The sequence below is a fragment of the Monodelphis domestica genome, chromosome X (genome assembly GCF_027887165.1).
Source record: "Monodelphis domestica isolate mMonDom1 chromosome X, mMonDom1.pri, whole genome shotgun sequence".
NCBI classification, from domain to species: Eukaryota; Metazoa; Chordata; class Mammalia; order Didelphimorphia; family Didelphidae; genus Monodelphis; species Monodelphis domestica.
The window spans coordinates 54008345-54069292 of record NC_077235.1 but is presented as its reverse complement, the minus strand read 5'-3'; the positions used below and the strand labels follow the sequence as shown (position 1 = coordinate 54069292).

General features: G+C 39.1%; 2 protein-coding genes across 3 annotated transcripts in view; one reads left to right on the top strand and one right to left on the bottom strand.

The window, feature by feature from the left end:
• The first annotated feature begins 24734 nt into the window (after positions 1-24734).
• Positions 24735-26582, top strand: LOC130456194 (FMR1-interacting protein NUFIP2-like). The gene has a single exon (XM_056809850.1). It carries the CDS (start codon positions 24735-24737, stop codon positions 26580-26582), a length of 1848 nt encoding a protein of 615 aa, XP_056665828.1.
• A 32509-nt stretch (positions 26583-59091) lies between these two features.
• Positions 59092-60948, bottom strand: part of LOC103105715 (ETS-related transcription factor Elf-4-like) — a 17842-nt gene continuing 15985 nt past the window's right edge. For both annotated transcript variants that reach the window (XM_007507154.3, XM_007507155.3), the window contains exons 7-8: positions 60450-60762; positions 59092-59665 (exon numbers count right to left, since the gene is read on the bottom strand). In XM_007507154.3, the coding sequence (XP_007507216.1) occupies positions 60480-60762 (283 nt within the window). In that variant the 3' untranslated portion in view covers positions 59092-59665; positions 60450-60479. The remainder of the gene's footprint in view (positions 59666-60449; positions 60763-60948) is intronic.

The following is a 60948-nucleotide window of genomic DNA, read 5'->3' as shown; positions in this document are numbered from 1 at the left end:
GGTTTAATTTTGTATCCTGCAACTTTGCTAAAGTTGTTGATTATTTCCATCAGCTTTTTGGTTGATTCTCTAGGATTCTTTAAGTAGATCATCATATCATCTGCCAAGAATTATAGCTTGGTCTCCTCATTGCCTATTTTAATACCTTCAAATTCTTTTTCTTCTCTAATTGCTACTGCTAGTGTTTCTAGTACAATGTTAAATAATAGCGGTGATAATGGGCATCCTTGTTTCACTCCTGATCTTATTGGGAAGGCTTCTAGTTTATCCCCATTGCAGATGATGTTTGTTGATGGTTTTAGATATATACTGTTTATTATTTTTAGGAAAGGACTTTCTATTCCTATGATTTCTGGGGTTTTCAATAGGAATGGGTGTTGTATTTTGTCAAAGACTTTTTCTGCATCTATTGAGATAATCATGTGATTTTTGTTGGTCTGCTTGTTAATATGGTCAATTATGTGAATGGTTTTCCTAATAATGAAACATCCTTGCATTCCTGGTATAAACCCCACCTGATCATAGCGAATAATCCTCATGATCACTTGCTGGGTTTTTTTTTTGCTAGTATTCTATTTAAAATTTTTTCCTCTATGTTCATTAAGGAGATTGGTCTGTAGTTTTCTTTCTCTGTTTTTGTACTGCCTGGTTTTGGAATCAGTATGATATTTGTATCATGAAATGAATTTGGTAGAACTCCTTCTTTGCTTATTCTATCAAATAGTTTGTATAATATCTTTACATGTGAGCAATGAACGCAAGAATCTTTCTCTCCAATCTTTATAGATGTTGGAGTAGTTAACAATATTTGGAATGGCCCTTCCCAGGAAGGCTGAGTTGCTCCAGTATGCTGGAAATTCTTAATATACACCTTGTCTCCTGGGTTCAGGTCATGAAGAGAAAAGTATAGTGGTCCGGCTTGTACTGCAGCTCCGGATTCATGGAGTTCACACAGTTTGTGCTGTAATTCCTGTGTATAAGAAGCAATAGTAGTATCTCCCCCTAATAGTGATATAAATGCAGGGGAGACAGGTTTAACCTGTATAGGTGAATGTCCAAAAAGCATCTCAACTGGTGAGATGTGCAGATCTCCTCTAGGCCTGCTTCTAAGATAAAATAGGGCAAGAGGGAGAGTTTCAGGCCATTTAAAATGTGTCTCAGTGCATAATTTGCCCATCATAGTTTTAAGTTCTTTTTTCATTCTTTCAACTTGGCCTGAGCTCTGGGGATGATATGGAAAACTGAATTTGGGAGTTATCCCCAAACAAGAATATATCCGATTTAGGACAGAATCAGTAAAATGACTTCCTCTATCTTTTTATTTTTTTAACAGACAAGATGGGTGAATTGCATTCATATTTACAAGGGATTATTATTCCCTGGTCAATTAATGAGTTTATTAATGGAGTAATACCCTCAATTGCGTCTTTTGAGAGGGGATACTGTGAAATGGAAGAAGGTGGGCTGGATTTAGTTTTTATCTGCACAGGAACAGCCGACTTAAGTAAGCCTGCATCAGAAGAAGATATGGCCCAAAGAGACTCCGGTATATCTGCAGGTATTACAAAGATGGGATGCTCTTTCCCCCTCCTGACTCTCTGAGAGAAGTACAGGGAGTAATTTTAAAGATTCCTCAGGTACTTCTAATGATAAGGAATCATCTGGGGAGCAAGTTATTGTGGCTCTGAGTTTGCATAGAAGGTCCCTCCCCAGCAAATTTAAAGAGGAGTCAGGCATCAAAAGGAAAGAATGTTGTATTTCTAGGCATCCCACAGACACCATTCTAGGGGAAAGCGTTTTAACTCTTTGGGGGTATTCCTGACACTCCCATTACATTTTCTAAGCCAACAGAACAACAATGTAAATCAGGTGTACTCTTTAATACAGACCTGGAAGCTCCAGTGTCTAAAAGGCAGTCATAATAGGTGTTACCCACCTTTAAGGCATGGGGTTCATTACTATAGGAGGGCAGTGGGTAGGGACAATGGGTAGGTAGTAGGACATCAGTGTCCGGAAGAGGGGAAAAGAAAAGACCTAAGAGATGTGGTTACCTGATGGATAGAAAGTTGATATTGAAGTCAAGAGGACTTGGGCTTCAGTCTTGGCTCAGACAAATACTAGGTGCTTGCAATTCATAAACAAGTCACCTTAGTGTTCCAGGTAACCCTTGGAGAGTACAAATAGTATAGTGATAGGGGATCAGGATTGATGGGGAATTTCTTCACGAGAATTCTTTAAATTAATGAAATCATTGGTCTAATAAAAAGAAAGCATGGGGGCAACTAGGTGGCTCAGTGGATAGAACACTAGGCCTGGAAATGAGAAGTCCTGAATTCAAAGCTGATCTCAGACACTTCCTAGCAAGTCATTTAACTCCAACTGCCTAGCCCTTATCATTCTTCTGCCTCGGAACTTATTGTTTTAGTTTTTAGTATCTTTTGAAAGAAGAAGAAAACAGGCATGGCACTGGCCCCAAGTGAGGCTAGAAGTTAGGCTCTGATTCGCAGACCAATGTTCTTTTGACTTGACATCATCTCCCTTTGTGGTGAAGAAGGGGGCAAAGGGAAGACAAAAAAAAACAAAGAAATCCAAACCCATGAAAATGGTTACCACAAGTTTTCGTCATTCTTCACCCTCTGACAGGCCATAGTCCTAGGCCAATTCTATGGCTTCCTGCTGACCATAGCCACCTCTGGGAACCATCCCCCATAGGTCCCTGTCAAATTGGTGGACACATAGGCAGGAAAAGCCCTCTAAGCAACACTCTCATCATCTGAGCCTGACAGTTCTTGAGGCTACCTGGAAGGCCTCCATCTGTTAGGAATGTTGTGTCCTAGGAAGAACCCAAATGACTTTGGTTCCTGGAAAGGCAGTCTCAAAATAACAGCACAGCATTAGGTCCTGGGATTTGAGGCCAGCCTCAGAGCAGCCCCTGGAAGGGCCCTGTGGAGAACAGTCTGAGGGATTGGGTAGAAATGTCAGCCCCATTGTTCCAGGCATTATCACTTTGGCACCAAAACAGAAAACAATAATATTTAAACCTTTTCAAAAAGTATGTCTCCCCAGCTTGTTATTTGCTGAGTGGTCTACATTTCCTGGTTTCCCCTTCAGGGCCATGATCTCAGCTCAGACTCCCCTACCTGTGCTAATTCTGAATCAGCCTTCACAGGCAAAATATGGCCTGACAAATACTGAAACATTGGAAGTAAATGTCAAAGGGAAATTGGATGGGACATCACTGTATCCTCTTGTCCTCCCAGTGGATCCACGATCTGGGAATTACTACATGTGTTCTAGAAGACACATGTCACCTGCCCTTTCATAGAACTACAGGATGACCGCTCTAGAAGAAACCTTAGAACAGAGAATTTCAAAGCTGGAAGGAACCATAGAACAAAGAATATCAATGATAGAAAAGACATTAGAACAATGAATGTCAGCATTAGATGGAACCTTAGAAAAGAGAATGTCAGAACTGGGAGGGACCTTAGAACACAGAATGTCAAAGGTAGAAGGGACACTAAAATATAGAATGATGGCATTAGATGGGACCTTGGAACAGAGAACAGCAGAGTTTGGAGGATCTTTAGAACACAGAATGTCAGAACTGGTAGGAGAGGAAAGGGGACTCTGAAGGCTCAACAGGAGTATCCTAGGGCCATGGAGATAATGGGACAGGTCACTGAAAGAGAAAAGAGTGCTCTTCTCTAGGCACTTGGGAGAACATCTGCAGGCTTTGGCTCTGGGGAATGGAAATGAATGGTTTATGGGTACCCCCAATTCACAAGGCAGTTCTGAATGTGGGAGTATAAACACAGAAGAAAAACAACTGCATGATCACATGGGTTGGTGAGGATATGGCTGGGGATATAGACTTTAAATGGTCACCCTAGTGCAAACATCAATAATATGGAAATAGGTTTTGATCAAGGTCAAATGTAAAACCAAGTGGAATTGTAGGTGTAACAGTTAAAAGAGTGGTTGCCTTAAACTGTGACTGCGAAAATGTGGTTTCAAGACAGTGTCTTGAGTTAAATCAAAAATAAAGTGGTCGCCATGGGAAAATTCCCAAATATTAAATACCCAAGTCAGCTGGGTTTTATGGAGATTTTAATTAATACAAGTAAAGGAATTAAGGAAAGGGAAAGAAACAGAGTAAGAGGGAATAGTAGGGAAAAGCCTAGGCCAGCCTAGGCTTTAAGCCTTAAGAGAGACCAGTCAGTCTTTAATCACTCACCACAAGATCCTTCCAAGCAAAACTCTAGTGTTCAGAGAGACCCTCCAGTTTAGCTCAAGAAGCTCCACTTCAGCTTCCAAGGCTGCATTTCCCCTTCAGAGGCCATCTGGCCTCCTTTTAAAGAGAATTTTCTCCTATGTCACCTCCCCTAAATTTTCACATCTACCAATCACAGTAGACGTTTTCCAAAGGACTGACCATTCTTAATTCACACCTGAGTAGACTAAAACTTCACACCTCTTTTGTTAAGCTTGTCCCTTGCAAGCTCACAAGTTGCCTGACCTTCATAGGTACTTAGCACCTTTTTGTATTAGATCTAAAAATAGACCCAGCTTAAGGTTTTTTTAGCTAAAAAATGCATTTCAACCACCCCAAAGATCAAATCTGCCATATCTCAAAGTTCACTCTGGATCCTCTGGTATAGCATGTGATCTCTGCAGACATCTTCACGGCACCTTCTAGATTCTAGGAGGTAGTCTCTTGTTCTAAATTTGGCTCAAATTCAAGTCAAAGTTCACAAAAATAACATATTCCCCCATGAGGAAAATAATAATACATTCCCCCCCAAACCAAGGACTATACAGGAATTCATGTAGGTATTACACAGGAATACATAGTAGTCATAAGGCATATGAATCAAGTATTAAAAACATCAAGGAATCAAAGAAATTAAAATTAAAAATATAACTTCTGAGTCAGTTAAAAATATAAAAAGAAAATGAAGAAAAAAATTCTGGGAAGAAGGAAAAAAAGAAAAAAAAGGAAAAAATATCACAACTCACAATAGGTTCTTATAGTGATCAATATCCTATAAGCATCCAACAACTATTAGTCACTAACCCAAGTTAGCAGTCTGGACTACAGTAAGTTGTCACATCATGAGATTGAAAGAATCCACAGATTGCATCTTGCATTTAATTGACAATACCCAGGAATGTTATAGCCAAGTTCAAGGACTACCAGACCAAGAAAAACATGCTACAAGCTGCTAAAAAGAAATAATTCAGATATCATGGAGGCACAGCTAGGATAACACAGAGCCTGGCTACTTCTACACTGAAGGACAAGAAGGCTTAGAATATGATATTCCAGAAAGCAAGGGAACTGGGTCTACAACCAAGAACCAACTACCCAGAAAAATTGACTAGGTTCTTCCAATGGGAAAGTATGGTCATTTAATAAAATAGAAGACTGCCAAACATTCCTAAAGAAAAGACTTGACATAAACAGAAAATTTGATGCCCATACACAGAACTCAAGAGAATCACCAAAAGTTAATTAAGAAAGGTAAACACACACACACACTCACAAAACTTTTTAAAGGGACCCAATAGGTTCAAATGATTTGTATTCCTATGAAAAAATATATTGCTAACTCATCAGGGTAGCTAGAAGAAGTATACTTAGAGGGTACAGTGACAAACTATATATGTTGATATGTCAAAAATATACAAAAAACTAGGGGTAAAAAGAGGACAATACTAAAAGAAATGGGAAAAGTGATAAAATGAGGTAAATTTATATTTTCTAAAGAAATGCACGGGGGGAGAGAGGGAGAAGACCAATACAATGGAAGGGTGAAAGAGGTTGGAGACAGGTAATACTTAAATCTTACATGTATTTAAATTGACTCATAGAGGGAAGAACAATCAGATTCATTGGGGAAGAAAATTCTACCATGCCCTATAGAGAAGTAGAAGGGTAATAAATGGACTGGTGGGAAGGGGAGCAATACAAGGGAGGGAGAGGTTGGGGTCAATTAAAAGGCACTATAGTAAGAGGGGAATCAATAAAAGGAGAAGTGCTGGGAAGAGGAGTAACATTAGGAAGGGGAAAGGGGGGAGACTGACTAAAAGCAAAAAGTTAGAGGGAAACATAAGAGGGATAAAAGAAAAGGCAGAATCAAAGAAAGAAGTCAAAATGGAGAGGAATGCAGACAGTAATTATAACTGTGAATGTGAATGGGATGAACTCACCAATAAAAAGGAAGTGGATAGCAGACTGGATTAAAAACCAGAATCCTACCATATGTTGTCTACAAGAAACACAAGGCATATAGACATACACAGGGTAAAGGTAAGAGGTGGAGCAGAATTTACTGGGCTGTAACTGAGACAACTAAGGCAGGAGTAGCAATTATGATATCAGAAAAAGCTAAAGCAAAAATAAATCTCATTAAAAGAGATAAGGAAGGTAATTACAATTTGATGAAAGGCAGTATAAATAATGAAGAAATATCAATACTCAACATATATGCACCAAATGGTACAGCATTCATATATCTAAGGGAGAAACTTAAGGAGCTTAAGGAGGAAATAGATAGGAAAACCACACTAGTGGAGGACCTTAACCTTCCTCTATCTGAACTAGATAAATTTAATGAAAAAATAAATAAGAAAGAAGTAAGGGGAATGAATGAAATGTTGGAAAAATTAGAGCTAATAGATATCTGGAGAAAAATAAATAGGGATAAAAATGAATATACCTTCTTTTCATCAGCACATGGCACATATACAAAGATTGACCATGTACTAGGGAATAAAAACATTGCAAACAAATGCAAAATAAAAGGAAAGCAAAAATAATAAATGCAATTTTCAGACCATAATGCAATAAAAATCATGATCAATATGGGCTTATGGAAAGGCAGATTTAAAACTAATTGGAAAGTAAATAATCTAATTCTTCAAAATTTGTGGGTCAAAGAAAAAATCAAAGAAACAATTACTGATTCCATTTAAATAAATAACAATGAAAATCCAGTGGAATTGCATGTGGGCTATGGAAAGGGGTGGGGGGAGGGGAGGGAGGGAAAGAATACAATCCTTGTAACCAAGGAATAATGTTCTAAATTGACTGAATAAATTTTTCAAAAAAGAATTATAGGGTAAAAGTTTTTTTTAAATAACAATGAGGAAACGACTTATCAAAATCTATGGGATGCAGCCAAAGCAGTATTCAGTGAAAATTTATATCCCTGAGTGCCACATCAACAAATCAGAGAAGGAAAAGGTCAATGAATTGGGCGTGCAACTTAAAATACCAGAAAGAAAGCAAATTAAAAATCCCCAGACAAAAACTAAATTGAAAATCCTAAAAATCAAAGTAGAAATGAATAAAACTGAAAGTAAAAGAACTATTGAACTAATAAATAAATAAGACTAGGAGCTGGTACTTTGGGGGGGGGGGGAGAAATAAAATAGATAACGTATTGGTTAATCTAATTTTAAAAAAAAAAGAAGAAAATCAGATTAACAGTACCAAGATGAAAAGGGTGTCCTCACCTCTAATGAAGAGTAAATTTAAGTAATTATTAAGGACTATTTTGCCCAATTATATGGCAATAAATATGACAATCTAGGTTAAATGAGTGAATATCTACAAAAATTTAAATTGCCCATATTAACAAAAGAGGAAATAGAATACTTAAACAATCTGATCTCAGAAAAAGAAATTGAACAAGCCATCAAGGAACTCCCTAAGAAAAAATCCCCAGGGCGAAGTGGGTTCACAAGTGAATTCTATCAAACATTTAAATAATAGCTAATCCCAATACTATTCTAACTATTTGACACAATAAGTAAAGGAGTTTTACCAAATTTATTTTATGACACAAATATCATACCAATTCCAAAGCCAAGCAGTACAAAAACAGAGAAAGGAAACTATACACCAATCTCCTTAATGAACACAGATGCAAAAATAGCAAAAAGATCCCAGCAAGTGATCATGAGGGTTATTTACTATGATCAGGTGGAATTTTATACCAAAAATGCAAAGATGGCTTAATATTAAGAAAACCATCCATATAATTCAACATATCATCAACAAAACCAACAGAAATCACATGATTATTTCAATAGATGCAGAAAAAGCCTTTGACAAAATACAACACCCATTCCTATTGAAAACACTAGAAAGTATAGGAATAGAAGGACCTTTCCTAAGAATAATAAACAGTATATATTTAAAACCATTGGCAAGCATCATCTGCAATGGGGATAAATTAGAAGCCTTCCCAATAAGATCAGGAGTGAAACAAGGATGTCCATTACCACCTCTATTATTTAACATTGTACTAGAAACACTAGCAGTAACAATCAGAGTAGAAAAAGAAATTGAAGGTATTAAAATAGGCAATGAGGAGAGGCGGAGTCAAGATGGCGGCATAGAGGCAGCAAAAGTTCAGACCTATGAAAACCCTTCCTTATTAATTACAAACTAGAGGCACTTGGAGGACTGAGAATCAAACCCAATAACAAGACAGAGCCAAGGGACCTTCTTGCTGGACTCAATTCAAAAGATATGCCCCCCCAAAATCCAGAATTTTAGAATACTCAGAATGAAAGGGAAGGGAAAAGGAAGGTCCTGGGACCCCTCCCCCACCTAGAGCACTAAGCCTCCAGCAGCAGTGGGAACCTCTGGCCAGGCAAAGTCACTGGTCTAGAAGGAGTACCTTGTGGGCAGGGCTGTGCCAGGTTCAGAGCATCAAAAACATGCAGTGGGGAAGGAGCTGGAGAGGGAGCACAGAGCAGGTAGCCTGGTCACAGCAGTGGAGATCTTCCATATTGCTCCCACCTTCCAGGAGGCTTTTGCCTCAGGGCACATCCAGCCCAACCCAGCTGGACTCAATCCCATTAAAAGTCTTCAGAGGTCAGGGAAACTCAAACTCCAATATCCCTCCACAACAGACTGCACTGAGAGTTCTCCTGACAAAGCTCCAAGAAGGGAGACTGACAGAAAACCCCAAAACCAAAAAAAAAATGAAAGGAGCAAGAGCACAGACAACTGCAGGGAGTAAAGAAGGGGTAAATATGAGCAAACAACAGGAAAAGAAAAAATAAATTACAATCGACAGCTTCTATACAGTCAATGAACAAAGAGCAAACAGAACACAGAAGGCGGAGGGAATATCAAGCAATAAAACATAAAATCCAGTGGATTGGATACAGGCTTTGTAAGAATTCAAAATACAATTCAAAACACAATTAAGAGAGGCTGAAGACAATTGGGAAAAGAACTTAAAAGCTAAGTCATATGGAAATAGAAAATAGTGTCTTGAAAGCCAAAATCAACCAGCTTGAAAATGAGGCAAAGGAGATGAAAGATGAGGCAAAGAAGACAAATGATGAGGCAAAGGAGATGAGAGATGAGGTAAAGAGAATGAAAGATGACCTCCAAAGAAAATCAGACCAGAAGGAGAAGGATGACCAAAAAGCCAAGGATGACATCCAGTCATTAACAACCAGAATACAACAACTATAATTAAGTGACTTCACAAGGCAGCAGGACACTATAAAACAAAATCAAAAGAATGAAAAAATTGAGGAAAATATGAAGCATCTCATTCACAAAATAGAATATTTAGAAAATTGTGCCAGGAGAGACAACTTAAGAATCATTGGCCTACCAGAAGATCATGACAAAAGAAAAATCCTGGACATCATACTACAGGAAACTATCCAAGAAAACTGCCCCTAGAACAAGAGGGGAAAGTGGAGATTGAAAGAATCCACAGATCAGCTCCTGTACTTAATACTCAACTGACAACACCCAGGAATGTTATAGCCAAATTCAAGAACTATCAGACCAAGGAAAAAATATTACAAGCTGTCAAGAAAAAGTCATATAGATATCATGGTACCACAGTGAGAATAACACAGAATCTGGCTGCATCTACAGTGTAAGACAAAAAGGCATGGAATATGATATTCCAGAAAGCAAGGGAAGTAGGTCTACAACCAAGAATTAACTACCCAGCAAAACTGACTATATACTTACAGGGGAAAGTATGGTCATTCAATAAAATAGAAGAATTCCAAGCATTTATAAAGAAAAGACCATATCTGAACAGAAAATTTGATGTCCAAGCACAGAACTCAAGAGAATCATCAAAAGGTAATTAAAAAGAGGGAAAAAGAAAAACAAAACAAAACAAAAAAACTTTTTTAAGAGACACAAGAAGTTAAAAGGATATGTATCCCTATAAGAAAAGAGGTCATTGGTAACTCTTAAAAATTGTTATTATCACCTGGGCACATAGAAGAATTACACTTAGAGGGAACAGTGACAAACTGTATAGGATGAAATTACAAAACATAAATATGTATATAGATATATGTATTCATAAATACATACATATATGTATATATATAACTAGAGCTAAAAAGGAGGTCAATACTAAAAGAAATGGGAATAGAAACAAAAGGGGATAAATTTATGTCACAAAGAAGCTCAGTGAGGGAGGGGGGAGAACATCAATACACTAGAAGGGTAAAGAGGTTGGATATAGGAAATACTCAACTCTTACGTACATTGAAATTGACCCAATGAGGGAAGAACAATCCAATCCATTGGGGCAGAGAATAGATTTGCACCCTATAGGGAATTAGAAGGGTAACAAACAGACTGGTGGGGAGGGAAGCAATATATGGGAGGGAGAGGATGGGGGGTAGTTTTAAAAAGACTGCAAAGAAAATAAGGGGGGAATAAGAAGGGAGGGGGGTATAAAGGGAAGTAAAATACGGGTGGGAACTAGGGGGGCTGATTAAAAACAAACATTGGTGAAGAAGGAAATAGTGAAAGAAGAAAAGGCAGGACTAGGAGTAGAAATCAAAATATTGGGAAATACACAGCTGGTAATCATAACTCTGAATGTGAATGGAATGAACTCACCCATTAAATGGAAGCAAATATCAGAGTGGATTAGAATCCAAAACCCTACCATATGCTGTCTACAAGAAACACACATTAGGAAGGTACATACACATAGGGTGAAAGTAAGAGGATGGAGCCAAATCTATTGGGCATCAACTGATAAAAAGAAGGCAGGAGTCACAATCATGATATCTGACAAAGCCAAAGTAAGAAAGATTAGTTAAAAGAGATAGGGAAGGTAATTACAAACTGATAAAAGGCAGTATAGACAATGAGGAAATATCAGTACTCAACATGTATGCACCAAATGGCATAGCATCCAAATTTCTAAAGGAGAAACTAGTGGAGCTCAAGGATGCAATAAATAGAAAAACTATACTAGTGAGAGACCTTAAACTTCCTCTATCAGAACTAGATAAATCAAACCAAAAAATAAATAAGAAAGATGTAAGAGAAGTATATGAAATCTTAGAAAAATTAGAGTTAGTAAATATGTGGAGAAAAATAAATAGGGACAAAAAGGAATATATGTAAATGCCAAAACTGTAAGGATAATTTTGTTTTTTTACTTAAAATCTAAATAAGTGGTTGCCATGGGAAATTCCCAAATATGAAAATACCCAAGTCAGCTGGGGATTTATGGAGATTTTAATTAATAAAGAAAGAAGGAATTAAGGGAAGGAGAGAGAGAGAGAGAGAGAGAGAGAGAGAGAGAGAGAGAGAGAGAGAATTAATTTAAACTCCTCTGTCTTAAGCTGAGCCAAGCAGTAGAAAAAGGTCTAGGCCTGAGCCTAAGGGAGAGTAAGTCAGTCTTCATCACTCACCACAAGACCATCTCCAAGCTGGGTTCTTCCACTCCGATCGGAAATTCCTCTCCAAACTGAATTCAATTTCTCCTGACTTTTTACCCCTTCCTGTTAAAGAAATTTTCTCTTATGTCACCTCCTCTAATTTTTTATATCTAACAATTACAGTAGACGCTTTTTTCCAGGACTGTCCATTCTTAGTTTTCACCTTCTTTGGTTTTCACCTTCTCTGGTTAGATTAAATCTTCTGAGTACTTCACACCTCTTTCTTAAGCCTACCTTTTGTAAGTTACTTGAACTTTTTGTGTACTAATTTAACCTTTACAGATACTTAACACCTTTTTGTATTAGATCTAAAAATAGACCTAGCTTAAGGTTCTAGCTTTACTATAAGGTATGAGTTTGGGACTTTCATTGTTCAATCAGGAGTTTACAACTCTATCTTCTCCTAAGGCACTGGTGGAGTAATTTTAATTTTAATTTAATTTAAAATTTAATTTTAATTAAATTTTCTAATTATTTTTTTAATTTATTGATTAATTAAATTAATTAAAAATTTTAAATTTAAAAAAATTAGGGTGGAGTAATTTTAAAAGTTTCCAATGCATTCCTGATTATTGTTAGACCAAGTATCTCCATTGTTACAATAAGGAAATAGCTAGACCAAATCTTCTAAAGTAAAGTCTGAGTAGTTTTTATGATTCACAATCCCCCCGATGGTCATTGGGAGACTAGTCTCCCCATGATCATTTAACATAATCATCTTGTAGTCCTAAAGCACTTCTAAAAATATTCAATTTCTAAGAGGAAATTGCAGTAGTTAGGGAGGAATAGAAAAGAAAGAAAGCAAAAACCAATGTTTTGCTAGAAGCATTGACAGAAAGCCAAATTAGGGGCAGTCCCCTTGGCATAAAATGTACATTTACAAATAAATGTTCAATCAAACTTCAGTTCAATCAACCACACCCAAAGTTCATTCCTGATCTTCTTGATGTAGTGTAGGTTTTCTGGCATCTTTCCACAACAGTCCATTCTCTGGATTTAGGAGTTAGAAAGCTTCTTCCTTGAAGATCTTTCTCGAACAAAAAAATCAAAATCTTGGATTTTTATTAAACTACAATACCTTCTTTTCAGCAGTACATGGTACATTCACAAAAAATTGACCATATATTAAGGCATAAAAACATTGCAAACAAGTGAAAACGAGTAGAATTAATAATTGCAACCTTCTCAGATCACAATGCAAATAAAATAATAATTAGTAAGGGAATATGGATAGGTAAATAAAAAATTAATTGGAAATTAAACAATACAATTCTCCAAAACCAGTTAGTTAAAGAACAAATCATAGAAACAATAATTTCATTGAAGAAAATTACGAGGAGACATCCTTTCAAAACCTATGGGATGCGGCCAAAGCAGTATTCAGGGGGAAATTTATATTCTTGAGTTCATATATTAACAAACTAGAGAGGGAAGAGGTCAATGAATTGGGCATGCAAATTAAAAATCCTGAGATGAAGACTAAACTAGAGATTCTAAAAATCAAAGGAGAAATTAATAAAGTTGAAAACCAATAAACTATTGACTTAATAAATAAAACTAGAAGCTGGTACTTCGAAAAAAACAAATAAAACAGACAAAGTACTGGTCAGTCTAATTAAAAAAGGAAAGAAGAAAACCAAATTGACAGTATCCAAGATGAAAAGGGAGACTTCACCTCTAATGAAGAGGCAATTAATGCAATCATAAAAAAAACTATTATGCCCAATTACATGGCAATAAATATGGCAATCCAAGTGATATGGATGAATATTTAAAAAACTATAAATTGCCTAGACTAACAGAGGAAGAAATAGATTACCTATTATAGATATATAACTAATCCCAATATTATACAAACTATTTGACAAAATAAGCAAAGAAGGAGTTCTAACAAATTCATTTTACTACACAAATATGGTACTGATTCCATAGCTAGGCAGGTCAAAAACAGAGAAAGAAAACTATAGACCAATCTCCTTAATAAATATAGATGCAAAACTCTTGAATAGAATACTAGCAAAAAGACTCCAGCAAGTGATCACGAGGGTTATTCTCTATGACCAGGTAAGATTCATACCAGGAATGCAAGACTGGTTCAATATAAGGAAAACCATCCACATAATTTATCATATTAACAAGCAAACCAACAAAAATCACATGGTTATCTCAATAGATGCAGAAAATCCTTTGACAAAATACAACACCCATGCTGATTGAAAACACTAGACAGTAAAGGCATAGAAGGGCCTTTCCTAAAAATAATAAATAGTATATATCTAAAACCATCAGCAAACATCATCTGCAATGGGGATAAACTAGAAGCCATCCCAATAAGATCAGGAGTGAAACAAGGATGCCAATTATCACCTCTATTATTTAACATTGTACTAGAAACACTAGCTATAGTGATTATAGAAGAAAAAGAAATTGAAGGTATTAAAATAAGCAATGAGGAGACCAAGCTATCACTCTTTGCAGATGATACAATGGTCTACTTAAAGAATCCTAGAGAATAATACAAAAAGCTAGTCAAAATAATCAACAACTTTCACAAAGTGGAAATATACAAAATAAACCCACAATAGTCATCAGCATTTCTATATATCTCCAACACATCTCAGCAACAAGAATTAGAAAGAGAAATTCCATTTAAAATCACCCTAGACAATATAAAATACTTAGGAATCTATCTGCTGAGACAAACACAGGAACTATATGAACACAACTACAAAACACTCTCCACACAATTAAAACTAGATCTAAACAAATGGAAAAACATTAATTGCTAATGGGTAGGATGAGCTAACATAATAAAAATGACAATCCTGCCCAACTTAATTTACTTATTTAGTGCCATACCCATTGAACTACAAATAAACTTTTTTTACTGAATTAGAAAAAAACATAACAAAGTTTATTTGGAAAAACAAAAGATCAAGGATATCCAGGGAAATCATGAAAAAAAATGCAAAGAAAGGAGGACTTGCAGTCCAAGATCTCAAACTATACTATAAAGCAGTGATCATCAAAACAATTTGGTTCTGGCTAAGAGACAGAAAGGAAGATCAGCGGAATAGACTTGGGGTAAATGACTTCAGCAAGACAGTCTATGATAGGCCCAAAGACCCCGGCTTTTGGGACCAAAATTCATTATTTGATAAAAACTGCTGGGAAAATTGGAAGCCAGTATGGGATAGATTAGGCTTGGATCAACACCTCACACCCTACACCAAGATGAACTCATAATGGGTGAATGACCTGAATATAAAGAAGGAAACTATAATCAAATTAGGTGAACATAGAATAGTATACTTGTCAGATCTTCAGTAAAGGAAAGACTTTAAAACCAAGCAAGAGCTAGAAAAAAATCACAAAATATAAAATCAATAATTTTGGTTATATCAAATTAAAAAGGTTATGTACAAACAAAACTAATGCATCCAAAATTAGAAGGGAAGCAACAAATTGGGAAACAATCTTCATAATAAAAATCTCTGACAAAGGTTTATTTATAAATTTATAAAGAACTAAACCAATTGTACAAAAAATCAAGCCATTCTCTAATGGATAAATGGGCAAGGGACATGAATAGGCAATTTTCAGTTAAATAAATCAAAACTATTAATAAGCACATGAAAAAGTTCTCTAAATCTCTTATAATCAGAGAAATGCAAATCAAAACAACTCTGAGGTATCACCCCACACCTAGCGGATTGGCTAACATGACAGCAAAGGAAAGTAATGAATGCTGGAGAGGGATGTGACAAAGTCTGGACATTAATGTATTGCTGGTGGAGTTGTGAATTGATCCAAACATTCTGGCAGGCAATTTGGAACTATGACCAAATGGGGCTGAAAGACTGTCTGCCCTTTGATCCAGCCATAGCACTACTGGGTTTGTACCCCAAAGAGATAATAGGGGAAAAGACTTGTATAAGAATATTCATAGCTGCGCTGTTTGTGGTAGCAAAAAATTGGAAAATGAGGGGATGCCCTTCATTTGGGGAATGGCTGAACAAATTGTGGCATATTTTGGTGATGGAATAGTATTATGCTCAAAAGAATAATAAAGTGGAGGAATTCCATGTGAACTGGGACAACCTCCAGGAATGGATGCAGAGTGAGAGGAGCAGAACCAGGAGAACATTGTACACAGAGACTGATACACTGTGGCACAATCAAATGTAATGGACTTCTCCATTAATGGCAATGTAGTGATCCTGAACAACTTGGAGGGATCTACAAGAAAAAACATTATCCACATACAGAGGAAAAACTGTGGGAGTAAAAACACAGAAGAAAAACAACTGCTTGAATACATGGGTCAAGGGGGTATGGCTGGGGATGTAGACTCTAAATGAACATCCTAATGGAAACACCAACAACATGGAAATAGGTTCTGATCAAGGACACAAGTAATACCCAGTGAAATTGCGTGTCGGCTGCAGGAAGGGTGGGAGGAGGGGAGGGAGGGAAATAATGTGATTATTGTAACCAAGGAATAATGTTCTAAATTGACTAAATAAATTAATTAAAAAAAAAAGAAAAAACATGCAATGAGGAGACAGACCAAGTTATCACTCTTTGCAGATGATATGATGGTCTAGTTAAAAAATCCTAGAGAATCAATGAAAAAGCTAGTGGAAATAATCGACAACTTTAGCAAAGTTGCAGAATACAATATAAACCCACATGAATCATCAGCTTTTCTATATATTCCTGAAAAGATTACAGTCTATGGTGATGGAATGTGTATTTCCACTTCCAAATTCCAGATCCTTGAAGTATTGAGGTGCAAGAGTCTAAATGGTGATTAACCAGAAGGCTAGAGACTCTACAGGGAAATGAAAGCAAGGATCAAAAGGTCATAGACCTAGAGTTGAAAGGGACCTAGGAGTCTGTCCAGTGAAACTTCATCTTTTTACAAGTAAGGAAACCAAGGTCCAGGGAGGTGAAGTAACTTGCCCAAGGCTACACAGAAGCACCTTGATCTAGAGTTTTCTAGGGCTTTCAAAGATCATTTAATCCAATCCTTTTATTTTACAGAGGGGACAACTGAGGTGCAGGGAGGGGAAAATACTTGTCCAAAGTCTCAGAGGCAGTAGTTAGTCTCAAGGAAATGATTTAGCCCCCTCTATTCTGAAAAGAGGAATTATCTTTTCATTTACTTTTTTGTATCCCCCAGAATCCAACACAGTGGCTGACACATAGTAGACACTGAATAAATGTTCATGGAGGTGGGGGACTATGAGTCTGGAACTTGGCATATATTATTAGAAACAAATTTCACGTGGGTTGGTTGATTATTGGTTATTTTTGCTAAACTGCCTTTTCCCATTGTTGTTACAAAGGAGGATTCACTGGGAAGACAAGAAGCTAAGACATGGGCAGTAGTTAGGGATTAAGACAATAAAAGGTTGGAGTCTGGTCCATTTTGGGCTTTGTCACTCCAGCACTTAGCAGAGCACCTAGATCCTGGGAAAGTCAATGACTACTTAGTGACTGGTGTCATACAAATAGTTAGCAATAAAAATAAGGAAAACCTTGAAATCCTTATGGTACTGATATGTCTCTTAAATGAATTTGGTGCTTGAGTTTGTGTAGAAATGGTACATTAAAATTGAGGAGCAGGGCTTATTTCAGTGACATGGGCACCCAGGTATAATCCCTATGCTATTTTTGTTATCTAAAAAATAAAGAGAAGTCCTTAACCCATCTTGCTTACTTCCTCCCCATCCTTAAAGCTCAAGTCAACAGCATCCATTTCCAGTGGGTGTTTTGTGACCTTCCTGCCTCATGTAATCTTTCTTCCTTCTCATTTTTCTCATGATACCTTTCACAGCAACTCTCTTAAGGATATGATCCTGCCACTAATACTGTTGACTTTCATTTTTATCCCTTATAGCATACCTGTATGTGTACATGTCATTACCCATAAAGAACAGGTCCAGGAAGAGGTTCAGAGCTAGAGAAAAGGCCTTCCATGTAAGAGGTGTTTGACAGCTTTTTCCAAATGGCATCTTGGCCCTCTTCTAGTCTGTAAGTTTCAGAAAATCTTGGTACAAGTCTTCTCTAGCTCAATGGAGAGAGAGCTGGACTTGAAGTCAGAAAGACCGGAGTTCAAATCCTGCCTGCAGACGTGTTGTATCATGAAAATCCATCGTGATGACAATCTGGCACCAAGGCTTTCTGTATATGGCTACGCCTCAAGCTTTCGAGAAGAAAGGCAGGCAATAGCCATCTTTGTGCCTGAATTCAAAGCTGTTCTAGCTTGTGAGTGCCTGACTGGGGAGGGCTCTACTGACTTCTTCAGAATCAATGGGTATTTCATTAGTCCATGAGTTATGCGCTACTGGGAAATCACTAGATCTCAAAACAGGGACAGCTTGGATAGGGCAGTGTCCCATAGATCTATATGTGACCCATATATCTTAATATTTTTTTCAATGACTTACAACAATGGCAGTCTCATCAAATTTGGAGGTAACCGAAATATTGGCAGAAGATCTAACATTCTGGACGACAAAATCAGCATTCATAAAGGTCTCAACAGGCTGGAACATTTGACTAAGATGAAAAAAGCAAAATTTAATAGCAACCAAGGAAATCTCAGCCTTATAAATACAAGATGGAAAAGGAATAGGTAGAAAACAGCTCATATAAAAAAGATCTGAAGGTCTTAGGAGACTCCCTTGACATTTTAGAAAATAGTTTAATGTGACAGCAAAAATAACTACTACGATCTAAGGCTACATTAAAAATGGCATGACTTCCAGGACTAGAGAAGCAACGTTATGATTTACTCTGCCCTAATCAGACCATATATGGAGTATTCAGTTTAGTTTTGATGCCATAGTTTAAACAGGACATCATAAAACATCTCAGTCTCCTTATCAGTAAAATGGGGATAATATTTAACTCTGTATAGTTGAAAAGATCAAATGCAATAACAACTCTAAAATACTCTGCTAACCTGATATAAATGTGAGCTCTGATCATTAGTATAAACTAGAGCAGGCTAGCCAGGATAATGACAGACGATATCATACGAGGACCCTTTGTAAAAACTAGGAATACTGAGCATAGAGAAGAGAGTTAGAAATAACACTGTGTTCTATAATCTCATTTATAATCCTTTTTGTTATATTATGTATATGGAAAGATCTGATTGGTGTTTTAAGTTCAAAATCTAAAAAATTTAATGCACACAAGATAAAACAGACATTCAGAAGACTTCAGGCAATATCTAAGTACTCTACATCAAGGGCTGGCAGGCCTCAGAGGCCATCTAGTCCAACTCTCTCATTTTACAGAGGAGGAAACTGAGGACTAGGGAAGTTAAATGATATTCAGGATCTTAGATGAAGGGATCACAGAGGTCATCTGGTCCAAGCCACTTCTTTTGCAGATGAGAAAAGGAGGATCTTGGAAAGATGAAAAGGCAAAAAAATGTGAGCAGAGCCAAGATGGCAGAAAAGTTTTGGCTTCAGTGTCTGTTCTTCCGGTCTGAATTCATTTAAGTATTGACTGGTGACGTCACCTTGTCGCCCAGTGGGCTCTCAAAAGCCTCCTCCAGCACCACGATTGGAAAGTGTCCATTCTGTGGCACTCGGCCTTCCTTCGAGTCCAGCTCTCATGGTCATGCATTGCTAACCTCCAATTGCTATTCTCAGCAATCTAAAACTATCCCAAAGGACTCATGATAAAAAATCATAATCTACTTTCAGAGAAAAAGAACTGAGTCTGAATCTACACCAAAGCAAACTTTTGTCACTGTCTTAATTTTTTTATTTTAATTTCCTTCCACAAAAGTATTAATATGGAAAAATGTTTTGCATGTTTGTACATGTAAAATCTATACGAGATTGTTTATCGGCTAAAGAGTTCCAGAGCAAGGAGGGAGGAAGAGTATCCAAGACTACATCTTCTTTGAAAAATGTTGGAAACTGTTTTTACATGTAATTAGGGGGAAATAAAAAAATTTAATGCCTTAAAAGAAGAAAGATGAAGTAACATGTCTAATATTAAGTGGCAGAGTGATCTCTTCAATCTGTTCTGGCACAGTGGCTCATTCAGTAGATGCTTAATAAATGTTGATTGATTGACTGATAATTGACATTCTATGACTAAAGCCATTCCCTGTGTGAAAGGGAATTTCATTATCTTAACTTAATCAAGTACTTTGGAGTGTCCCGCCCTTTTAAATGCATCCCTCAGGAACTTGTGAATTCTTTTGATAAGAGTTCACACCCTCAGAGGACAGGAGGTGGATCCCACAACAATTTGGAAGCTGTGATTGGTTCCCGTGAAGTGGGAGACAGGAAGTGACATGGAAAAAGGACTATAAAAGGTGAGACCAAGGAGAAGAGCCATTCATTCGTCCCTTGGCTCTTCGAAGAGGAGACTCTCTTGGGTGAGGAGGATTCTGCATGATTCTGTGCTGGAGGTAATCACACCTCAATGTGGAGATTGGGACCTGAGGGAGCTTTTGTCAGAGTTCAGCTGAATTTCTTTGGATCTGCAATTATAGCGTATTTAACTAGGAAATAATTTCTACTCCCCTCTCACAGTTCTCTTTTTTACTGTATTTATATTATATTAAATTATTAAGAGCCACTAACAGGTTTTTTTGACTCAAGAAATTAATTATTTTTATGAACAGAAACAACAACTCTTTTTTAATTCTTATATTTGTATAACCTAACTTTAAATATTACATTTGAATTTTCATTCAAAATGTGGTGTAACAGAGTGTTGGACTTGGAATCTGGAGTGTGGACTCGCAACATACCCAGGACACAAAGCAGCCGTGTGAGCAGAGCAAGTTAGATTGCCTCCCAGAGCCTCAGTTTTGTCACATGTGAAATGGGGATTCTAATACCTTTACTATCTACTTCATGAGATTGTGAGAAATGTTCCAAAAACCTTAAGGGCCTGCAAAAGCATGAGTTGTTAATCCTAGAGATTCAGGGAAACATTTACTAGCTAGCACAGCAGTAGGATGAGTGACAGAAAATGATGTCTGACCGATTCCCCCATAGCTAATGGTCAAAAGACATGAGCAGGCAGTTCTCAAAAGAATAAAAGCAACCCATCAACAGGAAAGCAGGATAGCTTTGAAAGTTACAGATTGAGGGGGCAGCTGGGTAGCTCAGGGAATGGAGAATCGGGCCTAGAGATGGGAGGTCCTGGGTTCAAATCTGACCTCAGACACATCCCAGCCATGTGACCCTGGGCAAGTCACTTAACCGCCATTGCTTAACCCCTTACCACTCTTCTGCCTTGGAACCAAAATAAAAGATGGAAGGTGAGGGTTTAAAAAAAAGAAAGTTGTAAGTTGAACAGGTTATATAATTTGAAAGAAAAGTAGAATGTACAGAATGGATATCTGTAATCTCATGTACAATTCTTTTTTTGTCCTGCTATGTATATGGGAATATCTATTTCATTTGGTGTGTGTTAAGAATAAAATAATTTGTAAAAAAAAAACACACACACACAATTATTTATTTATTTATTTTAAGGCCTCACCTTCCATCTTAAAATCAATACTACGTGTTGGTTGCAAGGCAGAAGAGCAGTAAGGGCTGAACAGTGGGGGTGAAGTGACTTGCCCAGGGTCACACAGCTGGGAAGTATCTGAGGCCAGATTGGAACCTAGGACCTCCCATCTCTAGGCCTGGGCCTCCATCCACTGAGCGACCCAGCTGCCCCTCTTTCCTTTTTAAAAAATATTCTTACCTTCCATCTTGGAATCAGTACTGTATATTGGCTCCAAGGCAGAAGAGTGGTAAGGGCTAGGCAATGGGGATCAAGTGACTTGCCCAGGGTCACACAGCTGGTAAGTATCTGAGGCCAGATTGGAACCCAGGATCTCCCATCTCTAGGCCTGGCCCTCAATCCACTGAGCCACCCAGCTACCCTCTATTTTTGTTAATAACCCTTACCTTATGTATTGGCTCCAAGGCAGAAGAGCAGTAAGGGCTAGGCCATGGGGGTCAAGTGACTTGCCCAGGGTCACACAGCTGGGAAGTGTCTGAGGTCATATTTGAACCTAGGATCTCCCACCCCTGGGCCTGGCTCTCAATCCACTGAGCCACCCAGCTGCTCCCTTCTTATTACATTTCAATCTGATTCTGGTTATACTGAAATTTTCACAAATTTGACATTTGGCCTAGAAGTTCAAAATGAGGCATATATTTTTGAAGAAGGACAACAGATGGTTTTATTTTGCTTGACTATGCTTGGGGTTACCAGAGGGTGGTTTTTTTTTAATCCTTTCCTTGTGTTTTATCATTGATATTAAGTATCAATTTCTAGGCAGAAGAGCAATAAGGGGTAGAAATGGGGGTTGGGAGGATCTGAGATCACACACAGTGTCTGAGGTCAAATTTGAACCCGGGACCTCCCAGCTCCAGGCCTGCTCTCAATCCACTGAGCCACCCAGCTGCCCCTGGTCATCAGGAGGAGTAATGATATGATACTCCAAAAAGAAAGTGAAGCATAAAAAAAGAAAAAAAAAGTTTCTAGAACGGGAGACTGAGCAAGCTAGAGACAATTTTAAAACAAATTAAAAGTAATATAGATTCACTTTCATGTAAATTCTATTTTTCTGTTCTTTGTACACATAGATGGTCATATCTGCTTGTGTTTGTCAAGTTCTGAATAACCAAAAAATGTTAATGAGTTATTATTATTATTCCCATCTCCATGCCTTTATCCAGATTATTCCCCTCCCCTTAGATGCCTTTCCAACTCTGCAAATCCTGTCCTGCCTGTAAGGCCCAGCTCAAATGAATACTTTAGACTGGTTAATAATCTGACCATAAAAATGAAGGAGACATTCCTTGCCTGCCTGAAAGACTGGAATATTTTCCATGTTAATTATTTGAAAGTTGGGTTCCTTGTTCAACCTAGATTAGAGGTGAATTAATGAAGACACAAGATTTCATTGCATTCTAGCTGCCTAGACATTTAGGATTTTAAACAAAATGAACATCTCTTGAAATTCTGAAGGTGTCCTTCTTTTTAAACCCTCTTCTTCCATCTTAAAATCAATCTGTGTATTGGCTCCAAGGCAGAAGAGTGGGAAGGGCTAGGCAATGGGGGTCAAGTGACTTGCACAGGGTCACATGGCTGGGAAGTGTCTGAGGCCAGATTTGAACCCAGGACCTCCCGTCTCTGGATTTGAACCCAGGACCTGATTTTTAGGCCTGACTCAATCCAGTGAGCCACCCAGCTACCCTGGAGGTGTTTATTTGTTGAAAAGCAACTCAGGACTGTCATATTTGCTTTTGAATTGGTCATTTGTTGGAAAACTTGAACAGACACTCATGAGTTTAGTAATCCTGTACAGAGACTCTTTGTAGCGAAAGACAGAATCAGGTAAGGGAGTGAACAACACTTACTTGACCCCTGCTGTGTGTTAGATATTTTAGAAATATCTGTTTGATCTTCACAACAACCCTGAGAAGCAGGAGCTATTGCTGTCCCCACTTTACAGATGAGAAAACTGAGGCAACAGTACTGAAAAGACTTATCCAGGGTCACATAGCTATGGAGTAGTTGAAACTATACTGGGACTCAGTTCTTTCTGACTCTGGGCCCAATGTTATATCCAGGGTGCTACCTGGCTGCTTCTGCTAGATCACAGGCCTAGAGACGGGAGGTCCTGGGTTCAAATCTGGTCTCAGACACTTCCCGACTGTGTGACCCTGGGCAAGTCACTTAACACTCATGGCCTAGCCCTTACCACTCTTCTGCCTTGAAACCAATACATAAGGTAAGGGTTATTTTAAAAAAAAGTAGGGGGTAGCTGGGTGGCTCAGTGAATTGAGAGTCAGGCCTAGAGTTGGGAGGTCCTGGGTTCAAATGTGGCCTCAGACATTTCCCAGCTGTGTGACCCTGGGCAAGTCACTTGACCCCCAATGCCTAGCCCTTACCACTCTTCTGCCTTGGAGCCAATACACAGTATTGATTCTAAGACGGAAGGTGAGGGGTTAAAAAAAGTATGAAGGGCTCAGGGAAGCAGAGCAGGGAGAGGCCTTAGGGGTTATGAGGTCTGACCCTCTTCATTTGTTTCTTTTTTTAACTGTGCCCTCTCATTGCTGGGTCATCTTGAGCTTGTGGCCTTCTAAAACCTTCAGATCCTTTTTAAACAAAGTGCCTCTCCCATGTTGTCCGTATACGGTGGATGTTTTGGGGGGCAAGCAGAAGACTTTGCATTTGTTCCTACCTAAATTGATCTCATTAGACTTTAGGCTGGCATTTGGGGGCCTTTCTGGAGCCCACCTGGGTGGCTTGCATTTCGGTTCTGAGTCAGGCGCACATCTGAGAAGTGCGTCCTTTGAGGCCTCTTGCCCAGACAGCAATCAAAAATGGTTACCAGGCAGGGCTCCAACTGATCCCTGTGGCACTCTATTGTAGACCTCCCTTCAAATGGCTGTGGAGCCTCCTGAACTGCTACTCTTGAGTCTGGGAGTCTAAGATTGTAGCTAATTCAGCTAATTATAATATCATTTAGTCATGCTTTGAAGAGTCAGCTTTGCCACCTCTGACCCTTGCTGCCATTGGCTCTCAGGTTTCTTGCCCCGCCCCCATGCTGCAGAGGCAGCTCATTTGCTGGACTAGGCGGATTGGAAGTGTCTCATTGGTGCAATCCCTCCAGAGGACTCCTGTGAATGTTGAGTTTTGATGCCACCTTCTGGGAAGCAGTGAGCCCTGCAGGAGAGCCTGCTCAGGAGGCGGGAGAGAGACAGCAAGTTTGCAGGGTGCTGCTGAGGTGAGTACCATTCTGGGCCTACTAAGTGAGGCTGAGCTGGGAAGTTGGGGCGGGGGAGGCCTGGGTGCTGGGAGGGCTCTGAAGCCCCCCCCCCAGATCCCTTTTCTGAGTTTTGCTTTGCCTTCTCCTTGTTTGAATTAGATTCCAGAGTGAGAGCTGCAGAGGGTTGGGTGGAGTCTTCCCAAGCAGGAAGTGGCAGCTCCTGACAATGGAGGGCAGGCAGATCCCACTTCAGCCCCGGGTGCCAGTCCAGAGACAGAATAAGAGAGTCAAGGGCAACCCCCAGGCCCAGGCCCAGAAAGAGTCCGAAAAGGCGATGCAGAACGCCAGGAAGGTGGAGCAGGAGAAGCAGGGCACGAGCCAGGACCCCAAGGCCCTAGAGTTTAACGGCAAGCATCAGAGAGCTGAGGCCGACGTAAAGGGGAACCCCAGCATAGATGGTGGCACCCCTGAAGAGGTAGGAAGAAAAGCCTTGAACGTCAGTGAGCCTGAAGAGAAAAAGGCGGCCCGAGCGGTAGCGGCAGATAAGCCCCCCAAAGCACAGGCCCTAAATAAGCCTAAGACACCAGGAGACATTCTAAATGGAGTCAAAGCCAAGCCTTCTGGCTCTGCCGCTCATGGCCAGGAGGACAGAGAGCCAGAGAAGCACGGCAGTGCCTCTGACAGCAGCTACCCAGGGCACAAGCAGCAGAAGCCCAGATGCAGTCTCCCCCGGGTCGGGGAGAACTTCCACCTAGCAAAGGCCAGCATGATGTCCCGAGTGCCCAGGTTCCCCATGTTACAGCAGAGGTTCGACAACCTTAAGCTCACTGGCAGCAACCACAGGGGCATCAGAGTAGGCAGCCCGAGGCCTCCAATTTGGAACCCTCGGAGCTGGGGGGCAAGCCCAGGCCACAGCAGATTTGGGCACGGTAACGCCCAAAAGGCCTTGCCTGCCAAAGTGGGCCTGAGCAGCCCAAAGCTGGACACATGGTCCAGAAACAAGCCCACACCCCCCGCTGTCCCCAAAGAGGAGACCTGGGGCCTTTTCAAACAGCCAACTCTTTTTCCAGGGAGCAACTACACTGTCCCTGAAGTCACTTATGCCAGCAAGGTTAAACAAAACCTGCACAAGGTCCCCAAAACCTTCATTTCCTCGGGCTTGACTTCAGAACCATTGCCGTTTCTGTCTCCAACATCCACCTTGGTGGGCTCTCCCATCCTACCACCTAGCCAAAGGCTGACCCAAGTGCCTGGGGCTCCCCTGAGACCAGTTAATCTGCTGAGCTCTGAGAACAGGCCTGAACAGAACATCCTTCCATTCAGTAACCAGCCCCTGCCTTTGGAGACTTGTCTAATGAAGTGGCCCATGCCTAACCTTAAGTCAGCGATCCCCAAAGTGAGTGTGAGCTGCCAGGCCATGGAACAGAGCTTCATTAACCGCCCCCCCATGCTGACAACTACACCCGAGGACCTGATGCCAAACCCTCGGCCCTCCCAGCTAGAAGCCCAGAAGCTCAGGGAGATCGTCAAAAACAAATGGGGTTTATCATTCATCAGCGAGATCGACCCTGACCCCGACACTGCCCAAGAGGCCGCACCAGAGGCGCACGTCAAACAGCCTCCGCTGCCAGACAAGTGTCCCACCCCCAGCCCTCTGGCTTCCCAGGAGACCGCAGCAAAGCCCACTGGGGCTGAGCCCCCCCAAGGTTGTGATGTTGGCAAATGGCTCACCCCACAAGGCCTGGGGAGCATCATCAAGCCAGCCGTTCTGAAGAGTGCGAGCACGGAAGCCCTCATTCCCCCCGTGCCCGGTGCCCAAGATGACCCGAAGGAGGCAGACCTGAAGAGCACCGGGTCGCTCATGCTTCTCCACACTGACGAGCTAGATTCTTCCGAGCCCTTTACCTTGAGCCTCGACCCCAACTTGAAGGAAGCAGAGGAGAGGCATAAATGGGAGCCGTTCGATTTCAGGGCCGCTGTGGAATACCACATTGCCGAAATGAAATCCATCTGGGATCTGCAGAAGAAAGACCCCAAAAAAGTGGTCATTTATGACGAGTCTTTGGACTTATAAAGAGAGCACTGGAGAGCCCCCCCCACGATTCTGGTTCAGACTGTTCACAGCACTCAACGAATTTGGAGGACGCACAAGACAACTTTTTTGTTGTTCCAAGAAAAAGAACCTGAAAAACTAATTGGACTTTAATCAACAAATTCATTTCAAGAATGTCACTCGGAGTTTTGCCTCCAGTGCAGAGAGCTTTTTGCTTTTGCTTTTAAGAGGGGGGAGTGTGCCTGCTTTTCTTTTCCTTGTTTTCCCTTTGTCTTGCCTTGCTTTTGCCCACAGGCACGGGCCTTTTGACTTTTTTTTTTTCAACTTGCACATCACCTTTTGATTTTGCCAATGATTGGCCAAGATGAACTTGAGGCCTTAGCGACAGCTCTGATGGTACTGCTATGACCAATTTGGACTGACCCCTGACCTCTGAGACACTCTACGGGACGGGTCTCGAACTCTTGTTTTTGGACTTTATTCCTGGAGCCCAGAGTGCTTGGGCATTTTTCTTTTCCAACTCCCCCCTCAATTCCGACGGGTTTTTTTTTCTTTCTTTGTTTTTTCTCTTTTCTTTTTTTCCTTTCCTTTCTTCTCTATTTTTTCTCCCCCTGTCCCAACTGGAACAGGGGTTGCCTTTTCTATTGTCCTGGCTGATAGTGCCCAAAGCACAGCAGTCTGGCTGGGTGGGAAGGGTGGGAAGGAAATGGGGTTGGGGGAAGGCGTGGGGTGGGGGGATAGATGGAATGAGAAAGGAGAAGTAAACGTCTGGTTCGGGAGTGGTACGTAGCAGAAGTGGCCAGAGCTTTTTGGACACGTATATGAGTTTTTATTATGGATTTTACCCTTTGAGGGGTGTTTGAAGAGAAGATCAGCATAAATACTTGTTTTCAATGTTTGTTAGGTTAAAAACAAAGACAAAATGCCTTTTCTCTTCTTGATTAAGTGAGAGCCAAAACCCAAGCCTACTTGTAGGTAACTCCGGCCTTACTTGGTCCCAAGAAAGAGAAATGTCCAGAGCCTTTTCCATTCTTTCTTTACCAGTCTGAAGAGCGATGCGATGTCCCTTCCAACTCTTTCCTCTTGAATTCTGTTGTCTGAAATCGTTAAGAAAACCCCCCAAACTTGGGCAGGGGTGGGGTGGGGGGCTTGGGAGAACAGAAGCTTTCCCCCGTTCGTCTCTAGGCGAGCAGTGACCAATGGCTCCTCCTGGAAGGTCCCATTTTCAACTCCCTAAAATCTGGGTACTTCTTGACAATGTTACTAACCATTCTCTTTTCACTACCAACATAGAAGGGTACACCAGCCTCCCCCTGCCAGTACAGTGGTATTCTGGCACAGTCCCATTTGATCAGTTTGCCTCCCGAGATTTACAGCATCCAGAGGGACCCAAAGCAGACGGTAGTGAAGTGCTGGAGGTGGCGGCCAACCTCGAGAGGGCACCGGTGGCACCCGTGAAGGACCCTGAGGGATGCTGTGGAGACTCATTCGCCACGTTCCTGTCCAGCAAACGATGAAAGCCTGCTCAAGTTTTTGTGTGAATGTTTACAAGGATTACTTGACTATTTCTATTAAATTGTTTAAAGCATGAAATCGTTGTTTAACATGATTTATCATAGCGAACGACGGCACGGTGGGGAGGGTGGCGCTGATGGACAGGGACAGGAGTATTCGACACAGCTTCCCTGTCATATAAATGAGAGTGCCTGGCACCACCAGGAACCTGACATGGGGCAAAGCAAAGGAAAAACCAACAGCTGCTTACCCTGAGATGAGGGAAGAAACAGGCAAGTTAAAAGCCACCTATAAGCCCCTCTGATATTTCTTGACATCTGTTGCATATTTTAATACTAGCAAAAGGGGAAAAAAGATGTGGAAGAGACAGATAGCATGGAATCCACCCACAGCCCCTAATTTTACAGACAAGGAAACCGAGGATCAAAGATGAGAAAGGACTCGCCCGTGGCCACACCAATAGTAAGTAGCAGAGGACAGATTTTTTTCTAAATGTTTTATAGACATTAATTCATTTTATCCTTACAGCATCTCTACAAAAGAGAAAGGAAAAAGGAAAAAAAGGGAGTAGACATTAAGTAGGCACCAACTGCAGGCAAGCACTGCTAAACATTTGGGAGATATTATTTAATCCTCAAAACGTCTCTAAAAGGGGGCAGCTAGGTTGTGTAAAGATTAAAATTTAGGGGAGACGGGGAGACTGAGGCATCTGAGGCAGGTAGAAATTAGTTTCTCTCTGCAAGGAGTATTATAATTTTTTTAGAGGTTTACTGAAGATTAAGGATTAAAGAAAATACAGGATAAGAAACACGTGTCCAGGCCATAGAGTGGTCTAGACACAACCTCACCTACATTATGAAAAAAGCCAGGCCTGCCCCAAAGCGGAAGTCCAAGAGTCCCTCAAAAGCCTTTGAATCAGCTTAAATACCTTCTCGATCTCGGCCCAGGTGAGATTACAAGACATTCTGGGGAAGTGGAGCAAAGGCTCGTGGGGATTGTAGTCCTGTATTCGAGTCTATTTTTTACAGTTGCTCAGTAGATTTGAGAGCCAGGCCAGAGACGGGAGGTCCTGGGTTCAAATATGACCTCAGACATTTCCTGGATATGTGACCCTGGGCAAGTTACTTAACCCCCATTACCTAGCCCTTACCACTCTTCTGCCTTGGAACTAATACATAGTACTGATTCTAAGACAAAAGGTGAGGATTGAAAAATCTCTCTAAAGTAGACAAAGAGGAAGAGAATGCGCATTTATTAAGCGCCTACTATATGCTAGGCACTAAAGTAACCCATTTAATACTCACAACACTTTTACAAGAGGGAACAGAGAAAGGAAGAGAACAAGCATTTATTGGGTGCCTACTATGTGCCAGGGACAATGCTAAACCCTTGAAAGATAGCATTTTATTTTTTCCTCACAACAACACAAAGAAGAAAGGTAAAGAAAGGGAAAAAGCAGTTAATTGAATTTTGCAAGGTGCCAGACACTGCTAAATAACAAAAAGCTATTCAATTATTTTGCCTTTGCATCTCAAAAAAAGAAAGGTAAGAAATGCATCCTAACAAAATCACTACAAAGAGTTATGTAGAAGGAAAGGAAAAGTATTTATTATGGACCTACTATGTGCGAGGCCCTTTACAGATATTATCTGATTTTGTCCTCCCGGCATCTCTCAAAAAAGAGAAGGAAGGAAATAGATGGGAACAAGCACTTGTTAGCCACCAACAATATGGCAAGAAGTTTACAAGGTACTTTATATCCATTTATCATTTCTATCCTCTCTCATTTTTCTTTCTCTCATTTTACCATCCCCATGTCGCTACCAAAGAGAAAGAAGGGAATGGAAAGGAAAAAATATTTTTCAGTAGCTACCATGTGCCAAGCACTGGGCTAAAAACTTTAGAGATCATTATTTTCCTGCACAACTTCATTATAGAGATATTGGGGAAGGGAACAGAAAAAGCACTCATTAGGCTCTTACTGTGTTCCAGGCACTGTGCCAAACACTTTACAAATATTACCTCATTTTCTATCACAACAGCTCTAGAAAATTGAAGAGGGAAGAGAACAAAGAATTTGTGAGATGCCAACCAAATTCTAGGCACTGACATTTTGTCACTAAAGAGAAAGGAAGGGAAGAAGCATTAATAAACCCACTTCGGGCCAGGCACCCTGCTAAATAAACACTGGGAAGGTATTTTCTTATCTTATCCTTGAAAAATCTCTAGAAGATAAAAGCAAAAGAAATAGATGGGAATAAGCACTTAATAGACATCAACTGTATTCCAGACCCTTTTAATCCACTTTACAGAAATTTTATCTTCACAATATGTCTAGAAAAGAGAAAAAAGAAGGGAAGGGAGCATAAAAAGCACTTAATAAGTGCCAGGCTCTGCCCTAAACACTTCACAGATGTTTTCTCGTGTCATCTTCAAAACATCTTTACAAAGAGATAAGAGCAGGGAAGAGAACAACTTTTTTAGGCATAAACCGAGTACAAAGCAGTTTGCTAAAAACTTGGCAGACATTCATTTTATCCATAAAACATCAATAGAAAAAAGGGAAAGAAATACATGGGAATAAAGACTTCTTAGACACTAATTGTATGCCAGACCCTATGCTAAGCACCATATAATATTTTATCCTTATATCTTCATAGCATTTCTATAAAAGAAAAAAGAGATGAGAAGGGAGGGAAAGGAGCACTTATAAAGCACCCACTATGTGCTAGCTTCTGTTTTAAACACCTTACAGTATGATCTCATTTTCTCTTCAAAAAGTCTTTACAAAGAGAAGTGAGTATAACAGGAAGCAAGCATTTATTGCATACCGACTACATGCTAGGCTTGACTGAATCTTATTAATTTTATCCTCACAACTCTCTACAAAAGAGAAAAGAGAAGGGAATGGAAGATAATTACCATTTATTAGACACACACAGTATATGTCAGGCTCTGTGCTGAACTTTGAAAAATATGATTTCATCATACTGCCAAAAGATCTTTATAAAAATGCAGATATGGAAGGAAATAAGAATTTATCAGGCATCTACTCGATAAAAGATAGTGTGCTAATCCCTTCCAGATTTTATCATTTTATCCCAAAAAAATTTTACAAAAGAGACAAAAGAAGGGAAGGGTAGGGAATAAGCATTTATTAGGCACCTACTATATGCTGGTCAGTTTGCTAAATAATTTAAAAATATTGTCTTCTTATATCTTCAAATCACTGATACAAAGAGAAGCAGTTATAGAAGGAAAGAAAAACTTTTTGGACATCTACTATGTGCCAGGAAGTATGGTAAACACTTTAAAGACAGTACCCCTTTTACCATCAAAAAAGGAAAAAATAAGCAAACATTAGACACCACTTACATGACAAGCTGTATGCTTTTTACAGATACTATATCATTTGATTCTCATGCTTTCTCTAGAAAAGAGAAAAGGGGAGTAAATAAATAGAGATAAGCACGTAAAAGATGTCAACTGTATGCCAGGCACTCTGCTAAGCTCCTTCCGGATATTTTAGCACTTGATGCTCAAAATATCTCTACAAAAGAGATAAGAGAAAGGAAATGAGAACAAAAAGTGTTTAATAAGTGCCCAACTCTGTTCTAAACACCAACAGATATTATCTCATTTGTTCTTCTCTTAGTCTTTTCCAGGAGAAGGGGGTATAGAAGGGAAAAACATTTTTAGGAACCAATTTTTATGTGCCAGTCAGTGTGCTAAACACTTTGTACAGACATTATCTTAATGCATCTTTGAAACATCTCTGGAAAAGAGAAAATGGAAAGAACTAGAGGGGAATAAGAATTTATTAGACACCAATTACATGCCAGATCCAATGCTAAGCCTTTTATAGATATTTTATAATTTAATCCTCACATCTCCACCAAAGAGCAAACGGAAGGGAAAGAAAGAAGCATTTATTAGACACCAGCTGTATGCCAGGAATTATGCTAAGCTTTTTTACTGAATATTTATCATTTTATATTCACAGCATCTCTTTGTTGTTGTCACTGATATTCATGATACCATCTGGGGCTTTCTGAGCAAAAGTACTGGAATGGTTTGCCCTTTCCTTCTCCAGCTCATTTTACACAGGAGAAAACGGAGTCAAACAGGGTCATATGACTTGCCCAGGATCACAAAGCTAGTAAGACTTTGAGGCTAGATTTAAACTCAGGTTTTCCTGACTCTAGGCCTGGAGCTCTAGCCACTGCACCATCTCTAGCATCTCTAGCAAAAGAGAAGGGAATGGGCAGGAATAAGCATTTATCAGACATCCACTATAAGCCAGCAACTGTGGTAAACACAGTTTATTATCTCATGTTGTTTCCAAAACAACTTTACAAAGACAAAGGGGTACACACAAGAACACGCCTTTTTAAGCATCTACAACATACAATATAGTTTGCTAAAAACTTGGCATATATTACCCATAAAATATCAATAGGAAAGCAAAAAATAAAAGAATTAATTAGGAATAAGCACTTATTAGGCACTAGTTGTATGCCAGACCCTATACTAAATATTATACAGGTCTTTTATCCTCACAGAATCTCTACAAAAGAAAAAAAGAGAAGGCAGGGAAAGAAGCATTTATTAGGCACCCATTGTATGACAGGTTCTGTCCTTAATATCTTACCCATATCTTATTTTATCTTCAAAACATTGTTATGAAGAGAAGGCCGTGTTGAGAGGGACAAGAATTTATTGGACATCAACCTAAAGTAAAAACATTGTGCTAAACCCTTTACTGAACTCTGTTTATTTTATCCTTACAACGTATCTACAAAAGAGAAAGAAAGAGAAGAGAATCATCATTTATTAGACACCGATTATATGCCAGGCACAGTGCTAAATATATAAAGATATTACCTCATTGGATTGGAATAAAGAACTTTAAAATGAGGAGGAATGGAAAGAAACAAGAATGCATGGGGCATCTACTATATACAAGATAGTGTGCAAATTCCTTTCAGATCTGAACATTTTATCCCAAAATATCTCTACAAAAGAGAAGGGAAGGTGGGGGCAGCTGGGTGGCTCAGTGGATTGAGAGTCAGGCCTAGAGGCAGGAGGTCCTGGGTTCAAATCTGACCTCAGACACTTCCCAGCTGTGTGACCCTGGGCAAGTCACTTGACCCCCATTGCCTAGCCCTTACCACTCTTCTGCCTTGGAGCCAATACACAGTATTGACTCCAAGATGGAAGGTAAGGGTTTAAAAAAATTAAAGGGAAGGGAAGGGTAGGAAGCAAGCATTTATTAGGAACCAATTACATGCCAGGCAATTTACTATGCATTTTACAAATATTATAATATTTTATCTTCAAATCATCTTTACAATGAGAAGAGGATATTGAAGGTAACGAAGATTTATTGGATTCCTACTATGTGTTAGACAGTGTGAAAAATACTTTAAAGGTATTTTACCTTTTGCCCTTTTACCCTCAAAATATCACTAGGAAATAGAAAAGGAAAGGGAAATGAAGAAGAGAATAAGCACTTATTAGACACCAAAGGGGAAGTCTTAGAGTCAGAAATCTTAGTCAGAAAAACCTGAGTGTAAAATCCAGATTCAGGCACTTCCTAGCTGCGTGACTCTGAGAAAGTCACAATCCTTTTTGCCTCCATTTCTCCACCTATAAAAAACCCTCTCTTCACTATGTCACCCAGCTGCCCTTTGGTGTCTAATATGTGCTTATTCTCTTCATTTCCCTTTCCTTTTCTATTTTCTAGTAATATTTTGAGGATAAAAAGGGGGTGATACCTTTAAAGTGTTTATCACACTGTCTGGCACATAGTAGTGATCCAATAAACCTCTGTAAGATGATCTAGAAAAAGGAAATGGTCAGTATTTCTACCAAATGGGATGACCAAAGAACAGACACAACTGAATAACAAAGACCTCCAATGAAGTCTGGGAATGGAAGGAGAAAATTTCCAGCAAGCCCTTTCAATGAACCAGTAACTGGGCTAAGCAGTCTAGAAATACTGTCTCATTTAAGCTATAAAAAAGAATAGAAGGGGGCAGCTGGGTGGCTCAGTGAAGGACTAGAGATGGGAGGTCCTGGGTTCAAATCTGGCCTGAAACATATCCTAACTGTGTGACCCTGGGCAAGTCACTTAACCCCCATTGCCTAGTCCCTATCACTCTTTTGCCTTGGAATATTGATTCTAAGACAGACGGTAAGGATATAAAAAAAGAATAGAAAAGTGAAGAGAAGGAAATGTGCACTTATAAGACACCAATTGTATGACAGACAACATGCTAAGTGCCTCACTGATAATTTAACAGTATATTCTCACACGATCTCTAAAGACTAGGAAAGAGCAGTGAAGAAAAGAGAACAAATATTTGTTAGGAGCCTACTACGTGCCAGGCAATCTGCTAAACACTTTACAAATATGATCACATTTTATCCTCCAAAAATGTCCACAAAAGAAAAAAGTCAAGAAACAGCTAAGAATAAACACTTATCAGACTCCAAGCACTAGGCCTTGCAAGCCCTTTACAGGTATTTTATCATTTGATCCTCACAAGGTCTCTAAAAGGAGAAAAGAAAAGTGAGTAGAAAAGATACAAGCACTTAGTAGGAACTATTACGGGCCAGACTCAGCCATGAACACTTGAAAGGTATAATCTCATTTTATCTTCAAAACATCTAAAAAAATAGAAGGGCAAGTGGAAAGAAACAAGGATTTAGTAGGTGACTACTATTGGCCTAGCACTTTGTTAAATCCTTGATTGATATTATCTCCAAATCTTTCGAAGAAAGAGAAAATAGAAAAGAGTAGGGAGTAAATGACAATAAGGAAATGCCATGCCAAGTCCTAAACTTTGCAATGAATACATATTTTATCAGTTTATACTCACAGCAACACAAGGAAAGGGAAAAAGAAACAAGCATTTATTAGGCACCAGTTCTGTGACAGGGACTGGGCAAAATTCTTAACAAATATTTTCTCATTTTACCTCCAAAACATGTTTACAAAGAGAAGGACATATGAAGAGAACACGCATTTATTAGGCACTTAAGCCCTTTTCTCATATTTTGTCATTTTATCCTCACAATATTTCTACCACATAAAAGAAAAAGAAAAAAAACAAGCATTTATTGGCCTCTTATTATGTACCAGGAACTGTGCAAAAACCTGTACAAATATTGACTCATTATATCCTCAAAAGATCTCCAGAAAAGAGGAGACAAGCATTTATTAGGCGCCAAGTGTATGCCTAGAATTACATTATATAATTTTATATCCAAAACATTTTTGTGGGTTTTTTTTTTAATTGGGAAGATTTTATTTAATTAGTTAGTTTAGAATATTTTTCCATGGTTACAAGATTCATGTTCTTTCCCTCCCCTCATCCCTCCCCATCCCATAGCCAAAACATTTTTATAAAAATTAAAAAGAGAAAGGATTGGTAGGAAACAAGCATTTATTAGCCTCCAGCTATATACCAAGCACAATACTAAACTCCTTACGTTTTAACAACTTACTCTCTTACATCTCTACAAACAAGTAGAACAGAGAAGGGAATGGAACAAAGATGTAAAAGGCACCTATTATGTGCTATTTCATTCACTAAAAAGTTTATAAATATTTTATCCTTCAAAACTGTCTAGAAAAGAGAAATGGTCAAGAAAATGGGTGAGAATAAGCACTTATCATACTCCAATTGTATGGGCCCTAAGCTAAAGTTGATCATTTGATCATTATAACCGTAGAAAGGATAAAAGAGAAATGAACAGAGGAGGAAAGAACATTTATTAGGAACCTACTATGTTCCAGGCTTCATCCTGAGCACTTGACAGGTATGATATAATTTTATCTTCAAAATGTTTTACAAAGAGAAGGAGGTTTGGAAGGGAACAAATGAAGTCATTTATTGGATACTTCCTAAGTGTCAGTCAGTGTGGCAAACATTTTAGAGCTAGTTCCACCTTTTATGCCCCCCAAATCTACAGAAAATAAAAAAGAAAGGGAAAAGAAGAGAATAAGCAAGCATTAGACACCACCTATATACCAGACCCTATGTTAGGCATTGTACAGTCACTATTATCATTTTATCCTCACAATATCTCTACAAAAGAGAAAGAAGAAGGGAAAAAGAAGAGAACAGGCCCTTAATAGACACCAACTGTATGCCAGGCCCTAGGCTAAGCACTTTACAGATTTCATTTCATTTTATCTATAAAAAATCCAAACAAAGAAGAGGACAAATGAAAGGAACAACTATTTATTAGGCACCTACTATGTGCCATGTACTGTGCAGTTATTTACTCATAGTTTATCTTTTTACACTCTGAATATCGCTGGTAAAGAGAAAAGAAAATGGAAAGCTAGGAAATAAGTATTAATTAGACTCCTACGATATACCAGACAGTTTGCCAAACACTTTCTACAGACACTATCTCATTTCAATGTCAAAACATCACTAGAAAAGATAAGGAAGGAAAAAGAAAAATATAAGTACTTATGAGACACCAACTATATGCCAGCAAGTCTATTTTCTAATTTCACACTGAAAACATTTCTATAAAAACAAAAAGGAGGGGAATCGTAGGAACCATGTTGTATTTATTAGAATTTCTCAGGGGCAGCTGGGTAGCTCAGTGGATTGAGAGCCAGGCCTAGAGATGGGAGGTCCTGGGTTCAAATCTGGCCTCAGACACTTCCCAGCTGTGTGACCCTGGGCAAATCACTTGACCCCCATTGCCTAGCCCTTACCACTCTTCTGCCTTGGAACCAATACACAGTATTGATTCCAAGACAGAAGGTAAGGGTTTAAAAAAGAATTTCTCTCTGTACAAGGCCAGGGATAAGCACCCAATTGATTTTATCCTCACGATAGCTCAAGAACAGAAAAAGGAAGAAGTATTTAGAAGCAGCACTATGTGTGGCAATGTACAAAAATTAGATGATATGAACTCCTTTTATGTCCAAAATGTCTTTCCAAAAGTAAGGTGGTATAGAAGAGAGCAAACATTTATTAGGCGCCTAAGGTTAGCCAAGCACTGTACTAATCCCTAATAGACGGAGACACATTTTATCCTCAAAACCTCTCCAGAAAAGATAAAAGGGAAGGAATTAGAAAAGAAAAAAAGCACTTATGAGACACCAACAGAATGACACAGTGAACAGAATTCTGGACCGGGAGCCAGGAAGACCCAAGTTCAAATCTGGCCTCAAACATTTACTAGATGTGCGGACCTGCACAAGTCACTTAACCCACTTAGCCTTAGTTTCCTCATCTGTCAAATATGGTGGAGAATGAAAGGGCAAGCCGCCAACATCTTTGGGAAAAACCCACATGGAGTCACCCAGAGTCAGACACACACAACTAAATCACAAGGACACCAAATCTCTGACAAGCGTAGCTTAATTCATTTACTGTGATGTTATCATTTTATCATCATGACATTGCTACAGAAGACATAGGCGAAGTGAACGGAGGAGGAAAAACAATGACATTCCATGTCAGACTCCATCTTAAAAACCTGACAGGCATAATATGTTCTTTTCAAAATATCTTAAAAAAGAGAAGGATGAATGGAAGGAAAGAGGGAGTGATTAGGCAACTACTTTCAGCCCAGCAGATTCTTTATCCTCAAAATCCCTCAGGAAACAGCAGTAAGCAGATGGAAATAAGCATTTATTAGACACCAAATGTAAACAACACCCTGGGCTAAGCAGATACTTCATTATATACAGACGTTCTACCATTTCATATTCAAAGCAACTGCAGAAAAGGAAAGAAAGCATGGATATATGAGGCAACTATTCTCAGCCAGAGGCTATGCAAAACCCTGAAAAACTATTATCTCATTCTACCTTGAAAACATGTTTATGAAGACAAAGATATATGAAGGGAACAAGCATTTATATGGCACTCGGGACATATGAAACCCCTTTCACAGATTTTGTTATTTTTCTTCTCAAAATATTTTTTAAAAAGAGAAAGGAAAGAAACAAGCATTTATTGGGTTCTTACATTGTACCAGTAACTGTGCAAAAATATGTACAGATGGTGACTTATTACAACCTCAAAAGGTCTACAGACAAAAGAAAAAGGAAGGAGATATGCATTTATTAGACACCAACTGCATGGAAGGAATTATATAATTTTACATTCAAAATTTTTACATGAAAATTAAAAGGAGAAAGGAAAACTAGGAAACAAGCATTTATTAGGCACCACTGATATGCCTAGCAATAAAATACAATCATCCCTGATATTTCACAAAACAATTCTCTTACATCTCCACAAGCAATAAAAGAGCATAGAAGGGAAGGGGTCAAATATGTATAAGGCACCTACTGTATAGCAGGACAGTAAACAAAACTATTTCAAAATGTGTTATCCTCAAAAACAATTCTACAAAAGAAAAACATTCAAGAAATAGGTGAGTGTAAGCACTTATGACACTACAACTGTATACCAAGACCTAGGATAAAGCAACTTATACATGTTTGATCATTTGATAATCCTGTCCCTACAAAGTAGAAAATAAACAGGAGCAAGCAACATTTAGGAGGTACCTGTTATGTACCAGGTACTTTTAAAAAACATAACAAATATTACCTTGATTTCCCTCAAAAACATTTTTACAAATAGAAGGACATATGAAGAGAGAAAGCGCTTATAAGGCACATAATCTATGCTAAGGTCAGGCTAAGCTCTTTTCCCATATTTTGTCATATTATCCTCAAAATAAAAGAAAAAGTAAGGAAACAAGCATATATTGGGCTCTTACATTGTACCAAGCACTATTAAAAACATGTACATATATGAACTAATTATATCCTAACAAAAATCTACAGACAAAAGAAAAAGGAAGGACATGTTCATTTATTAGACACCAACTATATGCCAGGAATTATATAATTTTACATCCAAAACTTTTGCATAAAACTTAAAAGGAGAAAGGAATGGTAGGAAACAAGCATTTATTAGGCACCACCTATATGCCAGGAATTACATTATATTATTTTACATATAAAAGATTTCCATAAAAATTAAAAGAAGAAAGGAATAGTAGGAAACAAGCATTTATTAGGCACCACATATATGCTTAGCAATAAAATACAATCTTCCCCAATATATCACAAAAGAATTGTCTTACATCTCCACAAACAATAAAAGAGCATAGAAGGGAAGTGGTGAAATATGTATAAGACACCTAATGTATACCAGGCCAATAAAAAACTGTTTCAAAATGTGTTATCCAAAAAAAAAAATTCCTACAAAAGAGAAATATTCAAGAATTAGGTGAGTATAAGCACTTATCACACTCCAAATGTAAATCAAGACCTAGGCTAAAGCACCTTATACATATTTGATCATTTGATCACTCTATCTCTAGATAGCAGAAAAGTAAAAAGAGGAGGAAGCAACATAAAGGAGGCACCTCTTATGTACCAGCTTCTCTGAAAAAAATTTAACAACTATTGCCCTATTATCCTTCAAAACCATTTTTAAAAAGAGAAGGACATATGAAGAAAGCAAACACTTATTAGGGACCTAATCTATGCTAAGGTCATGCTAAGCTTTTTTCTCATATTTTATCATTTTAACCTCACAATATTTCTACCAAATAAAAGAGAAAGGAAGAAAACAAGCATATATTGGGCACTAACATTATACCAGGCACCATGAAAAAGCATACACAGATACTATCTCATTACATCCTCAAAAGGTCTCCAGACAAAAGAGAAAAGAAGGAGATATGCATTTATTAGACACCAACTATATGCCGGGGATTATATTATATAATTTTACATCCAAAATTTTTGCCTAAAAATCAAAAGGAGAAAGGAATAGTATGAAAAAAGCATTTATTAGGCATCAAATATATGCTTAGAAATAAAATACAATCTTACCCAATGTCTCACAAAAGAATTCTCTTACATCTCCACAAACAATAAATGACCATAGAAGGGAAGTGGTAAAATATGTATGAGACACCTACTGTATACCAGGCCACTAAAAACTATTTCAAAATATGTTATCCTCAAAAAATTTCTACAAAAGAGAAACATTCAAAAAATAGGTGAGCATAAGCACTTATAACACTCCAACTGTATACCAGGACCGAGGCTAAAAAACCTTTAACATTTTTGATAAGTTGATCACCATATTGCTGGATACTAGAAAAATAAAAAAGGAGGAAACAACATTTAGGAGGCACCTCTTGTTACCAGCTTCTCTGAAAAAAAATTTAAAAATATCTTCCTATTATTATCCCTCAAACCATGTTTACAAAGAGAAGGACATATGAAGAAAGTAAGCACTTATTAGGCACCTAATCTATTCTAAGTTCATGAAAAGCTCTTTTCTCATATTTTATTATTTTTAACTCACAATATTTATACCAAATAAAAGGGAAAGGAAGGAAACCAGCAATTATTGGGCACTTACATTATACCAGGCACCATGAAAAAGTATACATAGATACTATCTCATTACATCTTCAAAGGGTCTCCAGAAAAAAGATAAAGAAAGGAGGCATGCATTTAATAGACACCAAAAATATGCCAGGAATTAAATTATATAAATTTACACCCAAACCCTTTCCATCAAAATAAAAAATGAGAAAGGAATAGTAGGAAACAAACATTTATTAGACACCAGCCTTATACCTAACACAATACTAGTCTCCACTGATAGTTAACCAAACTATTCTCTTACATCTCAATGAAAAATTAAAAAACAGAGAGGCGGAAGAACTCCAATATGTAAAAGTCACTTTCTAAATGCCAGGCAAGGAGCTAAAAACTGTGAAAATATTTTATCATTGGAAAATTGCGACAAAAGGGAAATAGTCAAGATATATATTACATCCTCAAAAAATCTATAGACAAAAGAAAAGGAGAAAGATATGAGTTTATTAGGTACTACATATATGCCAGGAATTATATTATAGAATTTTACAACCATAACTTTTCCATAAAAATTAAAAGGAGAAAGGAATTGTAGGTAAAAGCATTAATTAGGCACCACCTGTATGCCTAGCAATAAAATACAATCTTCCCTGATATTTCACAGAAAAAATTCTCTCACATCTCCACAAGAAATAAATGTCCAAAGAAGGGAAGGGGTCAAATATTTGTAAAGAACCCACTGCATACCAGGACAGTTAGAAAACAGTTTCAAAATATTTTATTTTCAAAAAAATTTTCTACAAAAGATAAACATTCAAGAAATAGATGAGTAAAAGCACTTATAACACCCCAACTGTATGACGGGACCTAGGCTAAAGTACCTTTCACATGATTCATCATTTCATCATCCTATCTTTAGAGAACAGAAAAGTAAATAGAGGAGAAAACAAAATTGAGGAGGCACTTGTTATGTAGCAGCTTCTCTGCAAAACAATAAAAAATGTTATCTTATTTTCCCTAAAATATTTCTTCACAATAAGAGACATAAAAAAAGAAAAAGCACTTATTAAGGACTTTATCTATGTTAAGGCCATTTTAGGACCTTTTCTCATAATTTCTCATTTGATATTCACAACAGTTCTACCAAATAGAAGGGAAAGGAAGGAAACCATCATTTCTTGGGCACTTACATTATACCAGGCACCGTGACAGAGCATACACAGATACTATCTCATTACATGCTCAAAGGATCTCGAGAGAAAAGATAAAGGAAGCAGATATGCATTTATTAGACAACAAATATATACCAGGAATTATATTATTTAAATTTATACCCAAATCCTTTCCATCAAAATCAAAAGAAGACAGGAATAGTAGGAAACAAGCATTTATTAGACACCAGCTTTATACCTAGCACAATACTACAATCTCCACTGATAGTTAACCAAACTATTGTCTTTCATCTTAATGAACGATAAAAGAACAGAGAGTGGGAAGAGGTACAATATGTAAAAGTCACTTAATATATGCCAGGACAGGAACTTTAAAACTATGAAAATATTTTAACAATGGAAAATTTCTACAAAAGGGAAAAGTCAAGAAATACATTGCATACTCAAAACAACTACAAATAAATAAAAAAGGAGAAAGATATGCATTTATTAGACACCACATATATGGCAGGAATTATATTATAGAATTTTACATCCATAAGTTTTCCTTAAAAATTAAAAGGAGAAAGGAGTACTAGGGGAAAGCATTAATTAGGCACCACCTGGATGCTTAGCAATAAAGTACAATCTTCCCCGATGTTTCACAGAAAATATTCTCTCACATCTCCACAAGCAAAAAAATGTCCAAGGAAGGGAAGGGGTCAAATATTGGTAAAGAACCTATAGCATAACAGGTCAGTTACAAAATAGGTTCAAAATATTTTTTTCAAAAATTATCTACAAAACAAAAACATTCAAGAAATAGATGAGTATAAGCACTTATAACACACCAACTGTATGATGAGACCTAGGCTAAAGTATCTTGCACATGTTTGATCATTTCATCATGCTATCTCTAGAGAACAGATAAGTAAACAGAGGAGAAAACAAAAATGAGGAGACACCCGTTATATAACAGCTTCTCTGCAAAACCTTAACACATATTATTTTATTTTCCCCTAAAATATTTCTTCACATTTAAGCACTTATTAGGCACCTTATCTATGTTAAGGCCATCTTGGGCCCTTTTCACATAATTTCTCATTTGATCCTCACAACAGTTCTACCAAATAAAAGGGAAAGGAAGGAAACAAGCATTTATTGGGCACTTACATTGTACCTAGCACAGTGAAAAAATGTGTATAGTTACTAACACATTACATCCTCAAAGGGTCTCCAGACAAAAGATAAAGGAAGGAGATATGCATTTATTAGACACCACCTATGTGCCAGGAATTATATGAATTTACACCCAAAACCTTTCCATCAAAATCAAAAGGAGAAAGGAATAGTAGGAAACAAGCAATTATTAGACACCAGCCTTATACCTAACACAATACTACAATCTCCACTGATAGTTAACCAAATTATTCTCTTACATCTCAATGAAAAATTAAAAAATAGAGAGGGGGAAGAGGACCAATATGTAAAAATCACTTACTACATACCAGGACAGGAGCTAAAAACTGTGAAAATATTTTATCATCAGATAATTTCTACAAAAGGGAAGCAGTCAAGAAATATATTACATCCTCAAAACATCTACAGAAAAATGAAAAAGGAGAAAGATATGCATTTATTAGACACCACATATGTGCCAGGAATTACATTATAGAATTTTACATCCATAACTTTTCCATAAAAATTAAAAGGAGAAAGGAGTATTAGGGGAAAGTATTAATTAGGCACCACCTGTATACCTAGCAATAAAATACAATCTTCCCTGATATTTCACAGAAAATATTCTCTCACATGTCCATAAGCAGTAAATGTCCAAAGAAGGGAAGAGGTCAAATATTGGTAAAGAACCTATAGCATAATAGGTCAGTTACAAAATAGGTTCAAAATATTTTTTTCAAAAAATTTCTAAAAAACATAAACATTCAAGAAATAGATAAGTATAAGCACTTATAACACACCAATTGTATGACGGGACCTAGTCTAAAGTACCTTTCACATTTTTCATCATTTCATCATTCTATCTTTAGAGAACAGAAAAGTAAACAGAGGACGAAACAAAATTGAGGAGGCACTTGTTATGTAGCAGCTTCTCTGCAAAACATTAACAAATATTATCTTATCTTCCCTAAAATACTTCTTCACAATGAGAGAGATATAAGAAGAGAAAAAGCACATATTAGGCACCTTATCTATGTTAAGGCCATCTTGGGCCCTTTTCTTATAATTTCTCATTTGATCCTCACAACAGTTCTACCAAATAAAAGGGAAAGGAATGAAACAAGCATTTATTGGGCAACTACATTATACCAGGCACCATGAAAAATCATACACAGATACTATCTCATTACATCCTCAAAGGGTCTGCAGACAAATGATAAAGGAAGGAGATATGCATTTATTAGACACCAACTATATGCCATGAATTATATTATATAAATTTTCACCCAAAAGCTTTCCATCAAAATCAAAAGGAGAAAGGAATAGTAGGAAACATTTATTAGACACCAGCCTTATACCTAACACAATACTACAATCTCCACTGATAGTTAACCACACTATTCTCTTACATCTAATGAACAATAAAAGAACAGAGAGGTGGAAGAGGGCCAATATGTAAAAGTCAATTACTACATGCCAGGCCAGGAGCTAAAAACTGTGAAAATATTTTATCATTGGAAAATTTCTACAAAAGGGAAATAGGCAAGAAATATATTACATGTAAATACATTATAATAGTACATACATCTTCAAAACATCTACAGACAAAAGAAAAAGGAGAAAGATATGCATTTATTAGGCACCAAATATATGGCAGGCATTACATAATATAAATTTACACCCAAAACCTTTCCATCAAAATCAAAAGACAAAGGAATAGCAGGAAAAAAATCATGTATTAGTCACCAGTCTTATACCTAGCACAATATAAAAATCTCCCCTGATAGTTAACCAACATATTCTCTTACATCTTAATGAATAATAAAAGAACAGAAAAGGGGAAGAGGTCCAATATGTAAAGGTCACTTCTACATGCCAGACTAGGAGCTAAAAATTGTGAAACTATTTTATCACCCGACAATTACTACAAAAGGGAAATAGTCAAGTAATAGATTACATCCTCAAAACATCTACAGACAAAAGAAAAAGGAGAAAGATATGCATTTATTAGGCACCACATATATGCCAGGAATTCTATTACAGAATTTTATATCCATAACTTTGCCATAAAAATTAAGAGGAGAAATCAATAGTAGGGAAAAGCATTAATAAGACACCACCTGTATGCCTAGTAATAAAATACAATCTTCCCTGATATTTCACAGTAAAAATTCTCTCACATATCCACAAGCAACAAATGTCCATAGAAGGGAAGGGGTCAAATATTTATAAAGTACCTGCTACATACAAGGATAGTTACAAAACAGTTTCAAAACATTTTATTTAAAAAAAATTTCTACAAAAGATAAACATTCAAAAAATAGATGAGTATAAGCAATTATAACACCCCAACTGTATGACGGGACCTAGGCTATAGTACTTTTCACGTTTGATCACTGGATCATCCTATCTCTAGAAAACAGAAAAGTAAACAGGAGGAAACAAAATTGAGGAGGCACCTGTTATGTAGCAACTTCTCTGCAAAACATTAACAAATATTATCTTATCTTCCCTAAAATACTTCTTCACAATGACAGAGATATAAGAAGAGAAAAAAGCACATATTAGGCACCTTATCTATGTTAAGGCCATCTTGGGCCCTTTTCTCATAATTTCTCATTTGATCCTCACAACAGTTCTACCAAATAAAAGGGAAAGGAAGGAAACAAGCATTTATTGGTCACCTACATTGTACCTCGCACAGTGAAAAAAAGTGTATAGATACTAACACATTATTTCCTCAAAAGTTCTCCAGATAAAGATAAAGGAAGGAGATATGCATGTATTAGACACCAAATATATGCCAGGAATTATATTATATAATTTTACATGCAAAACCTATCCATCAAAATCAAAAGGAGAAAGGAATAGTAGGAAACAAGCATTTATTAGACACCAACCTTATACCTAGCACAATACTACAATCTCCACTGATAGTCAACCAAACTATTCTCTTACATCTCAATGAACAATAAAAGAACAGAGAGGGGGAAGAACTCCAATATGTAAAAGTCACTTTCAGCATGCCAGGCCAAGAGCTAAAAACTGTGAAAATATTTTATCATTGGAAAATTGAGACAAAAGGGAAATAGGTAAGAAATATATTACATCTACAGACAAAAGAAAAAGGAGAAAGATATGCATTTATTAGGCACCACATATATGCCTAAAATATATAGTATTTTATATCCATAACTTTTCCATAAAATTAAGAGGAGAAATCAATAGTAGGGAAAGCATTAATAAGACACCACCTGTATGCCTAGCAATAAAATACAATCTTCCCTGATATTTCACAGTAAAAATTCTCTCACATATCCACAAGCAATAAATGTCCATAGAAGGGAAGGGGTCAAATATTAGTAAAGCACCTACTGCATACCAGAACAGTTACAAAACTGTTTCAAAATATTTTATTTTTGAAAATAATTACTAGGACAGATAAACCTTCAAGAAATAGATGAGTTTAAGCCATGTTAGGTCCTTTTCTCACAATTTCTCATTTGATCCTCACAACTGTTATACCAAATTAAAGGAAAGGAAGGAAACAAGCTTTTATTGGACATGTACATTGTAACAGGCACAGTGAAAATATGTGTATAGATACTAACATATTACATGCTCGAACGGTCTTCACACAATTGGAAAAGGAAGGAGATTTGCATTTATTAGACACCAACTATTTGCCAGGGATTATATTATATAATATTACATTCAAAAAAATTTCCCTAAAAATTAAAAGGAGAAAGGAATAGTAGGAAACTAGCATTTATTAGGAAACACATATATGCCTGGCAATAAAATACAATATTCCCTTATTTCTCACAAAGCAATTCTCTTTCATCTCCACAAACAATAAAAGAGCATAGAAGGGAAGTGGTCAAATATGTATAAGGCTCCTGCTGTATACCAGGCCACTAAAATCTGTATCAAAATATGTTATCCTCTAAAAATGTCTACAAAAAAGGAACATTCAAGAAATTGGTGAGTATAAGCACTTATCACACTCCAACTGTATACCAGTACCTAGGTTAAAGTACCTTATACATGTTTGATCATTTTATTACCTTATCTCTAGATAGCAGAAAAGTATAAAGTATAAAGAGGATGAAGCAGCATTAAGGAGGCACCTCTTATGTACCAGCTTCTCTGAAAAACATTAACAAATATTATCTTATTTTCCCTAAAATAAAATTTCTACAATGAGGGAGACATAAGAAGTGAAAAAGCACCTATTAGGCACCTAATCTAGGCTAAGGCCATGTTAGGTCCTTTTCTCATAATTTCTCATTTGATCCTCACAATATATCTATCAAACAAAAGGGAAAAGAATGAAAAAAGCATTTATTGGTCATGTACATTGTACCAGGCACAGTGAAAAAATCTGTATAGATACTAACACATTATATCCTCAAACCATCTCCTCACAAAAGGAAAAGGAAGGAGATAAGCATTTATTAGACACCAACTATATACCAATGGTTATATTATATAATTTTACATCCAAATTTTTCCCTAAAAGTTAAAAGGAGAAAGGAATAGTAGGAAGGAAGCATTTATTAGGCACCACATATATGCTTAGCAATAAAATCCAATCTTCCCCTATATCTCACAACTTCTGGGTAAGTATCGCAGCAGTCTAGATGCAGGACTTTTCCTCTCCTCAGCACCCACCAATATAGACTACCTCAAAAGACCATTGTTCTTCCAAAGCCTGTATCCAATTCACTGGGTTTTCTGTTTTATTGCTTGATGTTCCCATCTTCTCTGTTCTGTTTGCTCTTTGTTCATTACCTCTATAGAAGCTGTTGATGATTGAAATTTCTTTTTTCTTCTTCTGTTGTTTGCACATATTTACCCCTTCTTTACTATATGCAGTTGTCTGTGTTCTTGCTCCTCTCAATTTTTTTTGTTTTGGGCTTTTCTGTCAGTCTTCCCTCTTGGAGCTTTGTCAGCAAATCTCTCAGTGCAGTCCGTGGGGTAGGGGTGTTGGAGCTTGAGCTTCCCTGTCCTCTGAAGATTTTGATGGGATTAAGTCCATCTAGTTTGGGCTTGATGTGCCCTGAGACCAAAACCTCCTTGAAGGGGGGAGCAATATGGAAGGTCTCTGCTGCTGGAACTAGGCTGCCTACTCTGTGCTCCTTCTCTTACTGCTCCCCCACCACCTGTGTTCTATGCTCTGAGCCTTACACAGCTTTGCCTGCAAGGTACTCCCTCCCTTTGCCCACCCATATGTTCCAGCTGCTGCTAGAGGCTTAGCACTCTAGGTGGGGGAGGGATCCTGGGACCTTCCTTCTTCCTCCCTCTTAAACTGGAGTGTTCTCCAATTCAGGCTTTTGGGGGGTGTACATTTTATGTTGAGTCCAGCAGGTGGGTTCCTTGACTCTATCTTGTTGTTAGGTTTGATTTTCAATCCCCTAGGAGCATTTAGTTTGTAATTGGTAAGGGTTTTCAGAGGTCTGAATTAGGGGGACTGATTAAAAACAAAACATTGTTGTAGAAGGAAATAGTAAAAGTAGAAAAGACAGGACTAGGAGTAGAAATCAAAATGCTGGGAAATACACAGCTGGTAATCATAACTCTGAATGTGAATGTAATGAACTCATCCATAAAATGCAAGTGAATAGCAGAGTGGATTAGAATCCAAAACCCTACCATATACTGTCTAAAAGAAACACACATGAGGAAAGTAGATATGCATAGGGTCAAAGTAAGAGGATGAAGCCAAATCTATTGGGTATCAACTGATAAAAAGATGGCAAGAGTCGCAATCATGTTATCTGACAAAGCCAAAATAAAAATAAATCTAGTTAAAAGAGATAGGGAAGGTAATTACATCCTGATAAAAGGCAGGATAGACAATGAGGAAATATCAGTACTCAACATGTATTCACCAAATGGCATAGCATCCAAATTTTTAAATGAGAAACTAGTGGAGCTCAAGGATGAAATAGATAGAAAAACTATACTAGTGGGAGACCTGAACCTTCCTTTATCAGAACTAGATAAATAAAACTAAAAAATAAATAAGAAAGAGGTGAGAGAAGCGAATGAAATCTTGGAAAAATTAGAGTTAGTAGACATATGGAGAAAAATAAATAGGGACAAAAAGGAATACATCTTTTCAGCAGCATATGGTACATTCACAAAAACTGACCATATATTAGGGCATAAAACATTGCAAACGAGTACAAAAGAGCGGAAATAATAAATGCAACCTTCTCAGATCACATGCAGTGAAAACAATAATTAGTAAGGGTATATGGAGAGGCAAATCAAAAGTTAATTGGAAATTAAACATGTGATTCTCCAAAATTGATTAAAGAACAAATCATAGAAACAATAACTTCATTGAAGAAAATGACAATGATCCTTTCAAAATATATGGGATGCAGTCAAAACAGTATTCAGAGGGAAATTCATATCCTTGAGTTCATATATTAACAAATTGGAGAGGGAAGAGGTCAATGAATTGGGCATGCAAATTAAAAAACTAGAAAGTGAACAAATTAAAAATCCTCAGATGAAGACTAAATTAGAGATCCTAAAAATCAAAGGAGGAATTAATAAAATTGAATGTCAAAGAACTATTGATTTAATAAATAAGACTAGAAGCTGGTACTTTGAAAAAACAAATAAAATAGACAAAGTACTGGTCAGCCTCTGCTAAGTACTTTACATATATTATTTCACTTTATCCATAAATGATTCATACAAAGAAAAGGAGGGATTAAAGAAATAGCCATTTATTAGACATCTGCTATGTGCCATGCACTGTGTAATGTTATTTACTCATATTTTATCTTTTTGTATTCAACATCTCTGGTAAAGATGAAGGATATTGGAAAGATAGGAAATATGCATTAATTAGACTCCTATTATGTCTCAGACTGTTTTCCAAACACTTTCCAGGAAAGAGAAAAGAGAATGAGAGAAGAAAACAAGCATTTATTATGTGCCTCTGTGTGCTAGGGACTGTACTAAATCCTTTACACGTGTTAACTTATCTCATCTTCAAAGCATCTTTACAAAAAGAGAAAGATATAAAGAGAACAACATTTATTGGTCTCCTACTACATGCCAAGGTCCAAAGTAACCTCTTTACTCATATTTTGTCCTTTTATTCTCAGTACATCTCTACCAAAGAGAAAAAAGTAAGGCAGGAAAAGAAACAAGCATTTATTAGGCAGCTACTGTATGTCAGGCAGTTTGGCATAGAGTTTATCAATTTTATCCTATTTTAACCTCAGAACTTTTTTAGAAAAGGGAATGGGGAGGGAAAGGGAACAAATATTTTGTTTGGTACCCATATGTGCAAAGTATTGTGCTAAGTCCATAACGGATTTTATTTCATTCTCATAGCAACCCTGGTTGTTAGATGCTATTATTATTTTTGTTTTGCAGTAGAGAAATCTGAGGATTCTAAAGCTTAAGTGACTTGTCCAGGATCATACTGCTAGTAAGTGATTGTGGTACCCTCTGAAAGCAGGTTTTCCTACCTCTGTGTCATTACTGTCTACTGTACCACCTAGCTGCCTCCCTAAAGGTCTTTCATTGCCATTTTTCCTTTCTTTAGGTACTGGATGTTTGAAAGTCATGTGCAAATGGCTTACTAGGTACCCCATAAAGCTATGAAGAAAACAATGGAAGTCTTAAAAATATTTGGAAATTTGAACTATTAAAACACTAATAAAATATTATCTGTCCAACATCAGGAAACTCTCAGGATTTAGGGCTAGAAGGAACCTCTGAGAGCATCTAGTTGAGCCCTTTCACAGATGAGCAAGATGAGATCCAGGGACAGGAAAGGACTTGTACAAGGTCACATAGCAAGCAAGTGGCCAAGCTGGGATCTCAACAAGCATTTTTTTTACTCTCCTGTATTATATGGTGTACCTCAGCTTATCTATGTGTAAAATGGAAAAGATAATATAATATCACATGATTTGGGGGAGAGAAGCTTTTGATAAGATATAGAGAACCAGAACCCTAAAAGAAATTAAGCCTAAATAAGCAGAGGCAGCTAAGTGGCTGAGAAGTCAGGAAGACCTGAATTCAGATCCAGCCTAAGACACTTCCTAGCAGTGTGACCCTGGGCAAGTCACTTAACCGCTGCCTAACAAAAGTGTCCATAGGATCTACTGGAGAAGGCAATGGCAAACCACTCCAGTATCCTTGCCAAGAAATCACCGTGGAGAGCTATGGCTCAAGGGGTCACAAAGAGTTGGACAAGACAGAAAGAATGAACAACAAGAAAGCCAATTTGCTGAGTTTCTGTTATGTAAATAGAGTCTTCTCACTTGATGCTGGGGAGTGTTGGATATGAAGTCGAAACCCAAAAGATTGGGAAAATTGCAGCAAGTCCTCTTCCCCGGGGTTGGCCAAGCAAATACCTCATGGGTGGATCTTTTGGGGGCCGCCTCCTCCTCCCAGTGGGCCCTTTTGTCTGGGAGGGACTGTCAGAGCAGTAGCTGTGCTTACAAATACTAGTATCTTGTATGCTACCTTTTGGAATCAAAAGATTCTTCTAGTAATCTAATCAAAATAACCGGGCACATTTTGAGAGCATTCTATAGGCAGGAAGTCTGGCTCACATCTGCCCACTCATTATGTGGGCCTTCCCGTTCACAAATAGGAAAAGAGGGATCCAATGAGAACAAAACACTTGTCTAGGGTCATGCAGATCCTAGTAGCAGAATTTTAACCCAAGCCTGAATGGTTTAAAGTCTAGCTGTCTGTCCACAACCCAATGTATTCTCTTCATCCAGGGATCTCATTTGAAGGAGGAAGAAATGAGATCCAAAGGGGAAACATGTTTGCTCCCGGTTACCCAGGCAGAACTGGAGAATCACCTGAAGCCTCCTAGATATTTTTCCTTCTCTCCTCCAAACCCTGCTTCTGAACTGGGTTCCCTCAATTTGTAACTGGGACATGAATAGGCAGTTCTCAGATAAAGAAATCAAAACTATTAATAAGCACATGAAGAAGTGTTCTACATCTCTTATAATCAGAGAGATGCAAATCAAAACAACTCTGAGGTATCACCTCACGCCTAGCAGATTGGCTAACATAACAGCAAAGGAAAGTAATGAATGCTGGAGGGGATGTGGCAAAGTAGGGACATTAATTCATTGCTGGTGGAGCTGTGAACTGATCCAGCCATTCTGGAGGGCAATTTGGAACTATGCCCAAAGGGTGCTAAAAGACTGTCTGCCCTTTGATCCAGCCATAGCACTGCTGGGTTTGTGCCCCCAAGAGATAATAAGGGAAAAGACTTGTACAAGAATATTCATAGCTGTGCTCTTTGTGGTGGCAATAAATTGGAAAATGAGGGGAAGCCCTTCAATTGGGGAATGGCTGAACAAACTGTGGTATATGTTGGTGATGGAGTACTATTGTGCTCAAAGGAATAATAAAGTGGAGGAATTCCATGTGAACTGGAACAACCTCCAGGAAGTGATGCAGAGCGAGAGGAGCAGAACCAGGAGAACATTGTACACAGAGACTAATACACTGTGGTACAATCGAATGTAATGGACTTCTCTACTAGCAGCAATGCAATGACCCAGGACTATTCTGAGGGACTTAAGAGAAAGAACGCTCTCCACATCCAGAGAAAGAAATGTGGGAGCAGAAACCCAGAAGAAAAACAACTGCTTGATCACATGGGTCGATGGGGATAGGATTGGGGTTGTAGACTCTAAGCTATCACCCTGGAGAAAACATCAATAATATGGAAATAGGTCTTGATCAATGACACATGTAAAACCCAGTGGAATTGTGGGTTGGCTAGAGGAGGGGGATGGGGAGAGGGGAGGGAAAGAACATGAATCTTGTAACCCTGGAAAAATATTCTAAAATAGCTAATTAAATAAATAAACTTAATTAAAAATGTAACTGGGGAATAGGAAATAATGATAATCTTAATAGTCACAGGACTCAGTCTTGATTCTGTCACTGCCCTGTGTGACCTTGAGAAATTCACTTGACCTCTCTTTCTTCAACACAAAAATGAGAGGGTTTGACTGGATAGCCTCAAACGTCTCTTTCAGCTAATGTTCCCGTGCTCCATCCTTTCCTGGGTTCTGCTTTCAGCTGGTAGCATCCAGCCTACTCTGTAAAGAGAAGAGCCTTTTGAACAGGGTCTCCTCTCAGGGTACCATCTGAAAAAGGGCAGCTTGTGGACTAAGTGGGAAAAGCCTCCTTCCTCTTCCCAGGTTTCCTTAGTCATACAGCTGTCTATTTATTCAATAAACACAAATAAAGAAGAGATATTTTCTGGGGAAAATCAATACTTTTAAAGATAAAACCTGTCAATGGAACTGGTAGCCACGGTCTCAAGTAAATTAAGTTTACATCTTGAGCAGACTGTCATGCAAGAGTGTGACAGTCACTGACAAATTGAATTACCATAGGAGTGCATCACTCACCAAAGTATTATTGATGGTGACAGAAGGATATTAAATTTAAATTATTCATTTTTACTGATTGGACAGCCAGTTTTGACCAGGAAAGGGGGGGGGGAGCTTGGTTGTCAGAACTGAATTGGGCACATCCACATCCTTGGGCTGGGGCCCTTGGAAAATTTGGAGAGCCCCTGCGGATCTTGGGGGACTCAGCTTTCCTATCTCTCCTTAACGAGGTCCCAGAGAACCAGGATTCTGAGAATGGGGTATTCTGGCCTTGCCATTATATTTAAAGCTAGAAGGGACCTTAGAGGTCATGTAATCCAATTTCTATTTGTTATAGAGGAGGAAACTGAGACCCAGAGAGGAGAGACTCAATGCTAGAAAGCAGCAGAATTGGAATTGGAATCCAGATCTTTTGACTCCAAATCCAGTGCTCTTTCTACTAACCTTACTAAGATGGAAACATTAGGCTGCCTTCCCTATTAGTCATAGTAAAAGGTCTGATTTCCTCAGGCCTATAGCAACCATTTCTTTAGTCAAAATCTGCCACCGAATCAATATTCGAGGCCCTGAGACCTCACTGGGAAGTGATTATAGGACCTCCTACTCCAGAAGAGGGCCAAACCACTCTTTATTTTATTTTTAAACCCTAACCTTCAGCCCTACAATCAATTCTAAACAGAAGAGAAGCTAGGGCCAGGCAATCAGAGACAAGGGACTTGCCCAGAATCACACACACATATACACAACTAGATCACATTTGAACCCAGGTCCTCCGAGTCCCTTTATTTTTTTAATTTTTCTTTTTTTTCATTGTCATGAGAAACACACGACCATATTGGTCCCTGTTATAAGAGCAAAGCCAGACATAACCAAAAGCCCCAAATAAAAGCACAAATACACTGATGGGAAAGATGACTCCAATGGTTCTTTCTCTGGAGATGGAGAGCGTTTCCTGTCATAAGTCTTTCAGGACTGTCCCAGATCAGTGCATTGCTGAGAGGAGCCAAGTTTTCACAAATGATCATCAGGCTTGACCCTCTATCTACCTACCACCCTATCTAGCTGCCTCCCTCACCCTTTTTTTTAAACACACACCTTCTGTCTTGGAGTCAATGCTGTGTATTGGTTCCAAGGCAGAAGAGTGGTAAGGGCTAGGCAATGGGGGTCAAGTGACTTGCCCAGGGTCACACAGCTAGGAAGTAGCTGAGGCCAGATTTGAACCCAGGACCTCCCATCTCTAGGTCTGGCTCTCAATCCACTGAGCCACCCAGCTGCCCCTCCTCACCTTTTTTTAAAACCATTATTTTTGTCTTAGTATCAATTCTAAGACAGGCTTGACCCTCTATCTACCTACCACCCTATCTAGCTGCCTCCCTCACCCTTTTTTTTTAAGCCCACACCTTCTGTCTTGGAGTCAATGCTGTGTATTGGTTCCAAGGCAGAAGAGTGGTAAGGGCTAGGCAATTGGATTAAGTGACTTACTCAGACTTACACAGCTAGAAGTTTCTGAAACCACATTTGAACCCAGATCCTCCCACCTCTAGGTCTGGTGTTCTATCTACTTTTCTACATTGCTGCCCTTTAGTGTCACGTCTAAGACAGAAGAGAGGTAAGAGCTCAGCAATTGGGTTAAAGGGACTTGCCCAGGGTCATGTAGCTAGAAGTGTCTGAAGCCACATTTGAACCCAGATCCTCCAAACTCTAGGCTTGGCTCTGTGCTACCTTGTAGCTCCCCAACTCATTCATTTTACAAAGGAGGAATCTGAGGCCTATAGTGGTCAATGTGACTGACAAATGTGTTAGGAGTCAGTGCCTCGACATTCTTCTGACAAGTTCTCTGCTCTGACCACACTGATTGTTCCTTCCTATCTGGTACCCCTACCATAGTCCTTTCTCTGGGCTGTGGGAAAACTCTTATGATACGGTTGTGGGAAAGGCCTTACAATACCAGCTCTTGAGGTCTGAATCCTGGGGCGACATGTTTAAACTTGGAAGGAATCTTTGAAGCCCTCTAGCCCAGGAATGCTGAACTCAAATAGAAACAGGAGCTGCTGAGCCACAAACAAGGAGCCCTGTGAGCACATATTCACCTAGATAATCCTCTAGGTTTCTATATTTCTTTTTTCTGAATTCCACAATGAAAATCAGATAGGTCCTATATTCTCATGTACTTTGGTCCCATTTAAGAGTGTTATGGACCATCTGTGGCCTGGCCAAAGTGTTTCTCTCCTCAGATCTAGTCCAACCCTTGCAATTTATAGAAGAGGTGACACAGGTGACTTACCTGAAGAAGTAGATTTAGACTAGGACCGTAACCCTAACCCTAACATCCAGTAGCCTTCAGGGTCTTGTTCTTCCATGGCAGCATTTTGTGTTCTCCTCTGGTCCAGGTCTCATTTATGTGGCTCTGGTGGAAGAGGGACTCTGGGGGAAGGGATCTTCTGGGCTCTCTGCTTATAACCTTTTTGTGGCAAGAGGTGGACCTTAAGTAGCCACCAATGAGAACTGATCCCAGACTAGTGTCTCAGAGTTTGGTTCTAAAGACCTAATTGTCTCTAAGAGTGAATGGAAGCCCCTGGAAAAGGATAATTCTCATTTACTGAGTGTGCCCTATGCAGGCAGTACTTAACCCAATCACACTGTCTTTCTCTCCCTCTATTATAATTCCCTTTACCAGAGTCCCATCCCCTCAGATGATTTACTTTACTGACTGAAGACAAATTAAGTCACCCTGAGAGTGATCCTATGGTTGACAATGGAAGGAATGTGTTGTTAAGGCCAGATTTATTTGTATTTTAGCAGGGGCCTTCTGGAAACACAATCCTGCAACACAAAGGACTGCATCTTTATGTATGGAAGTTACAAGCTAGATGATAGGCTAATGAATAAGATGCTGGAGGGGGGACCAGAGGCGTTAGAGACCCTCATATAACCCCATGGAAAATGCCATCTATTTCCCTAGCTAGACCATGACCAGAAGTGAGCAAAGGCCAGCATATCGGGAGTTGAACTAGCATTTTCTGCTTGAGGTCTTTGTAGCAGCAGTTCCAGGGGGTTTGTCTGTCACCTTGAAAAACTCTCCTGTTTCATTTTTTAATTAAACAAGAAAGGAGCTTTTCTTTTGTCATCCCCCTCAGGAAAGGGGGGAAAACAATTTACATCTATGAATTTTACAGTCACTGAGATGTTTTATCTTAATTGGTTTGGGGTCTTTTTTAATTAAAACATGCACATATCTTCCTGGCTATTGGGAGACCCTAGAAATTAAGTAGTTACAGGTAGGCCTCAGGTAAAGAATCTTCTTTGCAATTGGAGAGTGAAGGAACCAGGGAAATAGCAATCACAGGGACTGGAAAGCCAGCTCTCCCAGTCTGCTAATCCTTACTTAGGAAGGAAAAAAATGATGGGAGGAAGATGCAAAATAACAAGAAAGGAGAAGGAAGGAAGGAAGGAAGGAAGGAAGGAAGGAAGGAAGGAAGGAAGGAAGGAAGGAAGGAAGGAAGGAAGGAAGGAAGGAAGGAAGGGAGGGAGGGAGGGAGGGAGGGAGGGAGGGAGGGAGGGAGGGAGGGAGGGAGGGAGGGAGGGAGGGAGGAAGGAAGGAAGGAAGGAAGGAAGGAAGGAAGGAAGGAAGGAAGGAAGGAAGGAAGGAAGGAAGGAAGGAAGGAAGGAAGGAAGGAAGGAAGGAAGGAAGGAAAGTGCTATTGTTATTATTTCTATTTTACAGTTGAGGAAAGCAAGGCAGAGAGAGGTTAAGTGAATTGCTTAGGGTCATTCAGGTAGTAATTTGAACACAGGTCTTAAAAGACCCCAACCAGGGATCTATCTACTGTGCCACCAAGCCTCTTAATAATGGCAAGCTAGTGGTGAGACATGCCCTTGTGACAACTCAGATCACAAGCAGATGGAAGGCTCAGCAGGAAAGGATATGTCCCTGTGAGGAGTTGAGTTTCTTCCTCTTCCATTCCCCAGCTTCCCTACTACAGCGATACTGAAGGATGTCCAAGGGTCCAATAGGAATAGGAGCCCTCCTTCATGCACTGTGTCCTCTGACTAGATTGTGAGCTCCTGGGGAGCAGGGCCTGTCTCTCTTTTTGAGTTCCACCCCCAGGGTCCTTCCATCTTATGTGCTTTCACGGCACAAACACCTAACAAGTGCTTTTCCATTTGATTCCATCACACCAAGGCTGCCCTAGTATTCCAGATCTCTGTCTTTTTCCAGGCTAGCCTCTCACATTCCCCCAACTTATGTCCCAAGAACAGAAGGGGAAGGGGAAAGCCTACCTCCAGAGCCAGTCAGGTATGCTGTTCCTGAAGTATCAAGTGGTCTCTGTCATCCACAGGATAATAATCAACTGTGAGGTCTTCAAGGCCAGCATACTAAAAAGCAGAGACATCACGTTGTCTTCAAAAAGTCTACATGGTCAAAGCTTTGGGTTTTCCAGTAGCAGCGTATGGCCGTGAGAGCTGGACTCGAAGGAAGGACACTTTCCAATCGTGGTGCTGGAGGAGGCTTTTGAGAGCCCACTGGGCGACAAGGTGACGTCACCAGTCAATACTTAAATGAATTCAGACTGTTCACTGGAAGGACAGACACTGAAGCCAAAACCTAAGTGCTCTGGCCGCATAGAAAGAAGACAGAATTTATTGGAAAAGACCCCGATGGTGGGAAAGGCCGAAGGCAAAAGGAAGACGGGACAGCTGAGGAAGAGGGACGGAGAGTGGCATGGAAACAATGAATGTGAACTTGAACAGGCTTCGGTAGAGAGTAGAGGATAGAAGGCCCTGCTGTGCTGTCATCCATGGAGTCACAAAGACCACCATTCAGGAAATAGTCACCAACCGGAATACTCTCCTCCAGGGACGGCTTCTTCTAATAACACTGAGTGTTCTCGACAGACATTTCAGCTTTTTCTCATAGCACCAGTGGCTATACAGTTAGGTTTGAGGTCCCACCCAGGGCAGGCCCAAGCTTTTAGGGAAGAAGGTTCTGATCCCAGCCATGGCTACAGAACCTTTTAGTCCCCAACAAAGTCCCAGAGGCCCTCTAATCCCAGGGAATTTTTAGGTGTCCAAGAGAGGGAGCCTAAGAGCCCTGAGCTTGTCTTCTCTAGAACTCGAGTTCAAATTCTGCCTCTAACACTTATAAGTAATGTGACCCTAGGCAAGTCACTGTAAAATGAATGAAATAATAAGTGTAATGTCTACCACTCAGATGTGTTATCAGAACCCTCTACAAGCTTCAAATAGCTCTAAAAATGGCCATTTCTATTGGACACTGAAATGAGGGCACCTCTGGAGGGCCTAGGATCTCTCTGACCCCCAACTCTCAAGTCAAGAATGTCCCCAAGCACCCGAATTTCCCACTATGCATTTGTCATCCAGGAAGTTCTTCCTGATTTTTCTCAAGTTCCCAAATACCTCACTATGGGAGAGTATGGCCTTGGGGACCTGAGCTCAATCTGCCTCTGCCAGACCACAGAAGGGTGGGCAGGCCTCCAGCTTTCGTGGCTAGGTCTCTGTGACCAAGTCAGTCTTCCTAAACCGTGTCCCCCTCTGCCCCACCCCCTCTATTGATGGTGTGTGTCTAGTAGAGCTTGCCTTTTGAAACCAAGGAAACCTCTTCTTGATCTAGTCTCCTATAGCCATCCTCCTCCCCACGTAAGTGTCTGCCCCAGTCCCCAGGGAAGTGGGAGTTGGAAGGAGGGAGGTGGAAAGCAGGAGGAGACAAGAAGAGAGTAGGACGTAAAGACTGGCAGTGCCTTTGGCAGTCCTGGACTAGACAAACCCAGCGTAGGTAGGCTGAGAAGATGATGTTTCTCTCCCATCTTTTTCCTGAGGAGGGAAGCCCACAAAAAAAGACCACTGACATCCATAAATGAATTTGAAGCTCAAAACGTTTATTAAAGGCCTACATGGTCTGGGTCCGGAACTGGGCCCTGGGGATACAACAAGGAACTAGAAAAGGGGTTCTAACAAGGTGGCCATAATCCTCTGGAAGTAACAAGAACAACATTTTATCAAAAACTGCCACTGTTTATCCTAGGTGAGAGCCTCTGATGGCACAAAATTTGCCCTAGCCTTTCACGCCACCTCCCCCCTTTACCAGCCAGACTACCTTCTCCAAAATGATTTTTTAAAGTTTTGGAATGCTCCCAAAGCAATCCCCGACTTCACCCCAGCAGCCAGGGCAATGCCTCTGGACAGGCTCTACTCGGAATTCTCGAAGGTGGAACATGGAGCCAGCAGGAATCAGAGGAGCTAGAGAAGAAGGGAAAATCTAAATACCAAATTTTTCTTTTTTGAAACAATACCACATTATCTAGAAATAGAAACTGGTTGGCAAAGTTGAGGAATGTGAACGCAGATGGTTTGAAGGATCGGGTCTTTGGGCCTGGTTTGGCTCCCATCAGAGATTCTCCTGAGTGAATATTCCTGAAAATTAAAGGTATCCTGAGAAGAAATGGAAAGCAAAACATGTTAAGGTTCTTAGAGAGCAATGACAGAGAGAGCCCCAGAAGAGGGGCACCCCCTGAATCCACAGATGCTATCAATCTGAGGCCTTCCGAGTCCCCCCATCTTTAGGCAAAGTGTAAGTGCCCCAAACTCACATTCTCCCCTCTGCACCTTTGCTCAGGCTGTGCCCTATGCTTGGAATATCTTCCCTTTCTCTCTCTCTTCACTTGATCTTCCTTTAAAGCCCAGCTCAAAGGCCTTGTTTCCTGCTTTCCTCCATTGTTAATAGTCTTCCTCCCAAAATATCTTGAATCTTACAAATTTGTATTTATTTCTATTTTTCTTTTTCTGTGTATTCTGTATGCTCTTGTATGTACAATTGTAATCTCCCCATTAGAACGTAAGCTCCCCAAGGTATCTAAGTAGGCTACCCAGCTGCCCTCCCTGAAGGAGGCACTATTTAATTCTTTGGATTTGTAGCCCAACAGCTAGAACGCATAAAGCACATAATATTCCTCATCACCTGGTTGGTGATTACTCCACATACTGTAGCCCTCAGTGCCCCACAGAGTTCTGTATATAGCCTGTGTTTGATAAAGGTTTGCTGGGTTGGAGAATTGCCCTGGTTGCCCAGGCCTCCTTATCTGGATTCGAATACATGCTTCCCTGAATTCCCTAGGCTTTTTGGATGAGGCCAAAGATGCAAAAATGCTTGGCCAAGCCCTTAGTAGTAGCCCTTTGCTGGATGGAAGCACGCACAGGGCAGTGCTAATGACCTTACCCCATGGTGTAGGCCAACATCCCTCAGAACTTAGGAGGGAGGCCAGGAACTGGGAGGGCAGCAGCAGCATCCAGGAGTTTTTTGGACACGGACTCCTGCCCTGGCCTGTCTGTTCCTTCTGCGACGGAGACGGCGCTGTTCAACCTCTTCCTCCAGAGTGATGATGGGGTCCGAGTCCTCGATGATCACGGTCTCGATTACAGGTGGGCGATCTTCATCATTGATCACCACAGTCTCCCTGGGCATATTATTGAATCGGTACGACAGCCTCTGCCCCGTCACCTTGGAGAGGATGCCCTTACGATAATAATATCTGAGGGTAACAGAGAATTGTTAGTAGGGTAGGAGACAGTGAGGCATGAACCTCTGCTGCCTGAGCTGCCCCCCAGGGGTCAGACAAGTTCTTCACTGGCTCAGCTTCCAAAACTTGGAAATCTAAACTCAGGAGAAGGAAATCATACATCAGGGAAATACCAATGAACAGAGAGGGGGCAGAAAA

Bases quoted from the DNA above. Each gene is read 5' to 3' on its own strand.
- LOC130456194 (XM_056809850.1), top strand. From the start codon at position 24,735: ATGGAGGGCAGGCAGATCCCACTTCAGCCCCGGGTGCCAGTCCAGAGA.